Here is a 72,089-nt window from a genome sequence, read left to right as displayed (position 1 = left end):
CTGTGAGTGGTGACCAGCATTACTTACCATGCTTCACCCTCTTCAGTGAATCTAGAACCATAGGGTAATGCTTGTGACCTTTCTTCTAAAGGCCACCACACAAATAATGTTGCAGCCAAAATAGAAATGAATAAACGGCCTTAAGCACAAACCAGTCAAACAGGTCTGCAAGAGTTAAACAATCTGGGTGGTTATTTGGCTGTTGCTACTAACAGACATTTGTAGGTAAGACAAGTCTTTCACAAAGCTAATTACTCTCTGACTCCGTATGAATTATATTCTGCACCTGACATTCTTCTGCCCCAAGCTCCCTTGTAACAGTCTTGTGTTTTAAAACAGAAAGGTCACAGGTAGATAACCTCAGAGGCACTAGACTGTTAGTGAGCCACCTGATGCTGGCTTGACCATAGATTTGGCAGAAAAAAGGAAAAATGCAAGTCTTTCATCCCTCTGATCCTTTTCACCTGCCCCAGAGCATGAGCCCTGACTATAAAATCTCTCCCTACTTCCCTGAGAGGAAGGCACAGTGTTTGAGGTGCTAACCTTTTATGTCCCTTCTCTGCCTGGCAAAGAAATAAAGTTACTCAATGCCTTTTCTCCAAAACCCTGTCTCCATATTTCTATTCAGAAGCAGTGCCAAGATTTTGGCAACATTAATAAAGTGAGACAGGGAGTTAATCATGTTAATAAACTGAGGCATGTGAATCTCTCTCATGATGGGAACAGAGTTCAAATTGAGGATCCTGACTGTGTAAGACCCCAAGAGTCATTCAAGTAGGTGACAGTGAGAACAGATTCAGGGAAAGAAGAAAGAAGGGCACCCAGATTTGGAGACGTCTTCTAACAGGAATAATTCTGATAATCCTTTCACGGCAATACCCTCCACAGTTCAAAGATGTATACATGTATGTGAGCTTTCTTTGGCATTGCCTTTCTTTGGGATTGGAATGAAAACTGACCTTTTCCAGTCCTGTAGCCACTGCTGAGTTTTCCAAATTTGCTGGCATATTGAGTGCAGCACTTTCACAGCATCATCTTTCAGGATTTGAAATAGTTCAACTGGAATTCCATCACCTCCACTAGCTTTGTTCGTAGTGATGCTTTCTAAGGCCCACTTGACTTTACATTCCAGGATGTCTGGCCTAGGTCAGTGATCACACCATCATGATTATCTGGGTCGTGAAGATCTTTTTTGTACAGTTCTTCTGTGTATTCTTGCCGTCTCTTCTTAATATCTTCTGCTTCTGTTAGGTCCATACCATTTCTGTCCTTTATCGAGCTCATCTTTGCATGAAATGTTCCTTTGGTATCTATGATTTTCTTGAAGAGATCTCTAGTCTTTCCCATTTTGTTGTTTTCCTCTATTTCTTTGCATTGATCGCTGAAGAAGGCTTTCTTATCTCTTCTTGCTAGTCTTTGGAACTCTGCATTCAGATACTTATGTCTTTCCTTTTCTCCTTTGCTTTTCTCTTCTCTTCTTTTCACAGCTATTTGTAAGGCCTCCTCAGACAGCCATTTTGCTTTTTTTCATTTATTTTCCATAGGGATGGTCTTGATCCCTGTCTCCTGTACAATGTCACGAACCTTATTCCATAGTTCATCAGGCACTCTATCTATCAGATCTAGACCCTTAAATCTATTTCTCATTTCCACTGTATAATCGTAAGGGATTTGATTTAGGTCATACCTGAATGGTCTGGTGGTTTTCCCTACTTTCTTAAATTTAAGCCTGAATTTGGCAATAAGGAGTTCATGATCTGAGCCACAGTCAGCTCCTGTCCTTGTTTTTTCTGACTGTATAGAGCTTCTCCATCTTTGGCTGCAAAGAATATAATCAATCTGATTTTGGTGTTGACCATCTGGTGATGTCCATGTATAGAATCTTCTCTTGTGTTGTTGGAAGAGGGTGTTTGTTATGACCAGTGCATTTTCTTGGCAAAACTCTATTAGTCTTTGCCCTGCTTCATTCCGTATTCCAAGGCCAAATTTGCCTGTTACTCCAGGTGTTTCTTGACTTCCTACTTTTGCATTCCAGTCCCCTATAATGAAAAGGACATCTTTTTTGGGTGTTAGTTCTAAAAAGTCTTGTAGGTCTTCGTAGAACCATTCAACTTCAGCTTCTTCAGCATTACTGGTTGGGGCATAGACTTGGATTACTGTGATATTGAATGGTTTGCCTTGTAAATGAACAGAGATCATTCTGTCATTTTTGAGATTGCATCCAAGTACTGCATTTTGGACTCTTTTGTTGACCATGATGGCTACTCCATTTCTTCTGAGGGATTCCTGTCCACAGTAGTAGATATAATGACAAACCTAGAGAAGTATTAAAAAGCAAAGACATCACTGTATTGACAGAGGTACATATAGTCAAAGCTATGGTTTTTCCAGCAGTCATGTATGAATGTGAGAGTTGGACCATTAAGAAGGCTAGGTGCTGAAGAGTTGATACCTTCTAATTGTTGTGCTCAAGAAGACTCTTGAGAGTCCTTTGGCCTGCAAAGAGAGCAAACCAGTCAATTCTAAAGGAAGTCAATGCTGAATATTCATTAGAAGAACTGATGATGAAGCTGAAGTTACAATACTTTGGCCACCTAATGAGAAGAAACTCATTGGAAAAATCCCTGATGCTGGGAATTATTGCGTTTAGGAGGAGAAGGGGGCAAGAGAGGATTAGATGGTTGAATGGCATCACAGACTCAACAGACATGAGTTTAAACAAACTCTGGGAGATAGTAAAGGATGGGGAAACCTGGCATGCTGCAGTCCATGGGTTGCAGAGTCGGTCACAGCTGTGTGACTGAACAACAATGTAGGATATTAAATATAGCTCCTTGTGTGTATATACGCATGCACATGTGCACACACATGCGTGCACACACACGCATACTAGGACCTTGCTCGTCATCTATTTTGCAAATAATAGTTTGTATCTGCTAATCCTAAACTCCAAATTTGCCCCCCCTACCCTTTTTCTCCTTGTGTAACTATACATTTGTTTTCTATGTTTGTGAGTCTCTCTGTTTTGTAAATAAGTTCATTTGTGTCATTTTTTTAGATTCCACATATAAATGATATCATACCATATTTGGATATTTGTCTTTCTCTTTATGACTTGCTTCATTTAATATGATAATCTCTAGGTCAGTCCATGTTGCTGTGAATGGTATTATTTTATTCTTTTTTATGGCTAATATTCCATTGTATATATGTACCATTATTTTTATCCATTCATCTGTCAACAGACATTAATATTGCTTTCATGACTTAGCTATTGTAAATAGTACTACTAAGAACATAAGGGAGCATATATCTTTTCTAATTATAGTTTTATTCAGATATATATCCAGGATTGTGATTGCTGGATTATATGGCAATTCTATTTTCGATTTTTAAGGAACCTCAATAAGTTTTCCACAGTGGCTGCACCAGTTTGCATTCCCACCAGCAATGTACTAGGATCACCTTTTATCCATAAGATCTCTAGCATTTATTATTTGTAGATTTTTTTTAATGATGGCTATTTGATTGGTGTGAGGTGATACTTCATTGTAGCTTTGATTTACCTTTCACTAACGACTATTGTTATTGAGCATCTTTTCATGTGCCTGTTGGCCATCTGTATGTTTTCTTTGTAGAAATGTCTAATCAGGTCTTCTGTCAATTTTTTCTTGGATTGTTTGCTGTTTTGTTGTGTTGTTGTGATTGAGTTATATGGGCTGTTTGTATATTTTGGAAATTAAGCCCTGGTCATTTGCATGGTTTGCATAAGTTTTTACCCAGTCCTAGGTTGTCTTTTCATTTTGCTTATGGTTTCTTATGCTGGCAAAAATTTACATGTTTCATTAGATCCTATTTATTTACTTTGATTTTTAGTTCTATTACCTTGGAGATTGAACAAAGAATATGTTGCCATGATTTATTATTTCTCAATGCAAATAGACTCTCTCTTCATAAGTACACATAGTGTGATTCATTTCTCTTTGTGATATGTGTTTTTGGTATGGAATACTTGTAGTTTAAATTCTTTGTAAGATCAGAATCACAGACAATTTCAACCAACAAATGTAATTACAGAATCTTAAAAATACATTTTATTTAAATATATTGCCTTATTTAATCAGAGTAGAGTATTTAAAGGGGGTTTTAAAAATAGTTGAAGTGAGTGTCATTTTCTTATTTATTTCACTCAATTACTGAGCTGGAATAAAGGTTAAACTCACTGAGACAAAGAGAGGGGTGAACACATACATGAACACACACAAACTCAAACAGAAAAGGAAAAATAATTACTTGGTAGTGGGAAATGCACCCTTTTAGAATATGCTAAATCTACAATGAAGCAATTAAACATCCAATTAAAATTAATATCTTATAAACATTGGGGAAACATTAAGGTAACAAAGAAATCAATAATCACATGAGGATGCAGGATCCATATCCCGTTTGACTGTATCTAGCTGCACGTGATCTTATTTTAACTGCCTCTGAGATTAGAGTTTATGCCTTTAGAGGACTGATGCCACAACCAAAACCTGTAATACCGTCCTCATGGTTACCCAACCCTCCTCAAAAAAAAAAAACAAATAAAAGACAGCCGTGTGTATATGTTCAGAACGTGTCTCAGATTTTTACAAAAAGGTAATTCAAATTTTCCCTGCTTTTCATTTAATTAAGAAAATGAAAATCTCCTTTTCATTTTTGTGCCTCAACTGAGTTATTTGGCTTTCTAATAAAAAAAGAAAACAGTAAACTAGAAAAGTTAGTAATGGGAAGGATGCTGCTAAGTACTTGGTGCTGCCATTGAATAATGTGGACAGGTACAGTGTGTGCTAATATTAATTCATGGCATTAATTTGATAGTGTGCTTTGTATTGAAAGAGTCATTTGGTTTAATTTAAAACATGACAAAATCATGTTTATGAATATGGTAAATGTCAAAATGATGATTATTTGAAATGGAATTTTTTTACTGCGTGGGGAATACAGAAGCAATTTTCAAGTATTGATGCATAGATTTTATTTTATTTTTTTAATTTGTTTATTTTAATTGGAGGATAATTACTTTACATAGATTTTAGAGTTGCAGAATATGCAGAGTGGTCCTGAGGAGAAAAAATTGCATTGAGTTAAACTCACATACCTGTTCAGACCATGGGAGAGACTTCAGCTAGAATAGTTTGGTACTTTGCATTTTGGATATAGGCTAGAAGACAAAGTATAGAATATATATATTGCATTTGCAGAAACTGAAGTGAAATATGTGTACTTGGCCCAATAATTTGAGAATCCTTCAACCCAGGTGTATTTTAACACAGAGAATTGCTTAATAAATGCCAATGCTTATTCTTGGAGAAGGAAATGGCAATCCACTCCAGTATTCTTGCTTGCAAAAATCCCATGGACAGAGGAGCCTGGCGGGCTACAGTCCATGGCGTCACAAAGAGTCGGACATGGCTGAGCGACAATGCATGATGCTTATTCATTTGTCCACTAATTTTCCTCTTGCTTCACTTGTTCTATATATTATGCTCTGTTATCCTAGATTTTTTTCATGTGTGATTAATTTTATTAGACCTACTACTTCCTTTAAACTTTTGAGAGGAAAATATTTAGAGTGAATTCAAGTTTAAGCATAAAATTTCTGTAATAAATGGCCAGAAAAAATTATACTTTGCTCACTGAGTTCATCCTGTTGGGTTTAGCAGACTCACTGGAGTTACAGATTACCCTGTTTTGCCTTTTTTCTGTGATTTATACACTTACAGTTGTGGGGAATGTTGGGATGATCCTCTTAATCAGAGCTGATTCCCGACTTCACACACCCATGTATTTCTTCCTGGCTAACCTGTCCTTTGTGGATGTTTGTTATTCATCCACCATCACCCCAAAGATGCTGGTAGATCTATTATCAGAGAAGAAGTCCATCTCCTTTGCTGGGTGCTTTCTGCAGATGTATTTCTTTTTAGCCTTGGCCACAACTGGATGCATCCTTTTTGGGTTAATGGCCCGTGACCGCTATGTGGCCATATGCAACCCTCTCCTTTACTCCTTGATCATGTCCAGGACGGTCTGCCTAAAAATGGCAGCAGGGGCTTTTACAGCAGGACTGTTGAACTCCATGGTTCTCACAAGTTGTATAAGCAGCTTTAATTTCTGCAGTTCCATTGTCATTCATCACTTCTTCTGTGATAGCCCCCCACTTTTTAAGCTCTCCTGTTCTGACACACACCTGTATGAAAGTATCTTGTCCATTTTTGCTGGTGTGAATATCGCTGGAAGTCTGCTGGTGATCCTCACCTCCTACTGCTACATTCTCTTCTCCGTCTTCCATATGCATGCAGGGGAGGGGAGGCGCAAAGCATTCTCCACATGTGCTTCTCACCTGACAGCCATCATCCTGTTCTATTCCACCTCCATCTACACTTATCTGAGACCTACTTCCAGCTACTCCCTGACTCAGGACAAAGTAGCTTCCGTATTCTACACTGTGGTGATCCCCATGTTGAATCCTCTGATCTACAGTCTCCGGAACAGGGAAGTGAAGAAGGCTTTATGGAATGTAGTTACTAGGAAAAGGATTTCTTCATTTCTGTGATTGATTAATTTTCTGAACTAAGTAGAATATACAATTTAATTTTCAGAAACTGGATCAAGCTTATTTTCATTACAACTTAATCCGTATAATCACGTTCTGGTAATGTTCATGGACACGAGTCCTGTTAGATATAACTTATCAAACTTATGTAAGATCATGAAACTTTTTTCTAATCATTGTATGTTTTCCTATAGATTTCTAAAATGTGATTTATTCATAAAGCTGTCTTGGTTATGGAAATAAAGTGTAAGTATATAGAGATAATTTTTGCAATGTTACATGAATCTAGTTGTGTATTATATTTGTAATTGTCAGCTTTTTTAATGTATTTTTTCAACATTTGTGATTTGTAAAGGATTGTATATATCACATGTGTGAAAATGTTTTCAATGTAGATTTCCACTTTATTGAATTAGGGTGGTAATCCTTAAATCAAAAATCAGTAATATCATTTAACTGCTATAGTAAACATGTGTACTTTCATTTCTTTATCCCCATAAACACATACTTATTCATTAAAGAATATATAGGAATTTGTTTAAATGTGTTTTGTTTAGAAAACTGCTGTCTGGTTAGAAAGCACCAATTGAAACAGCTTTTCTTCTGTTCCCATCTTTTCTGCTCAAAAGTTTCCTGTTCTTTCGCATTTCCTCTCCCAGACTGATGCGCATATTATACACAAAGCCACATGCACAATCAGTCAGCTAGAGCAGAGTGTAATCAACGTATAGTTCAAAGTGGGTAAATTGATCTTTGAAGGATAAAATAGACCCATATCCTTTAAAACAGTCTCAGGGATTTCCTGATTATGGAAATATTCTACCAGTCACCAATGAATCCATTAAAGTTAATCTGTATATTATATTAAAGGTAAGCAATAATATATAGGTGGAATGGAGTGGCATAGTAGAATTCTGGAGGAAATTGAGTGGGATTCAGGACTTGCTAAGATGCTAACCACACTTAGAACTTTTGGAGGGATATTCCCCTGGCTCTTCCCTTGTCCTTGCTGCTGAAATTGCTCCTGATAGAAGTTACAATATTCAAGTCATCTGGGATATAACAAAGCAGATCCCATGACCTGTCACACCATCCAGTGCCCTCTGCTGTCCATATAGTCCAGCTGGGTCTAATGAACATTCATGTAGGCATGTTAGAAGTTAGTGTCTCCTTCTAATTTATTTCACTTAAAAACAGAGCTTCCATGTTGGCTCAATTGTTAAAGAATTTTCCTGCAGTGCAGGAGACCTGGGTTCAGTCCCTGGGTTGGGAAGGTCCCTGGAGAAGGAAATGGCAACCAGTTCCAGTATTCTTGCCTGGAGAACTCCATGGACAAGGGAGTTCATCAGGCTACAGACCAGGGGGTCCCAAAGAGTCAGACACAACTGAGTGACTAACACACTCACTTTCAAGAACAGATCTAGACTGAAGGTTAAATTCAGCCAGACAAGTGTAGGGGTACACACACACACACACACACACACACACACACACACACAAAGGGAAGAGTCATAATTTGGTAGAGGATTATGTAACCATTGGAATAAGCTTAAACTTCAAAGAAAGAGAAAATTACATAGATCTTTTTTTTTTTTAATTTGACAAATAAATAACTTTGAAATAGCAGAGAAATCAGAAGGTTCCGTATAGTGTTTAATCACATCTACTTGCACGTGATCATATTTAAATACTTCTGAGACTGCAGTTTCTGCCTTTAGAGGATTCCTGACACAATTAAAACCTATAATCAAGTCCCCATGGTTACCTAACCCTCTTTGAGGAGAACAGAATTAAAGGATAGCAATATGCATATACTCAGAATGTGTCTCAAATGTTTACAAAGTGGTAATTCAAAATGTCACTGCTTTACATTTCACTTAAAACATGAAAATTGCATTTTTTATGTTTTTTTTATGCCTCAGCTGAGTTATTAGGGATTCTAGTAAAAACAGAAATAATAGACTAGACAAGTTAGTACTGAGAAAAATGCTGTTAAGTACTTGGTGCAGTCTCTGTCATTCACCGCCATAAATAGTTATAGTGTGTGCTACCACATGGCATTAATCTGATAGTACACTTTGAAAGGAGAACATTTATTTGTGTGCCTTAATACACTACAATATCATCATTAAGAATATGATAGATGTCAAAACATCAGTTATCTAATTGGGCTACTTTTTGCTTCCTGGAGAACACACAAATGATTTCCAAGTGACCATACATAAATTTTGGAGTTGAAGAATATAGAGAGCAGACTTAGGGAGGAAAAAAAATGATTTCAGTTAAATCCAAATACCTGCTCAGAGAATGGAAAAAAACTTCAGCAAGAACAATTCTGTACTTTGCATTTGGATATGGACTAGAGGGGCAAGAATAGAACATAGATGCTGCATTCGAAAAGGAACCTTAGGTGATGTATGTGTATTTAGATGAGTCATTTGGGGATCCCTCAGTCCAGAATTAATAGAGCCAATTACTTAGTAAAATCCAATGCTTATTCATTTGTCTACTAATTGTCCTCTGACTCTGTTTACAGGGCTCTGTTGTCCCAGGTTTCTTTTCCCTATATGCTTTACTTTATCAATATTTCTATTTCTGGTAAATTGTGCAATGGGAAATATGCACACCCAGTTTAAGTTTAAGCATACTGTATCTGTAATCAATGGGCAGAAAAAATTGCACTTCACTCACAGAGTTCATCCTGTTGGGATTAGCAGATACATTGGAGCTACAGGTTATCCCCTTTTGCCTTTTCTTGGTGATTTACATGTTTACAGTTGTGGGAAATGTTGGGATGATCCTCTTAATCAGGACTGATTCCAAACTTCACACACCCATGTATTTCTTCCTGGCTAACCTGTCCTTTGTGGGTGTTTGTTATTCCTCTACCATCACTCCAACAATGTTGGTAGATTTATTCTCCAGGAAGAGGACAATCTCTTTTGTTGGCTGCTTTTTGCAGATGTACTTCTTTATAGCCTTTGCCACACTAAATGCATCCTTTTTGGGTTAATGACCTATGACCGCTATGTGGCCATAAGCAGCCCTCTCCTTTACTCCTTGATCATGTCCAGGATGTTCTGCATAGAAATGGCAGCAGGGGCTTTTACAGCATGTTGAACTCCATGGTAAACACCAGTTATGTAAGCAGCTTACCATTCTGCAGTTCCAATGTCATTCATCACTTCTTCTGTGACAGCACCCCCCACACACTTTTTAAGCTCTCCTGTTCTGACACACGCCTGCATGAAAGCATCTTTTCCACATTTACTGGTGTGACTATGGTCAGAACTCTGCTGGTGACCCTCACCTCCTACTCCTACATTCTCTCTCATAAAGTTGTCATCCTCCTCAACCCTCTGTGGTCCATGTTGCTCATCTCGGTCAATAAATATTCATGTAGGCATGAGGTTAGTAGTTATTTTCTCCTTCTGATTATTTTCACTCAAGAACAAATGTGGAATAAAAGTTAAAATTACTCTGCTAAGGGGGGGTGGGGGATACACACAAACCCACACAGGGAAGGACAGTAGTATGGTAGTAGGTTATATACCCATTTGGACCAAGCTGCTAACACCACAAAGAAAGAGGCAATTAAATAACCATTTTTAAATAAAGCAAAAACTTTAAAAAGACAGAGATCAGGAACCGTGTTATGATGATCACACTAGTGTTTGATTCCATCTCTCTGGGTGTGATCACATTTTAATTATTTTTGAGACTGCAGCTTCTGCCTTTAGAGGATTGATTTCACAACCAAAATCTATAAACCAGTCCCCAAGTGCACCCAACTCTGTTTAAGGAGAACAAAATAAAGAAGCAGCAATGTGTATATACTCAGAAGCTGTCTCAATTTTTTACAAAGAGCTAATTCAAATTTTCACTGATTTTCATTTCATTTAAAACATGAAAACTATCTTCTTTCTATTTTTGTGCCTTAACTGATTTATTAGGGATTTTGACAAAAAAGAAAATACTTGACTAAATAAGATAGTACTGCAAAGAATGCAATAAGAGCTTGGTACTGCCATTCATTGCCGTGGACAGGTATAGTGTCTGCTACTATATGGTATTCATTTGATAGTGTGGTTTGTGATGAGAATGGTTATTGGTTTACTACAAAATCATTCTTAACAATATGCTGTGCTGTGCTTAGTCACTTAGTCATGTCTGACTCTTTGTGACCCCATGGACTGTAGCCCACCAGGCTCCTCTGTCCATTGAATTCTCCAGGCAGGCATACTGGAGTGGGTTGCCTTGCTCTCCTCTTCTAAACAATATAATACATGCCCAAATTTTGGTTATTTGAAACGGGCTGCTTTTGCTGCTTGGAGAAAACAAAAGCAATTTCCAGGTGGTGATGCATGAATTATTGAGTTTAAGAACATACAGAGTGATCTTGAGGAGAAGGAAAAAAATGTATTTGAGTTAAAATTAAGTGTCTGTTCATAAGATATGGGAGAAACTTCAGCAAGGACACATCTATATTCTATATTTTGTATGTGGGCTAGAAGAGAAAGAATACAACATAGATGCTGGATTTGCAAAAAAAAAAAAAAAAATTAATCTGAAATAAAATATGTGGACCTTGACCAGTCATTTTTTAATCCCTCAACCCAAATGTGATACAATTGCTTAATAAATTCCAACAGTTATTCATTTTTTCTACTAACTTAACTATTATGTCAGTTTCAGTATTTAATATGCTCTATTATCCTAGGCATTATGTTTTCTATAAGCCAACCACTAAAACTCATTCATATTTGTGCTATTTCCTGTAAACTTTGGGCCTAATGCAAATTTAAGCATACTATACCTGTGACACCTAGTGTAAATTTAAGCATACTATACCTGTGACAAATGGCCAGAAAAAATTATACTCTGCTAACTGAGTTCATCCTGTTGGGCTTAGCAGACACATGGGAGCAGCAGCTTGTCCTCTTTTTCGTTTTTTCTGTGATTTACACTATGACAGTTGTGGGGAATGCTGGGATGATCCTCTTAATCAGAGCTGATTCCCGACTTCACACACCCATGTACTTCTTCCTGGCTAACCTGTCCTTTGTGGATGTTTGTTATTCATCCACCATCACCCCCAGATGCTGGTAGATCTATTATCAGAGAAGAAGTCCATCTCCTTCGCTGGCTGCTTTCTGCAGATATACTTCTTTATCCTTTTTGCCACAACTGAATGCATCCTTTTTGGGTTAATGGCCTATGACCGCTATGTGGCCATATGCAACCCTCTTCTTTACTCCTTGATCATGTCCAGGACGGTCTGCCTGAAAATGGCAGCAGGGCTTTTACAGCAGGACTGTTGAACTCTGTGGTGAACACCAGTTATGTAAGCAGCTTGCCATTCTGCAGTTCCAATATCATCCATCACTTTTTCTGTGACAGCCCCCCACTTTTTAAGCGCTCCTGTTCTGACACACGCCTGTATGAAAGCATCTTTTCCACATTTGCTGGTGTGAATATGGTTGGAACTCTGCTGGTGACCCTCACCTCCTACTGCTACATTCTCTTCTCCATCTTCCGTATGCATTCAGGGGAGAGGAGGCACAAAGCGTTTTCCACATGTGCGTCTCACCTGGCAGCCATCATCCTGTTCTATTCCACCTCCATCTACACTTATTTCAGACCTTCCTCCAGCTACTCCTCCAGGCACTCAGGACAAAGTGGCTTCTGTGTTCTACACAGTGGTCATCCCCATGTTGAATCCTTTGATCTACAGCCTCAGGAATAAGGAAGTAAAGACAGCTTTATGGAATGTAATTACTAGGAAAATAGTCCCTTCACTTCTGGGATTTTTTGGTGAATTTTCTGCATTAAACAGAATATGTTGAAATTTGAAAAGCTAGACTCAAATTAGTTTTTCATTAGAATATTTTCTAATTAATCAAATCCATTCATATTCACATACATGTATCCAATTAGATATAAGCAAAGTTACCAAAGTTATATATAAAACTATGGAAGTGTCATCTAATCATTCTATATTTCTTTTGGGTTCTCAGAAATAGGGGTAACTTGTAAAGAAATTTGGGTTATGAAAATAAGCAATTCAGTGTTTAGAGTCAAAATTGACAATATCACATGAAACTAGCCATGTAGAGTATTTGCAACTGTCAATTTATTTTTTCCTGATGCATGTTTTTTCACTATATATAGTTTGTGACAGAGTGTTATATACAACATATATCAAACTTTTTAAACTTTAAAATAGATTCCAGTTTTATTTGTGGAATTATTTCCTGCAGAGTTGCTTAAGTCTAAATTCAGGATTATACTTTTAATAGCAACAGTAAACACGCCAACTATCATTTCCTTTATCCCTGGAAAAACACACATATCTGTTAAAGAAAAAAAATATGAATTGGTGTAAAAGAGTATTATTTAAAAAACTGCTGTCTGACTTGAACGCACAAATTGATGATAGTTTTTCTTCTATTCTTTGTTTTCTTCTCAAAAGTTCCCTACCCTTCTCTCACTTACTCTGTTCCAGATGACATTAGTACATAAACACAAAGACACATGCACACATACTCAGCTAATCACGTTTCAAAGGAAAATAAACAGTATCCTGTCAAGAAGGTAAAATTCAAATGGCTAAGTGTAGAAGAATAAAAGCTCCAATATAAAGTAGCTGAATTTATGTGAAAATATGTAAGCTGTATAGAGTAATGTGCACATAACTTCACTGCAAATATGTAGTAGTGGTGGTAGTGTTAGTTGCTTCAGTTCAGTTCAGTCGCTCAGTCGTGTCCGAACCTTTGCGACCCCATGAATCACAGCACACCAGGCCTCCCTGTCCATCACCAACTCCCGGAGTTCACCCAGACTTACATCCATCGAGTCAGTGATGCCATCCAGCCATCTCATCCTCTGTCATCCCCTTCTCCTCCTGCCCCCAATCCCTCCCAGCATCAGAGTCTTTTCCAATGAGTCAACTCTTCGCATGAGGTGGCCAAAGTACTGGAGTTTCAGCTTCAGCATCATTTCTTCCAAGGAACACCCAGGACTGATCTCCTTTAGAATGGACTGGTTGGATCTCCTTGCAGTCCAAGGGACTCTCAAGAGTCTTCTCCAACATCACAGTTCAAAAGCATCAATTCTTCGGCACTCAGCTTTCTTCACAGTCCAACTCTCACATCCATACATGACTACTGGAAAAACCATAGCCTTGACTTGGCAAATCAATGTCTCTGCTTTTGAATATGCTATCTAAGTTGAAGTTTCACCCAATTCTTTGACATCCCATGCACTGTAGCCCATCAGGCTCCTCTCTCCAAGGGATTCTTCAGGCAAGAATACAGGAGTAGGTTGAAAATATATAATTTATTGCCACTAGATAGCTTTGTTGCCAATCTGTAGCCTTATAGAAATAATTTTAAAACAAATAGCTTTATTGAAATTATATGGGATGTAGGTCAAATGGAAAGTGTGGCACTAGAAAACAGAAATGTGGTCATTTTTTGCTAACCTGAAATATAATTTACTACCTTGGATGGGAAATTGATGTGTACTTATGTTAGCGTTCTCTTTAAACTTTGTGATACTAGCCCTTCTGTAGACACATTGCTATGTCTAAAACTCTGAATTTGTGAATCGGGCTCAAAGTGTTAAATCTCCTGAAATTGCGTTATCATGTTTCCCTTTGTTATAAAACAAATAAGATGTAAAAACACAATTTGTTAGTCATGGTTGCATTGTGTGTGTCAGTCATTAACTCATGGGTAAAGGAAAATAGAAAGATGAAAAATGCATACATACTTTTTATACATCTGTTTGATTATCCTCTATCTCCCTGATTTCTGACTTTTTAAATTTTCTCCAGTCAATAGTGAGGAAGATATGGAAAACAATTCCCAGTCAAAAAAAAAAAAAAATACAACTACAGAAAAAAAGAGATAAATACTTTCTCTTGGTTCTTAAATAGCTGCAATAAATAGTTTGGGTGAACCCTCTTTGTATAACAGGCACTGTGGACTCAGTCACCTGTGGCCAGGTGAGTGCATTCACATGTTAGTGCAATGGCTATGTGGAATGTGGGAGATGAGTGTGAAGAATGTTCTTAGATAATTTATGCAGAAGGAGAGCAGAAAAAAAAGTAGTGCATCTGTGCTAACTTGGTTAAACTCTGATAAAGATAGGAAACTCCTGTATTTTTAAGATCTGAGTGTTCTAAAGCAGAGTATTTGCAAAGAGTTGGATGCTACTGAGTGGTAAACATGCACACACATCCCAATTTAAGGTGCAGCTTCATTGTAAACAGTCATTCAGGGACAGGTGGCTCTGCTATTTTTCCACTGATGACTTCCATGGCTTCTGGTGTCATTTTGTGGTTTTGCAGCCAAAATAAGGAGGAGTGGAATTCTAGGAGATGTCCTCTTGTTACTGAGTCCGAGTTCACTCTGCTCTCCACACGACAGGCCAATGAATGAATCTGAGAGACAAGGTGTTGAGGCAAGGAAAACGACTTTATTTAGAACGCAGCTGACCCTGAATATTCACTGGAAGGACTGATGCTGAAGCTGAAGCTCCAACACTCAGCCTGATGTGAAGAGCCAACACATTGTAAGAGACCTTGATGCTGGGAAAGACTGAGGGCAGGAGAGGAGGGGTGACAGAGGACGAGATGGTTGGACGGCATCACTCGATTGTCATGAGTTTAGGTAAACTCAGGGAAACAGGGAAGGACAGGGGCGCCTGACGTGCTGCAGTCCATGGGGTCGCAGAGTCAGACATGACTGTGACCGAACCGTAATTGTCACATATGGTTGATTGTTCTCTCGAGGCCAGCTGTTTCCATGACATTTTCTTCAGCTATTTATTTTGGTCCTCTGGTCCTGGTCAAAATTCTCCTCCTTTGATAATTCTTGCTTTGCTGACTTTATGGCTTTGGGTTTCTGTGGTCAAGTCAGGAGGAAGGAGTAGGAAAGTTGCAGGAAGGGGAACTCCTTCCAGAGCTCAAAAAGGGACTCTCGTCTAACACTCAGAAATGAATTGTCCAAATGAATTGTCCAATTGTCACTTGCTGAACAAGCAAGAGACTTTATTGGGAAGGAATGCCCAGGCAGACGCCTGGATGGTGAGGGAGCCCGGGAGGACCACCCTGCCTCATGACTCACAATCTAGGGTTTTATGTTGGTGGAATTGATTTCCAGGTTGTCTTTGGCTGATCATTCTGACTCAGGTCCTTCCTGGTGATGCACGCATTGCTCAGCCAAGGTGGATGTCAACGAGAAGGCTTCTGGGACATGGTAGGACACATGGAGTTTCTATTTGACTTTTCCCAGATTGTGGAAAATCTGACTTTTCCCAGATTGTTGATGGTGTCTTGTTAGTTTCTTACCAGGACTTCCTGGTAAAATAATTCATGCAAATATGTACTAAGATTTCTAGTCAGGGTGGGCAGTTGCAGTCAGTGTGTTTCCCCTAAGAGAAGCAATGAGAAGGCCATGCACATGAATCAGCAACAAAGAATGCATATTAACAAATAATGCAAATTTTATTTCTCAGCAATGATAGGAGAACACAGTCGGGGAGACATGGGAAACAGAATCACTCATCAAACAGTTTTAATTTTGAGAGTCCTATTGCTGATAAGTCACTTCAGTCGTGTCCGACTCTGTGCGACCCCATAGACGGCAGCCCACTAGGCTCCCCATCCCTGGGATTCTCCAGGCAAGAACACTGGGGTGGGTTGCAATTTCTTTCTCAAGAGGGTCCTATTACATAACCATAAAGATAAAAGAGAAAAAGGTTAGATATTACTGTACTCAGGAATTAGACTTCAGAGTTAAAAGATTGTGATACCTTGAAATGTACATTAATTTTTTATTGTCATGTAATACATTAGCAAAATTTTAGTTTAAACACAGACAGACACAGATACATATACAAAGACACACAGTAATTATTTCCAAGTTCTGTGGACCAGGAGTCTTATCACTGAGTTGCATATTCTGTGAAGGGTCTCACAAGATTGCAATCAGGGTATTATCCAGGGTTGTAGGATCAGCTGAGGATTAACTGGAGAAAGACCCAGTTGTGTTGGCATAATTCAATTGCTTGCAGTTGTTAGACTGAAGGTGTCACTACTGGCTAGATACTGGCTACAGGCTCTCTGCTCCTTGCTGCATGGTCCTCCTCATAAGCAACAACTAATATGACAGATTGCTTCTTTAAGGCAGCGTGGGCAATAGAACCTCCTACCAAGATGGATGTTACAGGCTTCCGTAGTGGATTCTTACTTACATAATCATAGGCATCCTATCGTACTTCCCTGCCTGGACTAGTAGCAGCGGACATGACCAACTACACTCAGTTGGAAGGTATTGATCGAAAGTATGGCTATCAGGAGGCAGGGACCACAGAATGCACCTTGAGTCTGTCCATCATGGAAGGAAATTCACAGTGTCAGTCTCATGACCATGCCGGTTTTATGCCTGGAGACAATTTCCTGATCAAACTATGGATAAATAGAAATGAGAGAATAGCACAGATGTATCACTGAACTGACGGGGCAGAGATCAGAACTCAACAAAAGATCCTAAGATCTGCCCCGAGGCACAAAACGTAAGGGAGGTGTGTTGGTGGCTGGGGCTGGGGACCGACCCATAGACCTGTATTAAATTTTCCTGAGAGTCTCTGGGAGAACAATGGGATATGCATACCCCAGAGAAGGTTGCAGGAGGCTTCTAAGAAAATGACTACCATATGGTTGCAGAAGGAATGGAGATACTAGAGATAAAGCATAGCTCAGAGTCATAGGAGTTGCCTCCCAACCAGAACAGTCAACATCTGGGTATATCCGTGAGGTGGGCGACAGTGGGCCTCTGGGCCAGACACCTGGTGTTGTCAAGTGGAGTAGAATTGAGCCTTTGTTCTCAACCCGATACTCCAAGGACAAAGCCAGTGGTAAAAACAGCCCTGCTAAAGCCAAGAGACAGGTAGGTGCCCACTCCTGAGGTCAAGGAAGACGTCCCTGTCTGCACATGTGCAAGAAGTTCTTAGAGGTTGAAAAGGGAGGGGGCCCCACCCTGTAATAAGTGGGCATCTCTGTGGTGGGATCCATCTTAGAAAAAAAAATGTGCACTCCTCTTGAGGAGGATCCAGGGACCAGTCAGATTGAAGGAAGAAACAAGACAATCGGCCAAAGATAAAAAAGCCCCAGAAGGACGGTCCTATATGTGTGATTTACACACCTCCACAGTGCACTCTTCCTCACTCAGGACACCCCTCCTTCCTTTCAGGGTGTGTGTCTCTGCCTAGTTTCTGATGTACTGCACTCCTCCTCATTAGAGATGATGCCCATACCCTTTCTTTCTGGGGGTGCCTCTCTGCCCTGCTTCTGAGTTGGATAAACAAACTGTTTTCCTGCGTGATCTCCCATGCACTGAGCTATATCTCTAACAGTAAAATTTGCACCTTTTTTTACAGTTTTTCTCTTCTTGAAACATTCTTGTTTTCAGCTAGGGGCAAGAGTCAGAGCCGCTTTAACTCTAGCCCCTGGTGGTCTCGTGACTAGGACACTTGGTTTTCATTCCATGCATCATCAGTTCACTTCAGTTCAATCGCTCAGTCATGTCCAACTCTATTTAAATTACCTAGAATATGGAAAGCTCAGGAAGACTAACCTCCTGTCCATAAAATAAAAAAAAAAGAATCAATTGAAAATGACTGCAAGATGTCTCAAGTGATGGATTTAGCAATGCCTCCCATAATCTCTTAATAGGATAGCCAAGGACTTGAAATAAAATATAGCTAAACAAAATTTGAGTTAAATACAGAGCTTCAGGGCTTCCCTGGTGGTTCATTTGGTAAAGAATCATCCTGCAAAGGGAGATCTGGGTTTGATCCCTGTCTTGGGAAGATTCCCTGGTGAAGGGAACGGCTACCCTCTCCAGTGTTCTGGCCTGGAGAGTTCCATGGACAGAGGAGCCTGGCATTCTGCAGTCCATGAGGTAACAAGAGTCAGACACGACTGCATGACTTTTACTTTCACACACAGAGAGTTTCAACAAATACATAAAACCTGTAAAAAGCACACTGAAATTCTAGAGTGATAGGTAAAAAGAAAGGAAATGAAACATAAGCAAAAAGTAAGTAAAATGAAAAATTAATAGGATTAGATTTACAGTAATTTGGACATAGTCAAAAAAATGTCAGTGAACTTGAATTCAAATTCTGGAAAAGATAAAACACATCAAGAGTATTTAAAAAATGGTATAAAAAAAGTCACAGCCTCAGGAACAGGCAGATTGTCTAAAATTGTCTAAAATATGAATAACTGAAGGCCAAGTGTAAAGCACTAATTATAGTGACAGAATAATTTTCAAACTTGTTGGAAATCACGAATGTATGTATTACAGTGAGCCCCTTTAGAATGAATAAGAGTAAAATCTATCACACCATCATGAGACGGTTACAGGATGCAAGGTTGTGTCCCTGATGCACAGTGAAGCCAAACACAACTGAAACATCCCAGTTTGGAGCAGAGAAAGCTTGACTTCAGGGCCATGAAAGAACAGGTGCCTCATACTCCAAAAGCATTTGGAACCCCGACAAACATTTTAACAAAACATGTTTAAAGACCAGATGAGGGAGGGATCCCAGTATACATGATCAGCTCATGTACAATTATGTATTTGATTGATTCTGAGGGAGCAGAGCAGCTAACATTATCAATCATTAGGTATCAGTAGGTCTGGAAATCAAGCAGTTAATTTCTTCCACTTGGTAGTGGTCACTAACATTTGAGGACTTCCCTGGTGGCTCAGATGGTAAAGAATCTGACTGTACAGCAGGAGACCTGGGTTTGATCCTTGGGTCAGGAAGATTCCCTGGAAAAGGGAATGGAAACTCACTCCAGTGTTCTTGCCTGGAAAATCCCATGGACAGAGGAGCCTCATGGGCTACAGTCCCAAAGAGTAGGACATGACCGAACAACTAACACTTGACTTCTTCAGCATCTGAAAAACCCAGGAAATAAGTATGAAATACTATTATCTGGGTACTTCACAGAGGAGCTAGACAGAGGATTTCAGGGAGGTGCAATAGGAATCCTGATCTGTTAGACAAATGATGACTTAAAGCTAAAATATTGACAGATAATTTGGGATTATAATATAAATACAAGTATAATATATGACATCAATAACACAAAGAATGCAATCTGAGGAACTGGCAGAACACTGTTACAAGATTATGATGTTTGTGAAATGTCAGGTGTGACGTGCTTGATGTGAGACATGAAGTGGAATGTGGAAAGTTGTAAGCAAAGATCAAAGTGGAACAATTTTAACTGTAGGCAAACATTGATATCTTGTGCATTTTAAATTGTAAATGCCGAAGCAATCAATGAAATAATAATAAAAAGTCAGAGCAATATATCAAATGTAAAATATAAAATAATTAATTCCAAAATTGGCAGAAGAGCAGCAAAACAAAAGAATAAATGGAAACAAATAGGAATTTATAATAAAAAAAATGTTAAACAAATATGGACTAAGCAGTCCAAGTGAAAGGTAAACATAAAGATTTAAAAAAGCTATATGTTCAATACCTGCCACATTGAACTGCATTTTGAATATAGAGATTAAAAGTGATTGAAAGTAAAAGAAATGAAAAAGTGAGATAATTTCCATATAATAAATTGTTAATAAATATTTTTGCATGTGCAAAAATGGAGAGAAGAAAAAAATGAGATAGGGTATAAAGAAGAAAGAAAGAAAGTGAAGTCGCTTAGTCATGTCCGAATCTTTGAGATCTCATGGACTGTAGCCCACCAGGATCCTCAGTCCGTGGAATTTTCCAGGCAAGAGTGCTGGAGTGGGTTGCCATTTCCTCCTCCAGGGGATCTTCTAGACCCAGGGATTGAACCCGGGTCTCCCTCATTGCAGGCAGACGCTTTACCGTCTGAGCCACCAGGGAAGCGAGGTATAAGAAAAACATATTTATATATTAGATATTAAAGAGGTCATCGTGCAAGTATGTTCAGCATGGGGTGTGTGTGTGTGCATGTGTGTGTTCTAAATTGCTTCAGTCACGTTGGATTATTTGCGACCCTATGGATTACAGCTCTCCAGGTTCCTACGTCCGAGATTTCTCAGGCAATAAAACTGGAGTGGGTTTCCATGCCCTCCTCTAGGGCATCTTTCCAACCCAGGGATTGAACCCTGTGTCTCGTGTCCCCTGCACTGGCAGGTGGCGTCTTTAGCACTCGCGCCTCCTAGAGTCTGTTCTGAGTATAAAGCAAATCTGTCAAAATCAGAAGTAAACACAGCTCTCAAAGAACACTTTTGAAATAGGAAAGCATTTCCTATTTAAGCAGCAGTAAGATGGGAAAAAATGAATCAGACATTTGCTTGTACTATATGTAGTTTATCTTGTTTCCCTGCTTCATCCATAAACTTCCATAAACAAATACAGCTTTTGTGTGTGTGTGTGTGGATTACATTTATTTTGTTAATTTATTATTTTATTTTTGGAGGCTAATTACTTTACAATATTGTATTGGCTTTGCCATATATTGACATGAATCCACCATGGGTGTGCATGTGTTCCCCATTCTGAACCTCCCTCCCCATCCCATCCCTCAGGGTCATCCCAGTGCACCAGCCCTGAGCACCCTGTCTCATGCATCAACCTGGACTGGTGATCCGTCTCACATGTGATGATACACATGTTTCAATGCCATTCTCGCAAACCATTCAGCTTTTGTTGGTAATAAGAATATTTTCCATCTTCAGGAAGGAGATTTTTGTAGGAATTCCTCCCAGCGATGAGAGGTGTGTGTGTGTACAGGGGGCGAGGTTGGCGGGATGGAAGACGCATCTTCTCTTTTCTGGCTGCAGGGAGCTCGTGTCAGAGCCTGGTATGATTCTCAAGTTCTCAGTGTGTGCACACTGGGCATATAGGGATCCTTTTCCTAGGAATAGCGTGGTTTCAGGCACAGGGTTCCTGGTCAAAATCCCGTGTATAACACGGTCATAAGGTTCCTGCTGCCGTATGCTGTGTGGTAAGTGTTTGCCCTAAAACCTGTGGGGTTGGGCGGGGCACATGATTTAGACTCAGAAAACGTAGACTTTATTCTTTTACTTACAGTCTATTTCTACATTTTTGGCAGTGAAAGTGGGATCCAGCCGATAGAGGTCACTGTTAGATACTATTTGAAACTACCTAACATCCCCAACTGGAGAAGGCAATGGCACCCCACTCCAGTACTCTTGTCTGGAAAATCCCATGGACGGAGGAGCCTGGTAGGCTGCAGTCCACGGGGTCGCTAAGAGTCGGACACGACTGAGCGACTTCACTTTCACTTTTCACTTTCATGAATTGGAGAAGGAAATGGCAACCCACTCCAGTGTTCTTGCCTGGAGAATCCCAGGGACCGGGGAGCCTGGTGGGCTGTCATCTCTGGGGTCGCACAGAGTCGGACATGACTGAAGCGACTTAGCAGCAGCAGCAGCAACATCCCCAATAGAAGTGTGGTAAAATAATTGCAAGGGAGTATAACCTCCTGACTAAGGAAAAACACTGAGGCTCGAAATTCGAAGAAATCGTCTCCTAATACAGTGTAGATGAGCAGAAATCCAGGCCTGGAAAATGACTCTGTTACAGGAACAATAGCAAAACTTAGTCTGTAAATATTAGATTCACGCTTGAAGTGCTTCTCTCCACAAAATATATGCATGTGGGTTGAAACTTAGAAATGTAAATTACTAAATATTTCAACAAGAAAGAGGAGTGTTTAATTTAGAAAATTTTATAAATAATTGTTGTTCTTGGGACTTCCCTGGCAGTCCAGTGGTTAAGACTTCACCTTCAAGTGCAGGGGACACAGGGTTCGTCCCTGGTCAAAAAACCAAAAAACATGAAACAGAAGCAATATTGAAACAAATTTAATAAGACTTTAAAAATGATCCACCTTAAAAAAAAAAAAACTTCAAATATAATTGTTCTTTTTTTTTTCTAATTTTATTTTATTTTTAAACTTTACATAATTGTATTAGTTTTGCCAAATATCATAATGAATCCGCCACAGGTATACATGTGTTCCCCATCCCGAACCCTCCTCCCTCCTCCCTCCCCATACCATCCCTCTGGGCCGTCCAGTGCACCAGCCCCAAGCATCCAGCATCGTGCATCGAACCTGGACTGGCAACTCGTTTCCTACATGATATTTTACACGTTTCAATGCCATTCTCCCAAATCTTCCCACCCTCTCCCTCTCCCACAGAGTCCATAAGACTGTTCTATACATCAGTGTCTCTTTTGCTGTCTCGTATACAGAGTTATTGTTACCATCTTTCTAAATTCCATATATATGCGTTAGTATACTGTATTTATGTTTTTCCTTCTGGCTTACTTCACTCTGTATAATAGGCTCCAGTTTCATCCACCTCATTAGAACTGATTCAAATGTATTCTTTTTAATGGCTGAGTAATACTCCATTGTGTATATGTACCTCTGCTTTCTTATCCATTCATCTGCTGATGGACATCTAGGTTGCTTCCATGTCCTGGCTATTATAAACAGTGCTGCGATGAACATTGGGGTACATGTGTCTCTTTCCCTTCTGGTTTCCTCAGTGTGTATGCCCAGCAGTGGGATTGCTGGATCATAAGGCAGTTCTATTTCCAGTTTTTTAAGGAATCTCCACACTGTTCTCCATAGTGGCTGTACTAGGTTGCATTCCCACCAACAGTGTAAGAGGGTTCCCTTTTCTCCACACCCTCTCCAGCATTTATTATTTGTAGACTTTTGGATCGCAGCCATTCTGACTGGTGTGAAATGGTACCTCATAGTGGTTTTGATTTGCATTTCTCTGATAATGAGTGATGTTGAGCATCTTTTCATGTGTTTGTTAGCCATCTGTATGTCTTCTTTGGAGAAATGTCTATTTAGTTCTTTGGCCCATTTTTTGATTTGGTCGTTTATTTTTCTGGAGTTGAGCTGTAGGAGTTGCTTGTATATTTTTGAGATTAGTTGTTTGTCGGTTGCTTCATTTGCTATTATTTTCTCCCATTCTGAAGGCTGTCTTTTCACCTTGCTAATAGTTTCCTTTGATGTGCAGAAGCTTTTAAGGTTAATTAGGTCCCATTTGTTTATTTTTGCTTTTATTTCCAATATTCTGGGAGGTGGGTCATAGAGGATCCTGCTGTGATGTATGTCGGAGAGTGTTTTGCCTATGTTCTCCTCTAGGAGTTTTATAGTTTCTGGTCTTACGTTTAGATCTTTAATCCATTTTGAGTTTATTTTTGTGTATGGTGTTAGAAAGTGGTCCAGTTTCATTCTTTTACAAGTGGTTGACCAGATTTCCCTTAATCTTTGTTTATAGATTTCATTTATGAGCTGTATATTCAGGGATTCCCAGGGTGTCTGAGAGATAATCATACTTTGAATAAAATAACCTTAGTTTCGCTTAAAGGTGAGAGAATAAGTAGAGCATGTTCAGATGATAATTATGAATTGTTTTCAAAAAAAGACTATTCAGAGGAATTATAGAGAATAAAATAACACAGGTAAGAAATCAGTTGATAAAGAATTTGAACATTTTCCTGCAAGTACTGTTGGACCATTCAAAGTGTTGCTTCTTCTAGGACATCTTTACCTGCTGACTGCATTTAGTAAATGGAGAAGGCATGAAATTATATTCTGTGGAAGGCCTGAAGGAAAGTCTGGTCTGCCATGGAAGAATTGTTTGCAAAAACACACCAACTTAATTGGCAACAGGAGCATTTAACTAGCAATTTAGATGTATAGAGGGAAAAGAAATATTCCCTTGAGGAAGTGAGGATTTCCTCTATAAAAAGCCTTGCTTTATAAAAGCAAGTTAAGTCCCTGTTTAAAAATCTTACAGATCTTAAACAGTGTAACATTTTAAAATATATTTTAAAAATTCATCAAGAGGAATAAAGTAACCAGAAAAATTTGAAAAAGGTAAATATAAACTATTATGTATTAATATTCTATTTTAATTCAAGATAGTTTCTAAATTTCAGGATCAAGATTTAATAAGTAATATCAAACAACTATGGGCTTTCCCTTGTGGCTCAGATAATAAAGAGTCTGTCTGCAATGCAGGAGAACCATATTTGATCCCTGCATTGGGAAGATCCCCTGGAAAAGGGAATAACTACCCATTTCAGTATTTTTCCCTGGAAAATTTCACAGAGTAGGTAAGCTATCCTTCATGGTATCACAAAGAGTCTGACATGACTGAATGACTAACACACATTCCAAACAACTAAAATCATGAGTATATATGGATTGAACACCTATTTATTCTTTAAGATATCCTTATTTAAGTGAGATTTATTACTTTCTGCATTAAAAAGTTAAATAATGTGTTTGAAGCATTTGAAATATATGCTTCTAATGTGTCTATTCTGGAACATGAGCATGCTACAAACAAAAGACGCCATGACGTCTGTCCAGGCCGCAAGAGAGAAGAAGGATCTGAAGACCATCACCTTCTCCAAGCTCTGAGAGGCCTGTCATCCCAGGTCTTGACACAGGGGTCTGGCTTTGCCCTGCCTCCTGCCTGCGTGTTCTCATTCACAGGAGGGGAGGATTCATAAAGATGGTCCAGCTTGCTATCTTCTCAAGTCTTCCAGTTTTTATCTTATGACACATTTCTTCCTGCCTTATCTTTGCCCCCAGAGAAGGCAATGGCACCCCACTCCAGTACTCTTGCCTGGAAAATCCCATTGATGGAGGACCCTGGTAGGCTGCAGTCCATGGGGTCACTAAGAGTCGGACACAACTGATCGATTTCACTTTAACTTTTCACTTTCATGCATTGGAGAAGGAAATGGCAACCCACTCCAGTGTTCTTGCCTGGAGAATCCCAGGGACGGGGGAGCCTGGTGGGTTGCCTATGGGGTTGCACAGAGTCAGACACGACTGAAGGGACTTAGCAGCAGCAGTAGCAGCAGCAGCAATGTGTCTATTGCTAACATAATACTAACATTAATATTATTCATTTCTAGAAATAATCTATTAAGAAAACTGTAATCAAAGAATGCTATATTGCATTCAAATTAATCAAACATATTTTGCTAAACTGACAATAAAGAAAATGTTGCCATTACAACTAAAATACTTTCAATGAGAAAGAATCACATTTTATTAGTGAATTTCCTTCTATAGAGCGTCCTGAGTGGCACTAGTGGTAAAGAATTTGCCTGCCAGTGCAGGAGACATAAGAAACACGGGTTCGATCCCCGGGTCAGGAAGATCCTTTGGATGAGGGTACGGTGACCCACTCCAGTATTCTTGCCTGGAGAATCCCATGAACAGAGGAGCCTGCCAGGCTACAGGGTGGCAAAGAGTTGGACATGACTGAATATCTGAGCACTTCCCTCTATAAGAGAATATATGAAGCATTTTTTTGCATCCAAATTATAATTTCCTGAAAAAGAATATTTAACTTAACCTTTTGGTTGATTTTTATTATTGTTTATGTTACGCAATCAAATCAGACCGCAAACCGGGAAGGAATCGGACACAATATCTGACCACATTTGTGAAACTTTTATATGTATTGATCTTTCTTTTCCTTCAGTTCAATTCAGTTCAGTTGCTCAGTCGTATCTGACTCTTTGCCAACCCATGAATTGCAACATGCTAGGCCTTCCTGTCCATCACCAACTCCCAGAGTTCACTCAGACTCATGTCCATTGAGTCAGTGATGCCATCCAGCCATCTCATCCTCTGTCGTCCCCTCTTCCTCCTGCCCCCAAACCCTCCCAGCATCAGATTCTTTTCCAATGAGTCAACTCTTTGCATGAGGTGGCCAAAGTACTGGAGTTTAAGCTTTAGCATCATTCCTTCCAAAGAAATCCCAGGGCTGATCTCCTTCAGAATGGACTGGTTGGATCTCCTTGCAATCCAAGGGACTCTCAAGAGTCTTCTCCAATACCACAGTTCAAAAGCATCAATTCTTCGGTGCTCAGCTTTCTTCACAGTCCAACTCTCACATCCATACATAACCACTGGAAAAACCATAGCCTTGACTAGACAGACTTTTGTTGGCAAAGTAATGTCTCTGCTTTTGAATATGCTATCTCAGTTGGTCATAACTTTTCTTCCAAGAAGTAAGCGTCTTTTAATTTCATGGCTGCAATCACCATCTGCAGTGATTTTGGAGCCCAAAAAAATAAAGCCTGACACTGTTTCCACTGTTTCCCCATCTATTTCCCATGAAGTGATGGGACCAGATGCCATGATCTTAGTTTTCTTTTTCTTTTTTTTTTAATTTTTAAATTTTATTTTATTTTTAAACTTTACAATATTGTATTAGTTTTGCCAAATATCGAAATGAATCCGCCACAGGGATCTTAGTTTTCTGAATGTTGAGCTTTAAGCCAACTTTTTCACTCTCCACTTTGACTTTCATCAAGAGGCTTTTTAGTTCCTCTTCACTTTCTGCCATAAGGGTGGTGTCATCTGCATATCTGAGGTTATTGATATTTCTCCCTGCAATCTTGATTCCATCTTGTAGTTCTTCCAGCTCAGCATTTCTCATGATGTACTAATTTTGGCGGAAGAGTATTTAAATATCTTAAATTACTGCTGCTGCTGCTGCTAAGAGGCTTCAGTCTTGTTCGACTCTGTGCGACCCCATACATGGCAGCCCACCAGGCTCCTCCATCCCTGGGATTCTCCAGGCAAGAATAGTGGAGTAGGTTGCTATTTCCTTCTGCACCAAAATTACTAGGGTTAAAAATAGTTAAATGTCAAAAAGTTGTGTTTTTAAGCAATGAGATGTATTTTGATTCAGTAATTTGGAATTCTAATCGGTGGAACCTTATGATCTTGAATATAAAAGCTTTGTCTCTTACATTCTTACAGTTTTAACTTTCTCACTCCTTAGAAAATAACCACTTCTGATAATAATTTCTACTTTTAAGTTAATTCAGAAGCATTTATGGAGCAGTAAATCAGGGCAGATCTTTATGCCATATCTTTATAAAATGAGTTATTAGATATAACGTTAAGGGTAAAAAGGATATATAAATAGTCAATAGCACATTGTGTTAGATGTTTTAGACCAGATATTATATTATAGATGAGATTGATTGGGGAATAAAAATCATGGAATTTAAACAATTAATTGATGTTTTGACTGTAAGAAGTAGTTTATCTGCTTTCTCCATTCTCATGGCATAATTTAAATTAAAATGACGAGACATATAGATTTTATTAGAATGTAGATGTAACATTATAAATCATTTAAGATTTTTTTCCTGCAGATGAGTTTATAGCTCCTGATTTCAAATCAAACCTCCCCAAATCACAGAACACAAGTGTGTAAGAAAGTAACTGAGAACTGATTAAAACTAAAGCCCATGTCCTAGTCCAATTGTACAAAAAGAAAATGCAGTCAAGAAATGTAAATTTAGAGAGAGAAGATCATTTGAAAATTACAGAAACAAATCTCACTATCATGATGGAATTTGTCCTCTTGGGCTTCACTGATATTCCCCAATTTCAATGGTTTCTTTTTGGGATATTCTTAGTCATCTACGTGATTATCCTGTTGGGGAATGGCGTCATAATTCTAATAACCAGAGTAGATGCCACTCTTCAGACGCCCATGTATTTTTTCCTCGGCAATTTTTCCTTCCTAGAAATCTGTTATGTATCCATCACTCTTCCCAGGATGCTCATGGACCTTTGGACCCAAAAAGGAACCATTTCTCTTTTTACTTGTGCTACACAAATGTGCTTCTTCCTTATCCTTGGAACCACTGAGTGCTTCCTCCTGGCTGTGATGGCCTGTGACCGCTGTGTGGCCATCTGTGACCCTCTGCACTATCCCCTGGTCATGTGCCCTGAGGTCCGCATCAGGCTGGTGGTTGCCTCCTGGATCAGTGCTGTTCCAGTCCAGATAGGCCAAACATGCCAGATTTTCTCTCTGCCTTTCTGTGGCTCCAACACAATCAATCATTTCTTCTGTGACATTCCACCATTATTAAAACTGGCTTGTGGAGACATCTTTGTGAATGAGATGGTGGTCTATATATTTGGTATATTGTTTGTCACTGTTCCCTTTTTGCTGATACTTGGATTCTACATCAGAATTATCTCCACCATCCTGAAGTTGCCAGCAAACACAGGATGGACCAAAGCTTTCTCCACTTGCTCTTCCCACATCACTGTTGTACTTTTATTCTACGGATCAGCCACTGTCACCTACTTAAAGCCTGAATCGAACCAGCATGAAGGAATAGACAAACTGATATCTCTTTTCTACACCATTTTGACTCCAATGGTCAATCCTATCATATATAGTCTGCGGAACAAAGACGTTAGAAAGGCAATGAGAAAATTTCTTCCCTAATTATCAGGATTATGAGACATTTGAAATAATACAGAAATTATGCTGCATTTATGTATGTAATTTGTTCACCGACTTGACTGAAATTTACTGTTCAATATTGTCCTAAATTTTTAAATACAGCTCATACTGTAATTTCCTTTTAGTAGAGAGTTATGTCCTCAAGTTTATGTCAATTGTGTTCATTTACTTAGCAATGTTTTACTTTTAAAGATCAGTTTTCTCCTTACTGTAAACTAATACGTGCTGCTGCTGCTGCGTCACTTCAGCTGTGTCCAACTCTGTGTGACCCCAGACACGGCAGCCCACTAGGTTCCCCCGTCCCTGGGATTCTCCAGGCAAGAACACTGGACTGGGTTGCCATTTCCTTCTCCAAAACTAATATGTAGAGGTGTCTAAATAAACAAGAAGGTATGATATTCAGGATGTGCTATAATTGAAAGTATGTCATTTTCCCTTTTTTTATGCCTTTCTGTACTCCATCTGGGATTTCTTTGGAAGGAATGATGCTAAAGCTGAAACTCCAGTACTTTGGCCACCTCATGCGAGGAGTTGATTCATTGGAAAAGACCCTGATGCTGGGAGGGATTGGGGGCAGGAGGAGAAGGGGACGACAGAGGATGAGATGGCTGGATAGCATCACTGACTCAATGGATGTGAGTCTCAGTGAACTCTGGGGGTTGGTGATAGACAGGAAGGCCTGGGATGTTGCGATTCATGGGGTCGCAAAGAGTCGGACATGACTGAGCGACTGATCTGATCTGATCTGATACTCCATCACTTCATGGGAAATAGATAGGGAAACAGTGGAAACAGTGTCAGACTTGATTTTTGGGGGCTTCAAAATCACTGCAGATGGTGATTGCAGCCATGAAATTAAAAGACGCTTACTCCTTGGAAGGAAAGTTATGGCCAACCTAGATAGCATATTCAAAAGCAAAGACATTACTTTGCCAACAAAGGTCCATCTAGTCAAGGCTATGGTTTTTCCAGTGGTCATGTACAGAAGTGAGAGTTGGACTGTGAAGAAAGCTGAGCACTGAAGAATTGGTGCTTTTGAACTGTGGTGTTGGAGAATACTCTTGAGAGTCCCTTGAACTGCAAGGAGATTCAACCAGTCCATCCTAAAGGAGATCAGTCCTGGGTGTTCATTGGAAGGACTTATGCTGAAGCTGAAACTCCAATACTTTGGCCACCTCATGCGAAGAGTTGACTCGTTGGAAAAGACCCTGATGCTGGGAGGGATTGAGGGCACGAGGGGTAAGGGATGACAGAGGATGAGATGGCTGGATGCCATCACTGACTCGATGGACATGAGTTTGGGTAAACTACCAGAGATGGTGATGGATAGGGAAGCCTGGCGTGCTGTGATTCATGGGGTCGCAGAGTTGGACACGACTGAGCAACTAAACTGAACTGAAATGATAATCTACTTTTATATTCTCTATTAAATAATTAAAACTGCTATAGAATCACTACTAACTGATTTCCTCATAGAAAAAAAAAAACACCCTAAATATGTAAGGGTACACGTATGAGAACTACTTATAAAACAATAATGTGTAGTGTAATGTTTATTGCAGCACTATTTTTCTAAGCAAAAAAAAAGAAAATGAATGTTCATATTGAGAAAAGTTTTAATAAATATTGTGCATAAATATAATAGACAAATATGGAGTCATTAATAAAACACATTACACCAATATGGTAAGGGCCCCTAATAAATCATTTATTCTTGTATCCATGTTTTTCTGTCATTCCTTCCTAGACTGACCCTTTGTTTAGCTATACAATTACCTTTGACAAGGAAACTTTAGTAAATATGAATCAGATCAGATCAGATCAGTCACTCAGTTGTGTCCGACTCTTTGCAACCCCGTGAATCGCAGTACGCCAGGCCTCCCTATGCATCACCAACTCCTGGAGTTCACTCAGACTCACGTCCATCGAGTCAATGATGCCATCCAGCCATCTCATCATCTGTCATCCCCTTCTCCTCCTGCCCCCAATCCCTCCCAGCATCAGGGTATTTTCCAATGAGTCAACTCTGCGCACGAGGTGGCCAAAGTACTGGAGTTTCAGCTTTAGCATCATTCCTTCCAAAGAAATCCCAGGGCTGATCTCCTTCAGAATGGACTGGTTGGATCTCCTTGCAGTCCAAGGGACTCTCAAGAGTCTTCTCCAACACCACAGTTCAAAAGCATCAATTCTTCAGTGCTCAGCCTTCTTCACAGTTCAAGTTTCACATCCATACATGACCACAGGAAAAACCATAGCCTTGACTAGACGAACCTTTGTTGGCAAAGTAATGTCTCTGCTTTTGAATATGCTATCTAGGCTGGTCATAATTTTCTTTCCAAGGAGTAAACGTCTTTTGATTTCATGGCTGCAGTCACCATCTGTAGTGATTTTGGAGCCCAGAAAAATGAAGTCTGACACTGTTTCCACTGTTTCCTCATCTATTTCCCATGAAGTGGTGGGACCGGATGCCATGATCTTCATTTTCAGAATGTTGAGCTTTAAGCCAACTTTTTCACTCTCCACTTTCACTTTCGTCAAAAGGCTTTTGAGTTCCTCTTCACTTTCTGCCAGAAGGGTGGTGTCATCTGAATATCTGAGGTTATTGATATTTCTCCTGGCAATCTTGATTCCAGCTTGTGTTTCTTCCAGTCCAGTGTTTCTCATGATGTACTCTGCATAAAAGTTAAATAAACAGGGTGACAATATACAGCCTTGATGAACTCCTTTTCCTATTTGGAACCAGTCTGTTGTTCCATGTCCAGTTCTAACTGTTGCTTCCTGACCTGCATACAGATTTCTCAAGAGGCAAGTCAGGTGGTCTGGTATTCCCATCTCTTGAAGAATTTTCCACAGTTTATTGTGATCCACACAGTCAAAGGCTTTGGCATAGTCAATAAAGCAGAAATAGATGTTTTTCTGCAACTCTCTTGCTTTTTCTATGATCCAGCGGATGTTGGCAATTTGATCTCTGGTTCCTCTGCCTTTTCTAAAACCAGCTTGAACATCAGGAAGTTCACGGTTCACATATTGCGGAAGCCTGGCTTGGAGAATTTTGAGTATTACTTTACTAGCATGTGAGATGAGTGCAACTGTGTGGTAGTTTGAGAATTCTTTGGCATTGCCTTTCTTTGGGACTGGAATGAAAACTGACCTTTTCCAGTACTGTGGCCACTGCTGAGCTTTCCAAATTTGCTGGCATATTGAGTGTAGCACTCTCACAGCATCATCTTTCAGTAAATATGAATAGCACTTTGATATTCGAATTTGTGCTCTCTCACAATGGAAATCTTTTCATCACTGTGTTAAAAAGCTCAGTCTAGACTCCTGGACAATTAAAGAGCACTTAGACAGAAGCTACAGCTCATGTATAAATGATATAAAGATCAAATCAATTTCAACAGACTTGCAATAAGCTACTTTAAGGGTTTTTGTATCAATTACCCAACATTCTGTACATGTTCTTTCAAGCATATATTATTCATTGTTGTTAAAAATTTCTCACTCTCTTTCTATACTTAAATATGCATTTTAATTGTTGTTTTGGAATACTCATATATGGTAAATTTTTCTAAGTACTTTCATGTCTGAAAATTTACTTCACAAATTTAATATCTTTGGTCTAAAATAAAAGTCTCTCTGCTGAGTACTGCAGATCAAAATTTGAATGACCTTCAGCATTACTACAAAGGAATAAGTTACACACACTGTTAGATATTGGGAGTGAGGATAAAAATTTCACAACCTAATTTTTTTAAGTCTACAGTTCTCAACACAATGGTACATGTATCTTTACTTTTATAAGGGAAAAAAAAGACCAAAAAAGACCAAAAAATGTAAAACTAAACTAACAAACAAAACCCAAACAAACAAACAAACAAGTCAGATTATGTTCATATGTTCTATGGGCACAATGGAATTAAATGTAAATGATATTTTGTGAGTGGTGGGGAATGGTGAAGGGAGGGAGCATGAGAAAATTTCTGCGTATGACAGACATATTCCTTATCTTGGTTGAGATGGTGGTTTCACTGGTGTACACACGTGAAAATATGTCTAATTATAAGTTTTCAATATTCAGTGTTTATTACACTTCATGCATTAGGGCTTTCCAGGTAGCTCAGCTGGTAAAAAATCCACCTGCAATACAGAAGACTCTGGTTCGATTTCTGAGTCGGGAAGATCCACTGGAAAAGGGACAGGCTACCCACTTCAGTATTCTTGGGCTTCCCTTGTGGCTCAGCTGGAAAAGAATCCACCTGAAATCAGGAGATCTGAGTTTGATCCCTGGGTTGGGAAGATCCTCTGAAGAAGGGAACGGCTACCCATTCCATTATTCTGTCCTGGATAAGTCCATTGACTGTATGGTCCATAGGGTCCCAAAGAGTCAGATATGACTGAGAGACTTTCACTTTCACACATTAGCAAAATGTTAAAAAGAAATTTTAAAAAGATTGGAATTAAAAGTAGAAACTTTCAGTAAAAGAAAACAAAGCAGAATTGTTACTATCAGTCTTGATCTATCAGCAATGTCAAACAAATATTTAGCCTGTAGTAACATGAACTGTTGGTAATTTCATTTCAGAAATAAACTAAAAAATATATGGTAAATACAAGAATAAACATCACACATGATGTTTCTATTTTATTTTCAATACATATGTGTCTTTAAAACAAGCATTTTAATATTATAATTATATAACACTAGTTCATAAAAGGTATCATAGGTCTTACGGTAATTTGGTAGGTAATGATCAAGTGTTCAGTTTCTACTAATGCCCTGTAGCAAGTCAAGAGCTCAATATTAAAAAGAAGAGTACTTTGAAGAGAATGAAAGAGTCTTACTCAAAAATCCTTAAGGCTTGAGCTATAATTCACTTTTGGGGACCTGTCAAAGGCTTCAAGCAGCATCACTATCTGCCACGGACACTTCAAACACCATTGGATCTGCTGAAACACATGGACCAAGTGATAGAGAGGCTTAGATAATAGCTTGGACCTATTGCAGAGCCTTCTGTTGTTCTAGGCTTCATTCAAAACTAGCAGATTTTTGGGTCACTTGGGAAATGGGCCATAGGAACATACTTAAAAAAGGAATATGTTGCCTCCCAAATCTAAAAAGGCCCAGTATATCTGATCTTTTTTTCTTTGCTCTAGGAGACAAGAGATGCAACAATGACTATTCATCTGAGAAGAGCCATCCCAGCATGCTCCACTTCACTGGCCCCCTAGAAATTTCACTGAGTCAGAAAACCCTTGAAATTTAGTCATGTTTATTTCTTACCCAGTGGTAGGAAAGTACTTTACCAACAAGCCAGAGCATTTGCTGCTTCTTGTTCTCTTGGTCCAGTCAGCATCATTCCATCAGTGTTAGGACCAGTGTTATGTTCTTTGGAAGAGAAAGATGATGAAGAGCTCTATAAACTAAATTATGACAGAGAGATGGAGAGCCTCAGTTCAGTTCAGTCACTCAGTCATGTCCGACTCTTTGCTGCCCCATGGACTGCAGCACGCCAGGCTTCCCTGTCGATGACCAATTCCTAGAATTTACTCAAACTCATTTTCATTGAGTCAGTCATGCTATCCACCGTCTCATCCTCTGTCAACCCCTTCTCCTCCCACCTTCACTCTTTCCCAGCATCAAGGTCTTTTCAAATGAGTCAGTTCTTCTCATCAGGTGGTCAAAGTATTGGAGTTTCAGATTCAGCATCAGTTCTTCCAATGAATATTCAGGACTGATCTCCTTTAGGATGGACTGGTTGGATCTCCTTTTAATCCAAGGGACTGTCAAGAGTCTTATCCAACACCACAGTTCAAAAGCATCAATTATTTGGTGCTCAGCTTTCTTTATAGTCCAATTCTCATATCCATACAGGACTACTGGAAAAACCACAGCCTTGACTAGATGGACCTTTGTTGGCAAAGTAATGTCTTTGCTTTTTAACATGCTGTCTAGGTTTGTCATATCTTTTCTTCCAAGGCACAAGCATCTTTTAATTTCATGGCTGCAGTCACCATCTGCAGTGATTGTGGACCCCGCAAAATAAAGTGTCCAGTAGTTACAGAAAATTATGATTATTTCCTTTTCCCCAGTGCATTTACCTTGACAAAATCTTTGAGTCCCTTTGGGGAGGGTGGGATAAATATTAGAAATAAAAATTCTGGCTATTGTACCAAGCCCTTCTTTAGAGGATCCAGAATCCCCTTCATTGAATGGTTCCTGGGGCTGTAAAATGGCTCAATTCTGGGAATTAATGAAGAGCCATGACTATCTATTTTAATAATTTTAGTTAGATTTTGGTTCCCTTGAATTAAATCTTTTCTCCTTACAGAGATCGAGTAAGAATTTAATAAGCATTTATTTTACTTCTAGGGAAACCATGAATACCTAGCCAATGCCATAGGTCTATGTGAATCATACTATTCTGATGCTGCTGTTCGTTACAGTAACTAGGACCACTGTACCTTTGGTGATTGATTGTTGCCAGTTGGCACCTGCCACCCTGGAATCCAATAAATATCACAGCATTTTTCAATTTAGTGACTGTAGTTCCCTTTGTAAGATTTGGTCTTAGAGAAGGCCACATATGGAGATCTTCAAGAGCTAGAGCTCCCTTCACAAATATATTTCTCATTTTGTTGGTGAAAAGAATGCCTTTTGCACAGTCCAAGTGTGAATTAATAGATCTTAAGTGACAAATACACTTTAATATTCCAACCCCTCCCTAAGACTGCGAGTCGCTTTCCCTACATCAAACAAAGCAGATTGGCCATTACCATATATCTCACTGTTGGCCACCTTTTTCTCCATGTTTTAGCCAACTCACCAATCAAACCTGTTACAGTCCTTTTTAACTCCCAAAACTGTGGCCTAAAATAAAATCTCTCCTAAGTTGGTCCATACCAATGTTTGGCCTAATCTAACATTACGTTCCTTCCACCATTACTCCTCACTCTTAATAACCAAACATGTTCCCCATATGACTATCTGTAAAAATCAGAGACTCAGTTAGTACTGACAGAGTATGGCATACCTACACATGGGTCACAGTTCATGGGTCACTCCACTTGGGTCTCACCTTTTGGGGCCTTCTGGGACTCATGTATACAGGTCTAGAAGCAAAGAGAGGCAGTTAGGGTGGGTCCTGATGAGCATCTGCAGTGAAGCAGACGATGGCAGCCTCAGAAGAGGCCATAACACTTCCCTCAGGCAATGCTGGGTTATCTACATTGTCTGCATGGTCATCTCCAATGGGAAGATCAGAGTGGTAACACCATTTCTCTTGGTCATATAGATTTACTGTTTTAATTTTTAGATCCCCTTTTTTTAAATTTATTTTCCCCAGTCAATTCCCTCTAGTTAAACAGTAGGTACTATACAAGGCCAGCTGATATTTGTTGTGTTTTTAGCAAACTCATCTCTGTAGGTATAGGAGATAAGGGCAGACACAGAAAATTTGAAGTCATGTATATAGCACTCAAGTTGGGAATTTGAATCCTTTATTAGTAGAAGGTAGTGGTGTCAAGGGGAAACTGACCCAAAGCTGAGTCAGGACCAGGAATGGAGAGAAACCCATATAGATGTTCTGCAGCTTAGTGGGGTAAGAGAAATATTTAGCAGGTACTTGTATGTTATTCTTGAGTTGTGTTTTTTTTTTTTTTATTATTCTTTAGTTCATGAACATTATTGATAAATGCTAACACCAAGACTCTGTATTTTGTGAGAAAATAATGGTTTATACATGCTTCTGTGTATATATGTGTGGGTATAAGTAAAATGGCACCCCACTCCAGTACTCTTGCCTGGAAAATCTCATGGACAGAGGAGCCTGGTCGGCTGTAGACCATGGGTCGCTAAAAGTCAGACACGACTGAGTGACTTCATTTTCACTTTTCACTTTCCTGCATTGGAGAAGGAAATGGCAACCCACTCCAGTGTTCTTGCCTGGAGAATCCCAAGGACAGGGGAGCCTGGTGGGCTGCCATCTATGGGATCGCACAGAGTTGGACACGACTGAGGTGATTTAGCAGTAGCAGCATAAGTAAATCCAATATTTGCCTGTTGAAGTCCTAAACTTCTTACCTCAGTCTGTCACTGAATTTAGAAATAGGGTCTTTGAGGGGGCAACTATAGGGTGGGACCTTAATTCAATATGATTGTGTATGTTGATGAGAGAGGCCTCAGAAGAAAACAACCCTGGATACACCTTGATTTCAAACACAAAGCATCCAGGACAGTGAGAAAATACATTTGTGTTGTTCAGCCACAGTGTTATGTAGTTTGCTATGGCAGCCTTGGCAAAAGTGTATCACCAGTTATCAGCATGTATATGTATATATGTTGGTATATATGTGTATATTGGGGTGTGCATATATTTATAAACTCGTTAAGAAACCAAAGGATGATCATTATCCACATCTGCAAAAACCACACAGTTGGCTGTTGACCATAATCTTTATTTATGAAATATCCAAGAAGAAATAAAAGGCATAAACGTAAAAATAAAAAACTTGTACCTTGACTTTTTATATGGAGACAATAACATAAGTCTTAATTTCTTCAACTCAGTGTTTAGTGTGAAAATGTACTTTATGAACAAACTGATTTTTTCCCAAACACTCTTTTGATTGCCTCTTTGACATCTTTGTTCCTTAAACTGTAAATGACAGGATTTAGCATGGGAATGATAATGCTGTAAAATATTGACACAATCATGTCATGGTCTAAAGCATAGCTGGAACTTGGTCTCATGTACATAAAGAGGATGGTCCCATGGTAAATGGACACTCCAGTTAGGTGAGAGCCACATGTTGAAAAGACTTTCATTCTCCCTTCAGCAGAATGCATCCTCAGAATGGCCAACAGAATGAAACCATAGGAGATCAGGACAATCAGGACAGTGACTATCTCAATGGAGCCCACAAGGTAGAAGAGCAGAAGCTGGTTTGTGTGAGTGTCAGAGCAAGAAATAGCGAGGAGGGGAGGGATGTCACAGAACACATGTCTGATTTCATTGGAGGCACAGAAGGAGAGGCTGAAAGTAGCCACTGTGTGTACAGTAGCATGCATGATGCCACCAACATAGGAAGCAATGATGAGTGGCACGTAGACTCTGGGAGCCATGCGGACTGAATACAGGAGGGGGTCGTAGATGGCCACATAGCGATCATATGCCATTGCAGCCAGAAGAAAGCATTCTGTGGTCCCAAAAGTAACTAAAAGAAGTGTCTGTGTTATACACTCAAGATATGAAATAGTTTTATTTTCCACCAGGAAATTGACTATCACTTTTGGAGTGACGACTGACGAACAGCAGGCATCCAAGGATGATAACACACTCAGAAAATGGTACATAGGTTTGTGGAGCCTGGAATCCACAATGACCAAGAAAACCAACCCCAAATTCCCTATCAGTGTAAAAAGATAGATTGCTAGAAATAGTAAAAATAGGAAAACTTGAACCTCAAAATCATCTGTAAACCCCATCAATATAAACATGGTGATTTCAGTCACATTTCTTACCTGAACCCTGTATAAATCCAAATCTGATCGTGACCCTGACATTTCAGTTTTTATTTTTCTGTTCTAAAGGCAGTATATAGTGAATATAGAGTCCATGCAATTATACCCTCCTATTTGCTTCTTAGAAGGCTATATTGAATCCTAAAATTATTTGCAATGAGGGAATAAGCAGGGATTAAACGCTGAATTCAAGTGGATGTATCACCCTGTAAAAATAAATAAATTAATTATTGTTGGTTAAATTTGTTCCATTAAAAATTTTGCCAGTTTAGTTTATTTTCTGTTAAACTTACTGCCTACTGTTTTAGCATTACATCATTTTAAAAATCACAAATACAAATATAGGAAGTTTTAAATTAACAAATAATGGAAACTACACATCTGAGTGCTAATCCTAGATTTCATTAGTGATTATACCTTTCTTTAATTTTGCAACTTATAAAATGGGAGCAAACACACATCATAAAATTGTGTTGAATTTAAATGATAAAAACCAATGTGGAAATTATTAAGCTTTAAAGAATGTCCAGATGACTAAATGGGATAAGTTAAGACTTACTTTACAACTAGCTCACGAGGCAGCTTTTCTAAACCAAATCATTTTATGTCCTCTTTTCTGACTACTTTCCCTGTTTAACTAGTACTGCTGGAGGAACAGTGGTGAACAGAACAGAATACATTATTCTGCAGTTAAATGCAGTATGCCAAAAAAACATCAAGTTGTTGGTTTGTGGTTTTGCATTTCAGCTTTCATTCTTTGAAAAACATAACATTCAGTTTGTTCATTTTCTCCCCCACAATTTATTATACTGCTAATGTTTTCTTGACTACCAACTAAAATTTTCCTATACATACATTCTATCTCTGCAAAGTCCTTGCATGTGTGTTTGAGACACATTCATAGCAAAAATAAACTATGAGACGTTCATTCCATATATTATAGTTGCACATGGAGTTTGTACAAATACTATAAACTAAATGTCACCTGATGATATATAATAAAGTTCTTTCTATAATGCATTGCTAAAAACATAATATCCAGATTAAATCCCAATGTAGTGTTTTATCACTGCTATATTTCCCTATGCTGGCAGTGTTGCTTATTCAAAGGAATATGAAAACAAGGAAAATGTGTAATACATAATCAAAATGTTAAAGAATCACCAGTATCTGGTCCTACAGCTTCCATTTTTGAAACATAATTAAGTATTGCATCTATATTATAGGAGCAAGATTTCAGCCTGCTAACTTTTGTTCTTCCTCGGCGTTCCATAGACCAATATGCATTAAGGGTGTACAAAATCTGTAGTGCAAAGGACTGGGTTGAATTCAATGACTTACAAATGATTTATATTCTTAACATGAAACATTATATTTTTGTTTTGTTTCAGATCAGATCAGACCAGATCAGTCGCTCAGTCATGTCCGACTCTTTGTGACCCCATGAATCACAACACGCCAGGCCTCCCTGTCCATCACCAACTCCTGGAGTTCACTCAAACTCACATCCATCAAGTCGGTGATGCCATCCAGCCATCTCATCCTCTGTCATCCCCTTCTCCTCTTGCCCCCAATCCCTCCCAGCATCAGAGTCTTTTCCAATGAGTCAGCTCTTCACATGAGGTGGCCAAAGTACTGGAGTTTCAGCTTTAGCATCATTCCTTCCAAAGAAATCCCAGGGCTGATCTCCTTCAGAATGGACTGGTTGGATCTCCTTGCAGTCCAAGGAACTCTCAAGAGTCTTCTCCAACACCACAGTTCAAAAGCATCAATTCTTCAGCTCTCAGCCTTCTTCACAGTCCAACTCTCACATCCATACATGACCACAGGAAAAACCATAGCCTTGACTAGACAGACCTTTGTTGGCAAAGTAATGTCTCTGCTTTTGAATATGCTATCTAGGCTGGTCATAACTTTCTTTCCAAGGAGTAAGCATCTTTTAATTTCATGGCTGCAGTCACCATCTGTAGTGATTTTGGAGCCCAGAAAAATGAAGTCTGACACTGTTTCCCCATCTATTTCCCATGAAGTGATGGGACCGGATGCCATGATCTTCGTTTTCTGAATGTTGAGTTTTAAGCCAACTTTTTCACTCTCCTCTTTCACTTTCATCAAGAGGCTTTTTAGTTCCTCTTCACTTTGTGCCATAAGGGTGGTGTCATCTGCATATCTGAGGTTATTGATATTTCTCCTAGCAATCTTGATTCCAGCTTGTGTTTCTTCCAGTCCAGCATTTCTCATGATGTACTCTGCATATAAGTTAAATAAACAGGGTGATAATATACAACGTTGACGAACTCCTTTTAGACTTCCTTATATCAAGAGGAGAAGCAAACGATTATTAGAAGAAAAAGAAAAAACGAAAAAACAAAAATTCTACGTCTTTGCTTTCCCAGAAACTTCCCTCTAACACACATAACAAGTAATAATAATGGCATAATGTATGTGCTAAGTCATTTCAGTCTTGTCCAACTTTGCAACCCTATGGGCCATAGTCTGCCTGGCTCCGCTGTCTGTGGATTTTCCAGGCAAACCTACTGGAGTATGCCGCCATGCCTTCTTTCAGGGAATCTTCTTGACCCAGGCTGTTCTATCCTGATCACTGCAGGAACCCACAGCTCTTATGTCTCCAGTATTGGTAGGTGGGTTCTTTACCACTAATGCTACCTGGGAAGCCCCGACAATAGCATAATACATGAAAGTATTAGAATAAACTAGTTAAGTTTGAAAGATACATTAATAAAATAACATAAAACCACAATAATAATATGAAATAGATTAATATATAAATTATCACAAAAATATATTTATGTTTTAAATTTTTCTCATTTTCTTTAACCTTCATCTATTTCTGTCTCTCACTCTTCTCTCTCTCTTTTCTCTCTTTCAAGAAAGTAAGTATAGAGTACAAAAGTGTTTACCAGAGAGTGCCAGATACAAAACAGGAATTAGACAAATAAGAAAACACACAGTGTAAAGCAAAAAAGATCATGCAAGCAAAATTTGAAAAATGTACCAATAGCTCCTCTACCAACCCTTGACCAACATGAGTTGAACTATGTAAATACACTTAAACATGGGTGTTTTTCAATAAATATGCTGAGAAAAAATTTGGAGACTTGCAGCAATTGAAAAAATTTGTAGAACTATGTAGCCTAAAAATATTTTAAAAATTAAAGATTATTTGGGTATGTCATGAATGCATAAAACATATATAGATACCAGTCTATCTTTACATAGGCATGCTAGAATCAAGATTGCCAGGAGAAATATCAATAACCTCAGATATGCAGATGACACCACCCTTATGGCACAAAGTGAAGAGGAACTAAAAAGCCTCTTGATGAAAGTGAAAGAGGAGAGTGAAAAAGTTTCCTTAAAGCTCAACATGCAGAAAACGAAGATCATGGCATCTGGTCCCATCACTTCATGGGAAATAGATGGAGAAACAGTGGAAACAGTGTCAGACTTTATTTTTTGGGGGCTCCAAAATCACTGCAGATGGTGACTGCAGCCATGAAATTAAAAGACGCTTACTCCTTGGAAGGAAAGTTATGACCAACCTGCAACAGCATATTGAAAAGCAGAGACATTACTTTGCCAACAAAGGTCCATGTAGTCAAGGCTATGGTTTTTCCTGTGGTCATGTATGGATGCGAGAGTTGGACTATGAAGAAAGCTGAGTGCTGAAGAATTGATGCTTTTGAACTGTGGTGTTGGAGAAGACTCTTGAGAGTCCCTTGGACAGCAAGGAGATCCAACCAGTCCATTCTAAAGTAACTAACCTCCAATTAAAATAAATAAATTTATATTAAAAAATAAATAAATAAAGAGATCAGCCCTGGGTGTTCTTTGGAAGGAATAATGCTAAAGCTGAAACTCCAGTACTTTGCCCACCTCATGCAAAGAGTTGACTCATGGGAAAAGTCTCTGATGCTGGGAGGGATTGGGGGCAGGAGGAAAAGGGGACGACAGAGGGTGAGATGGGTGGATGGCATCACCGACTGGATGCACATGAGTTTGAGTGAACTCCAGGAGTTGGTGATGGACAGGGAGGCCTGGTATGCTGCGATTCATGGAGTTACAAAGAGTCAGACACGACTGAGCGACTGAACTGAACTGAACTAAATATAAAGTCAATAACCTGTTAGTTTTCTATTTTACAGTTTTACTTTAGAGGAATCACTTGACTTTATAGAATGCTTCTCTCATTTAAATGGAGAAACTTGTGTACTGGCCGATCATTATAAGTATTTTTTAATGTAACAATGCTTCCAGTAACTGTATTATAAATATAACTGTATTATCGTATGCCATAAAATGTAAGGACTTTATCTCTTGCATCCAAGGTGCTCCAGCACAGGCACTTCTATCAACTAATATTTAAGGAAATTAGAACTGATTATATCCAGCAATATTACTTTAAGAGATAGAGCCTAGAAAACCAAAAGTATGGATTCCAAATTTTTAACAATATATCCACATTCTGGAAAACTAAAATCAAATAATCTCAAGTCTCATACAGTTCGAAAACATGCAGAACTTAATATCTGTGAAAAAAATACTACAAACACCCTTCTTGAAAAGAAGGAAAGACGTGATAGCAGTTACCATGTGTCATCAAGTGGCTACTAGGTATTAGAAAATTTGTGTACTTCGTCTTAAGTAATCTACATGGCAAGCTGTAGTTAAATAATCCAGCATTTTACACATGAGAAACCTAAGGACTAGCTAGACACATGAGTTAACCAAGTTTACATAATAAGTTACTAGCAGAGTCAGGATTCAAATTCAGGATTTTCTGTTCCCGCATGTTAAGCTATTTCCCCTTGACCGTATTGCAGACTCTTTGTGATATATCATAGTTCTGGAAATGACACACCCTAGAAATAATGCCAAATAATAGCTTCATGTATTTGAATTAATTTATACAGTTAAGGATCAGGATATTAAAGCAAAACAAAACAAAAAACAGAAGTACCTTCTAGAGCAATTAACTGACTAGTAAGATAGATTTCAAATTTATTTATATCCCTCCATGAGAAAAACATCTTAATCACCAAATGGCACTTACCCAGTTGCTGATTGATTCTTAACTATCTCTCCCTTTAATATATTTTCTTGTATAAATCAACATTTTATTTCTACCATCCTCTTTCTGTTATCTTCCACTGAGGAAATTAATTTTCTAATATATAGTTCTATATACTTAAGTATAGTAAGAGTGGGTTCTAGTTCTCTACCGTGTTCCCTGGAGTTCTTAAAGCTTCTAAAATGTTTTTATAAGTGATGAAAAACCTTTCCTCTTACCTGTGGAAATTAATTGCTCAATTAAGGTATATACCAATATTAGGCATTAGGAGTCTTACACCAGATTGCCGAGCTCTTCTTGAAATCTACAGGGAAGCTCCAAAGAATAAATACACTAATTCTCTTCTGGGAAAGAAAGTAACAACCTGATTTCATTTTTTCCCCCATAGTAAATGAGTAGCTGGCTCTGGAGCAATGAACTCTTATTATAAATAAAATTGAATAAGTGTAGTAGGCCTCTGAATAAAATGATCTCAGTGGAAAAAGGATATTCATAGAATTGGAAATTAAATCTGATACAGGACATAGTCCTCATTCTGACACTAAATACCTATGTACAAGGAGATATGACCTGTTATCTCCCAGAACTATGTAGTATTATTTCTCTCAAGATTCTTTATACATACACATAATGAAATTATGTGAAAGCATAGGCTATGAGAGAATTCATAATCATTTAATGATGATTATTATAGTTACTTAAAAGTGCTAGATTTCTGAGTATTATGAGACAAACTGTTTAAATAAATAGTTTAAATGTATTAAATTTTAGTGAGTAGTTTAATGGAAGAGGTATGATATGAATATATGAATAGATAGTTTGACAGGAGACATGGTACAGTATACAGGTAATTTTAATATTCTATGTGGTAGAACATTTTAAATTAGAGATTTGGCAGATAAATTTCAAGCTTTTTCAGTTGCATCAGTTCAGTTCAGTTCAGTTGCTCAGTTGTGTCCGACTCTTTGCGACCCTATGAATCACAGCACGCCAGGCCTCCCTGTCCATCACCAACTCCCGGAGTTCACTCAAACTCACATCCATCGAGTCAGTGATGCCATCCAAACATCTCATCCTCTGTCATCCCCTTCTCCTCCTGCCCCCAATCCCTCCCAGCATCAGGGTCTTTTCCAATGAGTCAACTCTTCGCATGAGGTGGCCAAAGTACTGGAGTTTCAGCTTTAGCATCATTCCTTCCAAAGAAATCCCAGGGCTGATCTCCTTCAGAATGGACTGGTTGGATCTCCTTGCAGTCCAAGGGACTCTCAAGAGTCTTCTCCAACACCACAGTTCAAAAGCATCAATTCTTCGGCACTCAGCCTTCTTCACAGTCCAACTCTCACATCCATACATGACCACAGGAAAAACCATAGCCTTGACTAGACAGACCTTTGTTGGCAAAGTAATATCTCTGACTTGTATTTTGGAATGTGCCATATACCACTCCATAAATTAGTACCTAGAAATGCATTTAAACTGTTTTCAAACAATTCTAAAACAATACATACATGCTTCCAGTCTGCATCCAGAGATTCTAAATCAGTAATTAGGAAGTGCTGGTGATAGAGTCTGAGTACTAAACCAAAGAGAGAAAAAAGAAGAGAAAAGTTAAGCAAAGAATGAAAAGAAACAGGAAGAAAAAAAAAGGAGGGAAGAAAAGAGGAAAGGAAAGAAGGAAGAAGGAAGGAATTTTGTAAACAGTCCAACTGTGAACAAAGGCTCTGTATAAAATGGAATGGCAAAAGATCTCTATATTCAGTGGAGCCCTACTTAAGATTAAACAAGCATTTTTACAGAAAAGACAAGGTAATAAAATATAATTTTTATGAAAATGTAAAGGAGCTAAGGTATTCAAAACATTTTTGAACGTGTTGGAAGCCTCACATAATTTCAAGATTTAACACAAACCTAAAATAACCAAGATATTGTGGCACTGGTGAGAGGATAGACACCTAAGTCTGCAACAAAATAGACTTTTCAGAAGTAAATTTACACAATATAGTCAACAGATTTTTGAAAAAGGTGTTAAGAAAAATACATAGAAGAAGGATATCCCTTTTTCAAAATAATGATGCTGAATATGGATAATAGCTTAAAAGAATACTAAATCTTAACAATATGAAAATGAAAGATTAACCATAAAACATGGACATAAAGTGCAGAGAGTTTATCACAAAAAATACACAGAAGGCAACTTAGCACATTAAAAAAAAATGTTCAACACCATTTGCAATTCAGTTCAGTTCAGTTCAGTTGCTCAGTCGTGTCTGACTCTTTGCAACCCCATGAATCACAGTACTCCAGGCCTCCCTGTCCATCACCAACTCCTGGAGCCTACTCAAACTCATGTCCATTGAGTCAGTGATGCCATCCAGCCATCTCATCCTCTGTCATTCCCTTCTCCTCCTGCCCTCAATCTTTCCCAGAATCAGGGTCTTTTCCAGCGAGTCAGCTCTTAGCATCAGGTGGCCAAAGTATTGGAATTTCAGCTTCAACATCAGTCCTTACAATGAACACGCAGGACTGGTCTCCTTTAGGATGGACTGGTTGGATCTCCTTTCAGTCCAAGGGACTCTCAAGAGTCTTCTCCAACACCACAGTTCAAAAGCATCAATTCTTCTGCACTCAGTTTTCTTTATAGTCCAACTCTCACATCCATACATGACTACTGAAAAACCATAGCCTTGACTAGACAGTCCTTTGTTGACAAAGTAATGTCCCTGTTTTTCAATATGCTGTCTAGGTTGGTCATAACTTTCCTTCCAAGGAGTAAACATATTTTAATTTCATGGCTGCAATCACCATCCACAGTGAATTTGGAGCCCAGAAAAATAAAGTCAGCCACTGTATCCACTGTTTCCCCATCTATTTACCATGTGATGGGACTAGATGCCATGATCTCAGTTTTCTGAATGTTGATTAAGCCAAGTTTTTCACTCTCCTCTTTCACTTTCATCAAGAGGCTCTTTAGTTCTTCTTCACTTTCTGCCATAAGGGTGGTGTCATCTGCATATCTGAGGTTATTGATATTTCTCCTGGCAATCTTGATTCCAGCTTGTGCTTCCTCCAGCCCAACGTTTCTCATGATGTACTCTGCATATAAGTTAAATAAACAGGGTGACAATATACAGCCTTGACACACTCCTTTTCCTATTTGGAACCAGTCTCTTGTTCCATGTCCAGTTCTAACTGTTGCTTCCTGACCTGCATACAGGTTTCTCGAGAGGCAGGTCAGGTGGTCTGGTATTCCCATCTCTTTCAGAATTTTCCACAGTTTATTGTGATCCTCACAGTCAAAGGCTTTGGCATAGTCAATAAAGCAGAAATAGATGTTTTATTGTGAAAAGAAGAGAAGTGAAAAGCAAAGGAGAAAAGGAAAGTTATACCCATTTGAATGCAGAGTTCCAAAGAATAGCAAGGAGAGATAAGAAAGCCTTCCTCAGAAATCAATGCAAAGAAATAGAGGAAAACAATAGAATGGGAAAGACTAGTGATCTCTTCGGAGAAGGCAATGGCACCCCACTCCAGTACTCTTGCCTGGAGAATCCCATGGATGGAGGAGCCTGGTGGGCTGCAGTCCATGGGGTCACAAAGAGTTGGACACGACTGAGCGACTTCACTTTTACTTTTCACTTTCATGCATTGGAGAAGGAAATGGCAACCCACTCCAGTGTTCTTGCCTGGAGAATCCCAGGGACAGGGGAGCCTGGTGGGCTGCCATCTATGGGGTTGCACAGAGTCAGACACGACTGAAGCAACTTAGCAGCAGCAGCGGCGGCAGCAATCTCTTCAAGAAAATTAGAGATACCAAGGGAACATTTCATGCAAAGATGGGCTCGATAAAGGACAGAAATGGTAGGGACCTAACAGAAGCAGAAAATATTAAGAAAAGGTGGCAAGAATACAAAGAAGAACTGTATGAAAAAGATCTTCACGACCCAGATAATCACGATGGTGTGATCACATACCTAGAGCCAGACATCCTGGAACATGAAGTCAAGTGGACCTTAGGAAGCATCACTACGAACAGTTAGTGAAGGTGATGGAATTCCAGTTGAGCTATTTCAAATCCTGAAAGATGATGCTGTGAAAGTGCTTCACTCAATATGCCAAGAAATTTGGAAAACTCAGCAGTGGCCACAGGACTGGAAAAGGTCAGTTTTCATTCCAATCCTAAAGAAAGGCAATGCCAAAGAATGCTCAAACTACCACACAATTGCACTCATCTCACACACTAGTAAAGTAATGCTGAAACTTCTCTAAGCCAGGCTTTGGCAATACATGAACTGTTAACTTCCAGATGTTCAAGCTGGTTTTAGAAAAGGCAGAGGAACCAGAAATCAAATTGCCAACATCCAATGGATCATCAAAAAAGCAAGAGAGTTCCTGAAAAACATCCAGTGTGTATACATGCATATATATGTGTGTTTGTGTATACATGTGTATGTGTTTATCTGTAGATACATACATATATATATATATATGTAAAGTCTTCATCTGAATATGATAATAAAATACATATTACATACCCATGTTATGTGCAGATAGATGTATATAGATGTCACAGTTTCCTGCATGTGCAAAAACTGCATATGTAGTGGGTTGACTATAATCTTTATTTTAAACATCTAAGAATAACAGTTAGACACAAATAAAGAAACAGAAAATATTTTAATTACAACTTTTTTATTTGAAAACAATAAACACCAGTCATAATTTATTTCAATTTAATGTTTAGTGTGAAAAATATACTTTGTTGATAAACCAATTTTTCCCTAACACTTTCTTCATCGCATCCTTGACATCTTTGTTCCTCAAACTATAGATGATGGGATTCAGCATGGGAATTATGATGGTGTAAAATACAGACACGATCATGTCATGATCCAAGGCATAGCTGGAATTGGGTCTCACGTACATAAAGAGAACCGTACCATGAAAAATGGACACTCCAGTTAGGTGAGAGCCGCACGTAGAAAAGACTTTCCTTCTCCCTTCAGCAGAACGCATCCTCAGAATGGCCAACAGGATGAAACCATAGGAGATCAGAACAATTAATATGGTGGATATCTCAATAGAGCCTGCAAAATAGAAAACTAGAAGCTGGTTCATGCGAGTGTCAGAGCAAGAAATAGCGAGGAGGGGAGGGATGTCACAGAACACATGTCTGATTTCATTGGATCCACAGAAGGAGAGGGTAAAAGTAGCCCCTGTGTGTAAAGTAGCATGCAAGACACCAACAACATAGCAGGAAATTATAAGTGGCACATAGACTCTGGGTGACATTGTAACTAAATACAGGAGAGGGTTGTAGATGGCTACATAGCGATCATAGGCCATTGCAGCCAGGATGAAGCATTCTGTGGTCCCACAAGTAAGAAAGAGAAACATCTGTGTGGCACATCCAAGAAAGGAAATGGTTTTATTCTCTGATAGGAAATTGATCAGCATTTTGGGGGTGATAACAGAAGAATAGCAGGCATCCAAGAATGATAATGCTGCCAGAAAATAGTACATGGGGTTGTGGAGCCGGGAATCCATAATGACCAAGAAAACCAACCCCAAATTTCCTATCATTGTAAAAAGATAGATTGCTAGAAATAGTAAAAATAGAAAGATTTGCACCTCAGAATCATCTGTAAAGCCCATCAGTATAAACATGGTGACCTCAGTGCTATTTTTCATCTGAATCCTGTATAAATCTAAGTCTGATGGTGACCCTGACATCTCAGTCTTCATTTTTACATTCCAAAAGCAATATATGGCAAAAATAGAGTCCACCAATTATATCTTCACATCTGTTTCTGAGAAATCCTTTTCAGTGAGGGAACAGTCCAATGATTAAAAGTTGTGTCCAAGTGGATGCATTACTCTATAAAAATAAATTAACTGCTGTTGATTAAATTTTCATGTTAAAAATAGTGCCAGTTTACATGTTTTAACTTCTAATTTATTTTCTGTTAAATTCATGACTGCTCACTTTCATATTATGTCATCTTAAAATCCACAAAGACAAATGAATATAAGTTTTTAATCCCAAAATTATTATAGTAGAAAATACACATCTGAGTGCTAATCCCAGATTTTCTACAGTATGCATGAAGTTTACAATTTATAAAATGTGAGCAAATACATTTACATCAGAAGTGAAGTGAAGTGAAGTAGTCGCTCAGTTGTGCCCGACTCTTTGCGACCCCATGGACGGTAGCTTGCACCAAGCTCCTCCATCCATGGGATTTTCTAGGCAAGAGTACTGGAGTGGATTGCCGTTTCTTTCTCCAGGGAATCTTCCCAACCCAGGGATCGAACCCAGGTCTCCCGCTTTGTAGACAGACGCTTTACGCTTTACATCAAAAGATAGTGTTAAATTTAAATGTTAAAAACCAACCAAGGAGCCGATTATACAGAGTGAAGTAAGCCAGAAAGAAAAACACCAATACAGTATACTAACACATATGTATGGAATTTAGAAAGATGGTAATGATAACCCTGTATGCGAGACAGTAAAAGAGACACAGATGTATTGAACAGTCTTTTGGACTCTGTGGGAGAGGGATTGGGGGAATGATTTGGGAGAATGGCATTGAAACATGTATAATATCATATAAGAAACAAATTGCCGGTCCAGGTTTGATGCAGGATACAGGATGCTTGGGGCTGGTGCATGGGGATGACCCAGAGGGATGATATGGGGAGGGAGGTGGAAGGGGCATTCAGGATTGGGAACACGTGTACACGCATGGCGGATTCATGTTGATGTATGGCAAAACCAATACAATATTGTAAAGTAATTAGCCTCTAATTAAAATAAATAAATAAAAAAAAAAAAAACAAGTATGGCAAAACCAATACAATATTGTAAAGTAATTAACCTCCAATTAAAATAATTAAAAATTAAAAACCAACGTGAAAATTATGTAACTTTATCATGTCCCCAGATTACTAGGAAATAGGATTATTATTATTATCATTGTAATATCATTTAGTCATGTCCAACTCTTTGCAACCCCATGGACTTCAGCCCACCAGGCTCCTCTGTCTAGGCAAGAAAACTGGAGTGTGTAGTAGCCATTCCCTTCAGGGAATCTTCCTGACCCAGTGGTCAAACCTGGATTTCCTGCATTGCAGGCAGGTTCTTTATAGTCTGAATCACCAGGGAAGCCCAAGCAGATCCACTTGTACCAGAAGTGAGGTTCGAACCCACAAGGATATAAATCCATTGGCTCTTAAGTCCAATGCCTTAACCACTTAGGCATTCTGGTACCTGAATTTTCTATAATTAGTATAAGATACAGTCATCCCTAGGTGTGGAGCACATAGTTCCAGAATTCCCCTCCCCCATACCAAAATGAAAGATGCACAAGTTCTTTATATAAAATGAGAAGATATTTACTGCCGGGAGCCAGCGTGAGGAACTCTGCCTGTGGCAAAGGTCATGAAGAAGGAGGCTCGGCATACGCAAAGGTGCAATCAAGCCTCAGGAGTCCCTCTGGAAATTCTCGAGCATCTACCCCAAAATCAGAGCCTGCCTACTTTACTGCTTTGTGCTTTCACCTACACCTCTGACTTTACAGGGGGGCTGTCCCCTACCACCTGTCTCTGAAAAAGAGTTAAATTACTGCTCCAGTTATTAAAGTTCCTGGGCGTGACAAGAGTGTTTTAGTTCACAACCGTGAGAGGCATGAGATGTTCTAAACTGTCTGAATACAGATTTCTTTAAGCAGTTAAAAGATTGATTAGAAATTGTATTGGTGAAGGGTTTTTCACTTGTTGGGCCAATGTTTGCTGCTAAGTTTCCATATCCCTTACCTGCTGTGTCCCTGGCAGTGTATTGATTAATATAATTGGTGCATAGGAATGTAAGTAGTAGCTTTAATGTTTGTAACCTTGGACCCTTGAGTTAATTCTTTTTCTTGTTATAGCCCACCACACCTTTGCCCTATAAGAATGCAACTTTATCTAATGCTTTTGGAGGGTGGCGCCTGACTAATCACCTTTAGAGAAAAATAAGTTTTCTGAAGAAAGGATCTTAAAAAGTTAACAGGCCTCCGGGCCAGAAGATGATGCAAATCACCTAAACTTTTGCATATGATTAAGTTTGCAGGAAGAAAGCCTGGCTTACTGCATGACTCTATCCCTTCCCCCATTATCCTCTATGCATAACTTAAGGTATAAAAACTACTTTGGAAAATAAAGTGCAGGCCTTGTTCACCGAAACTTGGTCTCCCCATGTCGTTCTGTCTCTCACCTTCTGGCTGAATTATTCAGCCTCTTTTGTCCACTGAATTTCCTCACTGAGCTATCCTTATTTAACCACTCTTTATATCCTTAATTAACATTTAATTAAGCAGTTGTTTCCTGATCCTCACCGACACTGTCCCCACTTCGAATTCCCTGGATCCACCGGGGCTGGACCCCGGCAATTTACAATATAAGCAACACACCTCTTCTCACGTACTTGAACCCATCTATAGATTACTTATAAAACCTAATATAATGTGCATGTTGTCTAAAAGGTTGTAAATACAATTTAAATGCTTTTAAAATAGTTGTCGATGTGCTGCAAATTTGTTTTACTTTTTGAACTCTGCAAATCATTATTTTCACAATACTTTGGATCTACATTTGATTGTATCCAGGGAAGTAGAACCCTTGGATATAAGTAGTACTAATTGTAAATATCTCCTGATGACAGATAATAATTCTTTAGAAAAGGTATTGCTAAAAGAAGCACATGACTATATAAACCACAATGTAGTGTTTTATTATGGCTCATATTTCCCTATGTCAGACTGTTGCTTATTCAGTGGAGTAAGAAGAAAGCAAAGTCCATAACAAACAAGCAAAATGTTAAAAGGTCATCAGTATCTGTTCCTAAAGTCTCCAGTATTGAAGCAATTCGATATTTCATTTACTGTATTTAGGACCAAGATTTCAGTATCATGACTCTTGTTTTTCTTCAGTGTGCTATACAGATGAATGAAAAATCTGCTGTGGGTGGGAATGAGCTGAATTCAGTGACCTACCAATAGCTTATATTACTAACATGAAATGCACTATGTCTTTGTTATAATGAGACACGCATACATCAAATAGAGAATGAGCAAATCAGCTTAAAATCACTTTTAGAAGGAAAACAAAGTCCCATGTCTTCATTTTCCCAGATAGTTCCACCATTCATGTGAAAATTTTTCTTAATTCATATAATAAATAATTTTTCAACTATGGAGTTGTCAAATCAAAAAGGAAAATCTTAACCCTTAGAGAAATATATATGGTACAAATATAATATATAACTAAATCAACTGTTTATCTCTTTGTTAGTTCAAAGAACTCACATATTACTCTTGAAAGCACATATATACACACAAATGTATTATAAAAATTCCAGTTTAGTTTGAATGGTTATATTAATAAAATATCTTATAAAACCATCAAGTTTATTAACATTAAAGGTATTAAGTGTACTAAATGTATTATTTGAGTATCGACAATATAGTTATTTTTAAAATTCTTTATTATCAGTCTTTCTGCTTCAAAATCTATATATTACACACAAAAATGTTGATTGACAAGAATCAGTTTCAAAATAGGAATTAGATAAGAAATACAGTAAAGATAATTCAAATATGCAGGCAAATTTTGAAAAATACATCAAGATTGTCTAATAAAGAAATTCTTAATAATACATGTTCACTAACCCTCACAAGGGAAACTTTAGCTTTATTTTGATTCTAATTTTTATTTAACTGATGTGTTTGAGGCAACACAGTTGTGGAAGACAAAAAAAATATTGTATTTAACTCTAGAACCTTAATATTAATCTCATATTTAGCCCCTAATGTGATTTAGCCAAAGTAACTTGAGCCTTCAAATAAAAGAATAAAACTGATCAAAATTTTGGTGCATATTTTGTTTAACTATATGAACATGGTATGACAACAGATTTCTTATTTATGAGATGCATTAAAATGTTTTATTAAAGTATCAATGATATGTGAAGGATGCATACATATTAAATATGACTATAATTTGTTTCAAATTTTTCTTAACTTGATGGGGAAGTTATAAATAAATAGGGAACTAGGAAATCAAATTTTTGTCAAAGCATTGGATAATAAATGGACTCCAAACCAAAATCTTAAGTAGGTCTTCTTTTAGTTAAGCTTATGTGTTACATGACACTTAATAGAAATTAAAAATATCATTCTCATGAAATTAAACTGAGTCCAGTATTTAATCCTATCAGTCATCTTAAAAATTCTCTTTCATTGCATTCTGATGTGGGGCATATCAATAAAATAATAGTATGTTTACTTAAATATCCTGATAATTTTGTCCTTTACAACTTTCTCATAAACCTTTATATCTCTGATCTATTTTTTTTTCTATTCTCCATTTCTTTCTTTTCTTTTTTAAATTTATTTATTCTTTAATTGAAGGATAATTGCTTTGCAAATTTTGTTTTTTTCTATCAAACTTCAACATGAGTCAGCCATAGGTACAAAAGGTGGATTATGAATGAAGGCATATGTTATACTTAATCATGCTTCATTAGAGCAATTACCTATTTCATTGCAGAGAAATTAGGAATGATAGACAAAATGTGTTTCCCAGGTGGTGCCAGTGGTAAAGAATCCATCCGCCAATGCAGGAGATGTGGGTTTGATCCCTGGATCACGAAGATACCCGGGAGAGGGAAATGGCAATCTAATCCAGTACTCTTGCCTGGAAAATTCCATGGACAGAGAAGCCTAGTGGGCCAGTCCATGGGGTGGCAAAAAGTCAGTCATGACTTAACACACACAGACAAAAAGTACTTGGTCATTTACTTTATCCAGGATGCTCTTCAAACAGGTGATTCTGTCCACTAATTAAGGAAATTAGAACTGATTGTTTTCGCATCTAGCTGATTTCACTTTGAGAGAAAGTCTAGGAAGATGGGTCCCAGATTTTTGACAAAGTATCATCATTCTGAAAAACTAAATCAAATGAGCTCCTCAATTCTCAAACAGGTGGGAAACACACACAATAATAGACACTCATGCAATGAATACACTGAGTTTGAGAAAAACAAAGCTGTGTTAACAGCTACCACAAACCATAAAGTGGCTACAAGAGGTTGGATATGGTATATATGCAATCTACATAGCAACCTACAACCAAATAAATAAGAATTCTTTTATCCAATAGACAACTGAAGGACCAGCTAGGCCTATGAACTGAGTAAGCTCACACAGTGAATTACTAGAGGCACCAAGGCTGAAGTACAAATTTCTCTGTTGCCAGACCCCATGCTATTACCATCAACATATCACAAGCTAATTGTAACATGCCACAATTCTGGAATTGCTATGCCCCTAGAAATACAAATTAACATTCTTATGTGCCTGAATCTTTTTTAAAATCAAGCTTAAGTAGACTATGAAAACAAAATGAAACAAAAATCTTGCTATAGCTTCTAGATCAATCAGCTAACTAGTGAAATAAATTTAAAATTAATTTATATCCCTCCATGAGAAAAAATAATGATCTTCAAAAGACATATACCCAATGGCTGGTTAATAAATAATTTTCTTTCCATTTACTAATTTTCCTAAAGTTTAAATATAGCCATTTATTTATACCCTTACTCCGACTGCTGTCTTCCATCTAGGAAATTAAAACAATTTTCTAATTTATAGCTATATTGGGCTAAAAATTCAGGGAGTCTTTCTTATTTCCCCTACTATGGTCTCATAAATTTCCTCACTCAATCCTTAGTTAAGTTCTGAATTTAATATAAAAATTTATCTAAGAGTTAAATATTAAGGCATAGAATCTAGTGTGAGATTTAAGGTTATCGCTTCTAAAATATTTTGTAGTCAATGAAAATCCTTTCATATTACCTGTGAAAATGAACTGCGTGCTCAGTTAAAAGATGCTATGAGTATTGAGCATTTGAACTCTTATATCAGATTCTCTGGCTCTTGAAATCTTTAGGGATATCTCAGGGACAAAAAACACTAATTCTCTTCTGGGATAGAAAAGTAACAAGATTTTTTTTTTCCCTCTTCTTAGTTATGAAAAAAAAAGAAAAAAGCTTGATTCTGGAGCAATGAAAAACAAAGTTAAATGATTATGTGAATGCACTCTGGCCTCTGGTGTAAAATGATCTCTCAGTGGAAGAAAAATATGCACAGAATTGGAATGACATCTAATGATATAGGACATGGAACAAGCTCTGATGTTTAATAGCTATGCCATTGGGTTGATGATTTAATTACTGTGAAATCCAATTTCCTCTACTTGAGAATATAATTTGCTACTACTCTCAAAATTTTGTAAATGTTTACATAATGAAATAATATGAAAGTATCTACAATAGACTTCATTATCATTAAATAAAGATTACTGTAGATATTTAAATTTTAAACTGCTACACTATGAAGGGGTAAAGGGGTAAAGAGATAAAGTTCACTGGCAGTTTATAGAGGAGATATATTAATAAATGAATAAGATTATTGAAGGAGGGATTATAAAGTACACAAAAACAGTATTTTATGTAGTAAAATCAAGTTGAATATAATTAGGAACATTTAAAACGATGAAGAAGTAACTTTCATTTCTGGTTGTGACATATAGGGTCACAGCAAGACATTCTTCCTGCTGAAAACACTAGACAAATTTGGATAAAAAATTACAAAACTCCTATTTTGAAGGAAACAGATAGCTATGGAAAAAGTAAAAAGTCAATGACAGCATCAAAATGAAGGCTCATTAAGTCAAAGAGAGACAGTCCACTTGATCATTCACAATTGGGTGAATGATCATCTTTTACAAACAATGCTGAAAAATGCAGAAGGACATAAAATCATACTTATGCATGTTTATTGATTCAAAGAGTAATTGAAGGTGCCCAGTTCTTCTCCACAGGTTTGGGCATTGGCATTCTCAGGAGTGTAAAAAGTATATTTTCCCAAGAGATTGATTGGGGAAATGTCTTAGACTGTTTCATGTACTAAATCTACACAATATACATTTTTCATTCCCTTATCTTGAATGCAATTGAGATTTCATCCCTATTTCTAAATGATGATTTTCCTCCTTTTTCTGTGAACTGTTACTTAACTATTTGGTTCATTTTTCTACTTTTGTTTTATTTTGACTTCCTGATATTTAAGTGGAGGTTACTAATAAAAGCAAATAGCACTTTAGGTGGGGTATTATGTTTTGTCATCTTTATCAAAACATTTTAATTTTATTTTTAGTGTAAGGTTGTACCAAGTAGAATTTTTTATTTTTGTGTAGATTTTTCAGTTTTGGGGTTCTAAATTCTAATTCTGAGTCAATCGAGAAAAAACTTTCTTTGCTTTAACAATATAGAAACATGTACTATAACTCTTTTGTTATTTACTTTCGAAATATGTAAATGTGTAAACCCTTAGAAGATTTTCCCATTCTATTATAATGTATTAATAAAAATCCATATTTCTTTCTCAAAATTATCTCAGTAGTCCAATAGCAGATTTTTTTTTAATGCTCTTATTTTGCCAATTTGGTATGCTATTTTTATTATAGGATAAATTTTAATTTCTCAGTTTTTCTCAATATAATTAGCCTATTAATGTGTTTTCCCAGAAAACTATATAGAAAAATATCAGATTATTTTTAACAACTAAATCTCTGTACAGTTACATTTTATTCCTTGTTCATTAACAAGTTGAGTATCTTCCCATTTTTAAACAATTGTTTCCCTCTGTTTTCTGTGAAGTGTTCCTTAAACTATTTGTATCATTTTCTAATTTCACTTTAGACTTTTCCTTGATAACTAAAAATATCTTTTTGTAATGGAAAATAAAAATCCATCTGAGATATGACATATTTTTTCCAAAACTTTACCCATACTAGTTTAAGTTTACTTTTGGTGCATGCTCATTTCCATCAGGTAGAATTACCTACTTTTATGTAGGTGTTTTTTTTGTTTTTTCATGTTTTGTGTCCTGAATTTTAATTTTGAGCCAAAGTCAAAGTTTTTTTGTTTCAAGATTATACAAATTTTAATTTAGAATGCTTTCATTGTTTCACTCATTTTCTACACTATTTAAACCTATGCATTATGTAAAGCTTTCCTATTTTAAAGCTACAGTGCTGTTCCAATAAAATTAATTTAAAAGTCTATATTTTGCAAATATGTTATGGGATTTTGGTATTGGACGATAAATTTGTGTCTTTTCTCTGAATTTTATTTTCTATGGCATCAGAAATTTCCTCTATCCATGCATAATCCTATACTGTGCTAGTTATGAGACTTTAGAACTCCTTCCAGCACAGCTGCTTTTCGGTTATGCACCTGCAGTAGCTCAGACCTTGCTGGTGTCTCACATCACCCACTCCTCAGGCACCTTCCATGATGTCTTCCACATGATCCCTGATACTCTGTTATTACCTTCATAGTCACTCTGTTATACCATTACTATCAGAGCTCGGTCTCAGGGAAATATTTTATGTTTGTAATCATAAACCCTTAGAAGCCACTGTTTACTAATAAGTAACATGACTGGGTACAAATCAACATTTTTGAAACAATCTAGGTGTTGGGAATAATTGTTTTTTCCCAGAACTGAAGCCCAGAAGACACAGGTTGTATCTTTTCTACACTATCTCAGTTGGAGAATTTAAGTTATTTTATCCTATACAAAGTTTTGGTATTATTTTCCCTTACAACTGCATTCACACTAGAAATGTGAAACAGAAAATAAAACCTCTGTTATCCGTGGTTCTAATTTTTTTTTTTTATCCTAAGAATAATAATACAGCATCTATCTATCTCTTAGTTCTCCCTGGTGCCTAGGGAAGAATCAATAACATATAAGGGCATTGAGACGACCCAGAGGGATGGTACCGGGATGGAGGAGGAAGAGGGATTCAGGATGGGGAACACGTGTATACCCTTGGCAGATTCCTGTTGATGTATGGCAAAACCAATACAATATTGTCAAGTAATTAACCTCCAATTAAAATAAATAAATTTATATTAAAAAAAAATTAAAATAGTATTTATCATCTGGGCGATTACATGTGCAGGACCCTAAATAGCAATTAAGAATATAATATAGGAGGATATAAGAAAAACATGTTCAGGAAACTGTGCTGCAAGCTCAGTGTTAACAGAAAGAGGCTCACAGTAGAGTGTTCATGACAGCATTTGAATTCGGTGTGTGTCAGTTTTAGATAGTCTCCAGTTATACTGCTCAGCACCTTATTCATTTTTAAGAAATAAAAAGTGTGCTGTGCACTCTAGTCCATGGAGTGGCTGGAGAGAAAGTACTCTGGGTGGAGTGAGAACTACCTGGGAAAAATAAAAGAAATCAGAGGGTGCCAAATGATGCTTTTAATTGGAAATGTAACATGACTGGTCAAAGAGATCTCATGGGGTAGAGAAACTTTATTAAAGAGCCCTTTATTTTGGAAAGAACGGAATATTTTAAAGGTAAGTTGAATGTCTGATTAAATTGTGATTTCTCATAAACTAATATAATTATTTTTATCCTCTACAGCGAGATAAAATCAGCATCATATTATATAAGAATGGTAAATATGAACTATTTTATATTCTTGTAAGCTTTAGTTTATAACTTTTATTTTAAATTTTAATACTTAATATATAACAGCAAGAGTGATATGTTAAAGGAACTTCCATGTATTTCTGACTAGATCATATATAGTTTATAGTTAAAAATATTTAATAATAATATTAAATTATTTGAAATGCTAAAGACTTGAATAACTGATATATTTTATATAATGCGGGAGATAACTTCGTTTTGAGCCAATATATTTTAAATGGCATTTTTAAATTAATTAGAATCCTGATGATTTTTTTAAAATTTAATTTAATTTTATTTTTTAACTTTACAATATTGTATTGGTTTTGCCATATATCAACATCCATCTGCCACAGATGGTACTTTAAGCAGAGATTTAATATAAAACAAAGACTGATGCTGAAGCTGAAGCTCCTATACTTTGGCCACCAGATGTGAAGAACTGACTTATTAGAAAAGACCCTGATGCTGGGAAAGACTGAAGGCAGGAGGAGAAGGGGAGCACGGAGGATGAGGTGATTGGATGGCATCACTGACTCAATGGACATGAATTTTAGCAAGCTCCAGAAATTGATGATGAACAGGGAAGCCTGGTGTGCTGCAGTTCACTGAATCGCAAAGAGTCAGACACAACTGAGCGACTGAACTGAAAGGAATATAAAACAATCTAGTTCATACAATTGTAAGTTCTGGGGAATTCAAGGAACATCTATTTTAAGAAAAAATAAATGCTCTTAAATTAATATAATGAAATAATTTTGAGTTCAATACTGATTTTATATTACTCACATGATTTAACCTGCTAATTAATATTAAATATACAGACCTAACTGAAGTAGATAGGGGAGAGATGGTAATATGACCAATAACAAACTGATATGGAATATCATCATACATCTTCTTAATAATTTTAATTTTTCCAAGTAATGGAGACTTAAGTTCAAAAATAGCAGTATTTGAGCATTAATATCTATTTCCCTTAATAATAAACACTTAAACATTTACAAGAAAGAGGTATAGTATAGATAATTTAGAGACAGCACACAGTCGTTGTTTTTTTCTAAATGGCTCACTGTTGAGAATAACACGCAAAAAATTTTGTCTTACCATGAATCTTGTTCATGGTATATGTTGAAAATTTAACTGTCAAAATGCTGGACTTGTACAATTAGAAATTATAATTTATTTAGCACTGAAGAACAAGAAATGTTGGGGATGAAGTAGTGAAAGCAAATGCTAAATCTTTCTCTACAGAGGAAACACAAAAAAGAGAAGACAACAAAAAACGAACAGCAATGGAAAACAAAAAAAGCCAAAATAAATATACCAGGATAAAATCTAACTAAATTGAAGGAATTTCTTCTCTGGGTCTTTGCTGATGTTCACCATCTCCAGTGGCTTCTATTTGGGTTGTTTTTAGTTAGGTATATCATTATTTTAATGGGCAATAGAACCATAATTCTAATAACAAAAGTAGGTCTTGACCCCTACATTTCTATGTATTCTTTCCCTGACAATTCTTTCCTTTTGGAAATAGCTGTGGAAATGTTACCCTTCTCACAATGCTCATGAATCCTGGAAGTCAAAGAGAACATCTTTTTTTTTTTTTTTCCTTAGTTTAATCATGTAAACTTTTGAGCCCTCGTTTCTTCATCTATAATATCAATATACCATAACATGAACACAATTCAATAATATGCTATTGCAAGTAGCTTACTAACACAAGAGTAGCACAGTTAAAGTCATTTGTGTTTTCCAATTTCCTACTTATGTTTAAAGCTACAGTTTCCTAATCACCTTTCTTTTAAAATTCTTATATTAGAACTGATTCAAATGTATTCTTTTTAATGGCTGAGTAATAATCCATTGTATACCTGTGGTGGATTCATTTTGATATATGGCAAAACCAATACAGTATTGTAGAGTTAAAAATAAACTAAAAATTAAAAAAAAAAAGAAGAAAAAATTTCTTATATTTTCCAAGTATATCTCAATATAGAAGAAATTTGAGTGTCTGTAGGTCTCACTAATTACTCACTAAACCATACTTGCTTACCTACCTACTAGCTAAAATAGCTATTCTCTGCTTTTGATATTTTTGACAACTGTGTACTAGCCTTATTTTAAATAATTTAAAGTTTTCAGTTTTAATTTTCATGTGCTGCATCTTATATATATATTATTAGCATGATAATTTTTAAATGAAAGCGACCTCTGGCACATCAAAGAGATTTTGGAATAGATTTACCAGGCAGAGTTTCAAAAATCATATCATCAATGTAATTCCTTCGAGTTTGTCATTATTAGTTAAATAGCCGATAAGTCAAGAACACTGTCAGACATAAGCTGCATCCTTGTAAAAGATAAATAAATGTTCCTCCTTTATAATGCCTGATGGCTATGTTGCTTATTTTAGTAGATAAAGCCAGTCAGAATGGTCTCAAATAAAGTGCACACACAAGAAGTAAGAGCTATCATTGCAGAATATGGACAGAAAGGCATGCTTTATTCTTGAAAAAGTTCTAATGGAAGAGTTGGGAAATTCCTGGCAAATGCATTACAGAATTTGGTGATGCCCTACCACTGAGAAAGTGGGGTGCAAATATTTCTGCTTCAGAATTTTGCTTTTTTAATAAAAGTAAAACGGATAGATTTTGCTCTGCACACAAACAGATTCAAAATGAAAGTGCATAATTCTTAAACATATCACTTTTATTTAAAGTTAAACCTTGAGTTGTAACTTATGCTTTTATATTTAGAATTTAGCATACATATTCCCCATTAAACTTCAGTTATGTTGAGTCCAGGATATAAAATACTAGACATTAATAGAGAATAGAAATATTATGAACTATTAATGATTCCCCTAAATCCCTTTAATTTATAGAAATTACAAAACAAAAATGATAAATGTCTAACTGTGCTATTTTCACAGATGGAACCTCAAAAATATCTAGTGAATGTGACTCTCACTTCAACAATGGAATTTGTTCTTTTGGGATTTTCTGACATTCCCAATCTCCAAATGTTTCTTTTTGTGATGTTTCTGTTTACCTATGTGATAACTCTGATGGGAAATGGCATCATTATTCTCATAACTGGGACAGACCAGACTCTCCAGACCCCCATGTACTTTTTCCTTGGTAATTTTTCCTTTTTGGAAATCTGTTATGTGTCTGCTACTCTTCCTAGAATGCTCATAAACCTCTGGACTCAGAAAAGACATATTTCTTTGTTTGCTTGTGCAACACAGATGAGTTTTGTCCTTATATTTGGAAACATAGAGTGCCTGCTTCTCACAGTGATGGCCTATGACCGCTATATGGCCATTTGTAGCCCCCTGCACTATCCTCTGGTCATGAACCACAAGGTCTGTGTCCAGCTGGTGGCTGCCTGCTGGGTCACTGGCATTCCGATTGAGATAGGGCAGACAAGCCAGATTTTCTCTCTGTCCTTTTGTAGATCCCACCAAATCAATCACTACTTCTGTGACATCCCCCCGGTACTGAAGCTGGCCTGTGGGGACACGTTTCTGAACGAGATGCTGGCCTTCACAGTTGCTGTGCTGTTTGTCACGGTCCCTTTTCTGCTGATACTTGGCTCCTACAGTAGAATCACCTCCACCATCCTGAAGTTGCCGTCGGCAATGGGAAGAGCAAAGGCTTTCTCCACCTGCTCATCTCATGTCATGGTTGTGACTTTATTCTTTGGATCTGCAATTGTTACATATTTACGACCTAAATCCAAAAATTCTTCCAGAACAGACAAATTTCTCTCACTTTTCTATACTGTTATCACCCCGATGTTTAACCCCCTGATATACACTCTGAGAAATAAGGATGTCTTGACGGCGTTAAGAAAACTTATACCTTAATGTAAAGCATTAGAGGCTTGATTTAAATTCATTTTCTGTTTTCCTATTTAATTTTGTCATTGTACAATCAGAAATAGTTTGCTTTTTCCACATGACTAATAGATTTATTATGTTTATTCATTCCTAGTCTTATTGTTTTAGGCTGGATTTTCTAATATCAGGATTATATTATGGTGTCTTGCTGATAAGAAACTATGTATTTAGGCAATCTTATATTCAGTCCACAAATTTACTGGTGACTTGCAATATTATGAGAAAAGGTAGTATCACTTACCTACCTTTTCCCCTAAAACCATAGATATTTTTGTACTTTCCTGTTCATATAACTATCATGCACTTTTTTTTTCTTTTCATGATGTTTTTAGATAGTACAGATGGCAACATTTTGGAGAACAGCTGTTAAATAGCTATGTGTTTTTAACTTTAGACATATTACCTTTCAACAACTTCAATTTGATCCTTCTGTAAGATTAAAAACAGAACTCTGCATAATGACCCTTGAATTTTGTAGTGTGGCACTAAATTTTTACCCTCTGCTTCTCTCTGAATTCTTCTTTGTAGATATGCTTTGTTTATGTAGCCAAATCATGCTACTAGCATCTTGATAATTTATCTTAATTTTTACTAATGCAAAAAATATTAATTCATGTTTGCTGTTTGGAGATATAAGATGTACAGGATTCAGTCATTTTGTGTCCATATAGTGTTATCCATTCTCTAAGAACTCTTTTTTTAAATTCTTTTGGTGAAGTATATAATTGAAATTAAAATAAAAATATGTTAACATGTAGTATATGCCGGGAGCCAGCGTGAAGAACTCCGCTGTGGCAAAGGTCATGAGGAAGGAGGCTCGGCATATGCAAAGGCGGGATGAAGCCTCAGGAGTCCCCCTGGAAATTCTCAAGCATCTACCCCCAAATCCAGAGTCTGCCTACTTTCTGCTTTGTGCTCTCACCTACACCTCTGACTTTACGGGGGCTGTCCCCCACCACCTCTCTCTGAAAAAAGACTTAACTTACAGCTCCAGTTAATAAAGTTCCTGGGCATGACAAGAGTGTTTCAACCTACAAACTCCTTTGGAAGTCCTCTAGCCTGCCTGAATAGGTTCTTCAGGCCACATGTGATTGTTCAGAGCCTCCCAACTGTGAGAGGCATGAGATGTTCTAAACTGTCTAAATACAGATTCCTATGAGCAGTTAAAAGGTTGATTAGAAATTTTATTGGTGAAGGGTTTTTCACTTCTTGGGCCAATGTTTGCTGCTAAGTTTCCATATCCTTTACCTACTGTGTCCCTGGCAGTGTATTGATTAATATAATTGGTGTATAGGAACGTAAGTAGTAGCTTTAATGTTTGTAACCTTGGACCCTTGAGTTAATTCTTTTCTTGTTATAGCCCACCACACCTTTGCCCTATAGGAATGCAACCTTTATCTAATGCTTTTGGAGGGTGGTGCCTTACTTAAGAATAATCACTTTTAGAGAAAAATAAGTTTTCTGAAGAAAGAATCTTAAAATGTTGACAGGCCCCCTGGCCAGAAGATGATGTAAATCACCTAAACTTTTGCATATGATAAGTTTTCAGGAAGAAAGCCTGGCTTCGATTAAGATCAAGGACTGCTGTCCTTGAATGACTCTACCCCTTCCCCCATTATCCTCTATGCACAACTTAAGGTATAAAAACTACTTTGGAAAATAAAGTGCGGGCCTTGTTCACCGAAACTTGGTCTCCCCATGTTGTTCTTTCTCTCACCTTCTAGCTGAATTCCAATCTGGAACGTGGAGGCTTGTCAAGCCTACTAACTATGCCTGGGCTTCTAAGATCTGACCGGGGAGGCCTTAGTGTCTCCTCTCTTTCGGGAGAACGGGAAGGCCCCTGCAGCCTACGTAGGTGACGCAAATTCCTTATTTTGGAATTTTATTAGCTTTCCACGTAAACCAAGTTATTCAGCCTCTTTTCTCCACTGAATTTTTTCACTGAGCTATCCTTATTTAACCATTCTTTATATCTTTAATTCTATTGTATCCTGATCACCAAAGCTGTCTCCCCTTTGAAATCCCTGGATCCACTGGGGCTGGACCCTGGCAAGTATATTATTTTCCCAAGTTTTCCTGGTTGTAAAGGATGATACTTGATAAGACAGAATCATTATATTAAACCAAAAAAAAAAAAAAAAACCTATTAAAAAAGATCTTGTATTTCTTCAAATGGAAAGAGTTGAACTACAGATGGTACACTGGATCATTTTCAGTCGAAATGATGCAATCTGAGGAAGGTTTTTTCTTTTATATTTTCTTTTAAATCTGTCTTTCTCTTATTATACTATGTGTTTAAATTATTTTTCATAAGACCATAATTCATCCACCAGCTAGTTCTCTTCTTTGAGTAGGTATCATGTCATCCAAAAAGACATCTAAAAAGCACACCAAAATTACAGCAATCATTTCAGAGGAGATAATGTGCAGATGACAGTCACAGATGACTACTGTGGGTATTACATATTACCCACTGAAAGGAATGAAGGAAGTAAAATTTAAAAGTTGGTTTTGTAACCATTTTATTTTTTTTTTTTTCCTTCCAATTCTAAAAGAAATTTTTTTTTTTTAATTTTATTTTTTAAAAAAAAATCACATGCTCCCCATCCTGAACCCTCCTCCCTCCCAACCTCCCCATACCATCCCCCTGGGCCTTCCCAGCGCACCAGCCCCAAGCATCCAGCATTGTGCACTGAACCTGGACTGGCATCTCGTTTCATACATGACATTTCACATGTTTCAATGACATTCTCCCAAATCTTCCCACCCTCTCCCACAGAGTCCATAAGACTGTTCTATACATCAGTGTCTCTTTTGCTGTCTCGTACACAGGGTTATTGTTACCATCTTTCTAAATTCCATATACATGCGTTAGTATACTGTATTTATGTTTTTCCTTCTGGCTTACTTCACTCTGTATAATAGTCTCCAGTTTCATCCACCTCATTAGAACTGATTCAAATGTATTCTTTTTAATGGCTGAGTAATACTCCATTGTGTATATGTACCACAGCTTTCTTATCCATTCATCTGCTGATGGACATCTAGGTTGCTTCCATGTCCTGGCTATTATAAACAGTGCTGCGATGAACATTGGGGTACACGTGTCTCTTTCCCTTCTGGTTTCCTCAGTGTGTATGCCCAGCAGTGGGATTGCTGGATCATAAGGCAGTTCTATTTCCAGTTTTTTAAGGAATCTCCACACTGTTCTCCATAGTGGCTGTACTAATTTGCATTCCCACCAACAGTGTAAGAGGGTTCCCTTTTCTCCACACCCTCTCCAGCATTTATTATTTGTAGACTTTTGGATCGCAGCCATTCTGACTGGTGTGAGATGGTACCTCATAGTGGTTTTGATTTGCATTTCTCTGATAAAGAGTGATGTTGAACATCTTTTCAAGTGTTTGTTAGCCATCTGTATGTCTTCTTTGGAGAAATGTCTATTTAGATCTTTGGCCCATTTTTTGATTGGGTCATTTATTTTTCTGGAGTTGAGCTGTAGGAGTTGCTTGTATATTTTTGAGATTAGTTGTTTGTCGGTTGCTTCATTTGCTATTATTTTCTCCCATTCTGAAGGCTGTCTTTTCACCTTGCTAATAGTTTCCTTTGATGTGCAGAAGCTTTTAAGTTTAATTAGGTCCCATTTGTTTATTTTTGCTTTTATTTCCAATATTCTGGGAGGTGGGTCATAGAGGATCCTGCTGTGATGTATGTCAGAGAGTGTTTTGCCTATGTTCTCCTCTAGGAGTTTTATAGTTTCTGGTCTTATGTTGAGATCTTTAATCCATTTTGAGTTTATTTTTGTATATGGTGTTAGAAAGTGTTCTAGTTTCATTCTTTTACAAGTGGTTGACCAGATTTCCCAGCACCACTTGTTAAAGAGATTGTCTTTAATCCACTGTATATTCTTGCCTCCTTTGTCAAAGATAAGGTGTCCATATGTGCGTGGATTTATCTCTGGGCTTTCTATTTTGTTCCATTGATCTATATTTCTGTCTTTGTGCCAGTACCATACTGTCTTGATAACTGTGGCTTTGTAGTAGAGCCTGAAGTCAGGTAGGTTGATTCCTCCAGTTCCATTTTTCTTTCTCAAGATCGCTTTGGCTATTCGAGGTTTTTTGTATTTCCATACAAATTGTGAAATTATTTGTTCTAGCTCTGTGAAGAATACTGTTGGTAGCTTGATAGGGATTGCATTGAATCTATAAATTGCTTTGGGTATTTTAAAGTCCTTTGTTTCAATATTCTGTTACTGCACAGCAAATTATGTCCAAAATTTACAATTTAAAATAATATCATTTGATTGTATCCCGTACATTGTCCAGTACTGAGGCAGGGATCAGCTGCATGGTTGTTCTCTGCCATATAGCATTGACTGTCATCAATAAAGAGAATTCATATGGTGACTGATTTGGTTTTCATGTCTAAAAAAGCTTCACATAACTATATCATGTAGTTACAATGATGCATTACAGAGAAGAAAAATCCAGTTTTCACTTAAATTTCATACTCTAGGGGAATAAACTGTTACTAGATAAATAATAAAGTAATTTAGCATAAAAGCATAAAATAAATCATACAGTAAAATGATCCACATTGAACTTGTAATATTATAATGGTGTTTAACTTAAGTTTGGGAAATAAGAAGTTAAAGAATGCTTTCAGTAAAGGATGACACTAAAGTAATTTTTTTTAATCTCAACAATAGGGCTAACAAACACAATTAAATTAAAAAATATTGAAACATGTCTTTCTGCAATTTGAACCAAGGAAAGGGATTTTTCTCTCTTACAGTTTTTTTTTTTTTCCCTAACATTTTACTAGAGATACTAGCCTATACAGTGAAAAGAGAGAGAGAGAGAGAATAAAATATATATATGAACATTGTAAAGTGTTAGTCACTCAGTCACGTCTGACTCTTTGCGACCCAGTGGACTGTATCTTGCCAGGCTCCTCTGTCTATGGAATTCTCCAGGCAAGAATACTGGAGTGGGTAGCCATTTACTTCTCCAGGGGATCTTCCCAGCCCAGGGATCAAGCCTGGTTCTCCCACACTGCAGGCAGATTCTTTGCCATCTGAGCCACCAGGGTTTTATTAACCCAATTGTTGGAAGACATTATATATGAATATGTGAAAATATTTAATAATCTACAATGAAGTTATTACACATAATAAATGAATTCAACATGTGTACTGAATACAGAATCAACAAACACAAATCAATTTATTTTCGTATGTGTGTGCATGCTAAGTCACTTCAGTCGTGTTTGACTCTCTGTGACCCTATGGACTGCAGCCTGCCTGGCTCCTCGGTCCATGGAATTCTATAGGCAAGAATACTTGCCTATATATAGGTTGGTTGCCAATATAGGTTGCCAATATAGGTTGGTTGTCATGCCTTCCTCCAAGGAATCCTCCTGATCTAGGGATCAAACCCACATCTCCTCTGTCTCCTGCATTGGCAGGCAGGTTCTTTACCACTAGCACCACCTAGGAAGCCCTTATTTCCACACTGAAAAGCAAAAAATAAGTAGACATTTAAAATAGTATTTAAATAGGAACAAAGATATGAAAATTTTAAAAGTAATGGAAACGAAAAACCTGTAGGAAGTTTATTTAGTAAACTAGAAAATAATTTGAGAGAAATTTCAGATAAGGAACTAAATGGATTGCTATAACATTTTTATATACTGGAAAACTCAATATTTAAAAGATGTCAATTTTTCCTGATATAATTCAATTCAATGATACAGAAATTCCATAAATTAGGATAAAATTCCTTTGGTGTATGGGTGGGTGAGGTGGTGTATGGGGAGTGTGTGTGTGACTTGGCTGATTCTAAATTGTGTATATAAAGACAAGCAATTATTGCCAAGGCACTCCTGAAGAACAGTAAAGTGAGAGGATTTACTTTACTGGACAGCATGCCTTTTCATAACAGTGCAGAATTCAGACAGTGATTGATAAAGACCTCAGTGATATGTGATAGAGAGCCCAACAAATACCTCCTTCATACACACACACCCCCCCCAAAAAAAAAGATAAACCTAGAAGTAACCAGGGTGAAATACATAGCATAACAATGGGACAGATTTGTTTGATGCAGATTTCAATTTGGAAACTATTTAGGATTGAAGAACAGATTACATCTTTAAAGAACTGGATAAGGAGAAAAGGGAACCCTCTTACACTGTTGGTGGGAATGCAAACTAGTACAGCCACTATGGAGAACAGTGTGGAGATTCCTTAAAAAACTGGAAATAGAACTGCCTTATGATCCAGCAATCCCACTGCTGGGCATACACACTGAGGAAACCAGAAGGGAAAGAGACATGTGTACCCCAATGTTCATCGCAGCACTGTTTATAATAGCCAGGACATGGAAGCAACCTAGATGTCCATCAGCAGATGAATGGATAAGAAAGCTATGGTACATATACACCATGGAGTATTACTCAGCCATTAAAAAGAATACATTTGAATCAGTTCTAATGAGGTGGATGAAACTGGAGCCTATTATACAGAGTGAAGTAAGCCAGAAGGAAAAACATAAATACAGTATACTAACGCATATATATGGAATTTAGAAAGATGGTAACAATAACCCTGTGTACGAGACAGCAAAAGAGACACTGATGTATAGAACAGTCTTATGGACTCTGTGGGAGAGGAGAGGGTGGGAAGATTTGGGAGAATGACATTGAAACATGTAAAATATCATGTAAGAAACAAGTTGCCAGTCCAGGTTCGATACACGATACTGGATGCTTGGGGCTAGTGCACTGGGACGACCCAGAGGGATGGTATGGGGAGGGAGGAGGGAGGAGGGTTCAGGATGGGGAACACATGTATACCTGTGGTGGATTCATTTTGATATTTGGCAAAACTAATACAATTATGTAAAGTTTAAAAATAAAATAAAATTAAAAAAAATAAATAAATAGTAACAGAAAAATGAAAAAAAAAAACAAGTATCAAACTAGAATGATTTTTCTAACAAAATTATCCCACAAAACAGAAAGTGAACTTTAAGAATAAAAACATCTCAATATACAAACTAAAGGGAAAAAATATATCACAAGCATATTTGCATATGAGAATGTAAAAGGAAGCTCTTCAAGTAGAAGAAAATAATACAGATTAAAATAATTTGGATCAACACAAAGAATGAACAGATCATAAAACAGACAATAAGATGACCAATATTAACATTTTTCATATTTTAAAATGACCATCAAATAATAAATAACAATTGAAAACAACAAAAAAAAGAAGTATCATGGTGTTTATAAATTAAAGAATAAATGTGCTACCTATATATATATATATGAATAATACTCAGTCATAAGAAAGAAATAATGCCATTTGCAGTGACACGGATGGACCTAGAGATTGTTAAACTGAGTGAAGTGACAGAGAAAGAAAAGTATCATATCATATCATGTATATATGGGATCTATTAAACTGGTACAAACAAATCTCTTTACAAAGCAGAAATAGAATCACACATATTGCAAACAAACTTAAGGTTACCAAGAGGGAAAGGTGGAAGGGGAGTGGTAAACTGACAGATTGGGATTGAAATATACATACTAACCTGTCTAAATAGATAGCTAGTAAGAACCTACTGTATAGCACAGGAACTCTACTCAGTACTCTGTAATAATCTATATGGGAATAGAATCTTAAAAAGAGTCAAAGAATGTATATGTATCACTGATTCACTTCGCTGTATGGTGGAAGCTAAATAACATTGTAAATCAACTGTATTTCAATAAACATTAATTTAAAAAGAGTAAGTGTAAGGCAATAATACAAAGCAAAAGATCAAATCAGATCAGATCAGTCACTCAGTTGTGTCCAACTCTTTGCGACCCCATGAATCGCAGCACATCAGGCCTCCCTGTCCATCACCAACTCCCGGAGTTCACTCAGACTCACATCCATCGAGTCAGTGATGCCATCCAGCCATCTCATCCTCTGTCGTCCCCTTCTCCTCCTGACCCCAATCCCTCCCAGCACCAGGGTCTTTTCCAATGAGTCAACTCTTCACATGAGGTGGCCAAAGTACTGGAGTTTCAGCTTTAGCATCATTCCTTCCAAAGACATCTCAGGGCTGATCTCCTTCAGAATGGACTGGTTGGATCTCATTGCAGTCCAAGGGACTCTCAAGAGTCTTCTCCAACACCACAGTTCAAAAGCATCAGTTCTTCAGCTCTCAGCCTTCTTCACAGTCCAACTCTCACATCCATACATGACCACAGGACAAACCATAGCCTTGACTAGACGAACCTTTGTTGGCAAAGGAATGTCTCTGCTTTTGAATATTCTATCTAGGTTGGTCATAATTTTCCTTCCAAGGAGTAAGCGTCTTTTAATTTCATGGCTGCAGTCACCATCTGCAGTGATTTTGGAGCCCAGAAAAATAAAGTCTGACACTGTTTCCACTGTTTCCCCATCTGTTTCCCATGAGGTGATGGGACCGGATCCCATGATCTTCGTTTTTTGAATGTTGAGCTTTAAACCAACTTTTTCACTCTCCACTTTCACTTTCATCAACAGGCTTTTGAGTTCCTCTTCACTTTCTGCCATAAGGGTAGTGTCATCTGCATATCTGAGGTTATTGATATTTCTCCCGACAATCTTGATTCCAGCTTGTGTTTCTTCCAGTCCAGCGTTTCTCATGAAGTACTCTGCATAGAAGCTAATTAAGCAGGGTGACAATATACAGCCTTGACGAACTCCTTTTCCTATTTGGAACCAGTCTGTTGTTTCATGTCCAGTTCTAACTGTTGCTTCCTGACCTGCATACAAATTTCTCAGGAGGCAGATCAGGTGGTCTGGTATTCCCATCTCTTTCAGAATTTTCCACAGTTTATTGTGATCCACACAGTCAAGGGCTTTGGCATAGTCAATAAAGCAGAAATAGATGTTTTTCTGGAACTCTCTTGCTTTTGCCATGATCCAGCGGATGTTGGCAATTTGATCTCTGGTTCCTCTGTCTTTTC

At 37.6% G+C, this 72,089-nt stretch overlaps 5 protein-coding genes and 2 pseudogenes across 5 annotated transcripts; 5 read left to right on the top strand and 2 right to left on the bottom strand.

Moving 5' to 3' along the window:
* Positions 1-5,653: 5,653 nt before the first annotated feature.
* On the top strand, positions 5,654-6,598 carry LOC147358629 (olfactory receptor 5F1-like). The gene has a single exon (XM_086342090.1). The coding sequence runs from the start codon at positions 5,654-5,656 to the stop codon at positions 6,596-6,598; it is 945 nt and encodes a 314-aa protein (XP_086198216.1).
* Positions 6,599-9,260: 2,662 nt separating this feature from the next.
* LOC147358628 (olfactory receptor 5F1-like) lies at positions 9,261-10,071 on the top strand (annotated as a pseudogene).
* A 1,387-nt stretch (positions 10,072-11,458) lies between these two features.
* Positions 11,459-12,444, top strand: LOC147358627 (olfactory receptor 5F1-like; annotated as a pseudogene).
* A 15,546-nt stretch (positions 12,445-27,990) lies between these two features.
* On the top strand, positions 27,991-28,956 carry LOC147358626 (olfactory receptor 10AG1-like). Its single transcript, XM_086341725.1, has one exon. It carries the CDS (start codon positions 27,991-27,993, stop codon positions 28,954-28,956), a length of 966 nt encoding a protein of 321 aa, XP_086197851.1.
* Positions 28,957-37,561: 8,605 nt separating this feature from the next.
* LOC147358625 (olfactory receptor 5T1-like) lies at positions 37,562-38,590 on the bottom strand. The gene has a single exon (XM_086342089.1). It carries the CDS (start codon positions 38,534-38,536, stop codon positions 37,562-37,564), a length of 975 nt encoding a protein of 324 aa, XP_086198215.1. The 5' UTR covers positions 38,537-38,590.
* A 9,730-nt stretch (positions 38,591-48,320) lies between these two features.
* On the bottom strand, positions 48,321-49,328 carry LOC147358624 (olfactory receptor 5T1-like). Its single transcript, XM_086338196.1, has one exon. It carries the CDS (start codon positions 49,323-49,325, stop codon positions 48,321-48,323), a length of 1,005 nt encoding a protein of 334 aa, XP_086194322.1. The 5' UTR covers positions 49,326-49,328.
* A 12,780-nt stretch (positions 49,329-62,108) lies between these two features.
* On the top strand, positions 62,109-63,047 carry LOC147358623 (olfactory receptor 10AG1-like). Its single transcript, XM_086342088.1, has one exon. The coding sequence runs from the start codon at positions 62,109-62,111 to the stop codon at positions 63,045-63,047; it is 939 nt and encodes a 312-aa protein (XP_086198214.1).
* Positions 63,048-72,089: the final 9,042 nt, after the last annotated feature.

This window comes from Bos grunniens, chromosome 15, assembly GCF_055505025.1.
Source record: "Bos grunniens cultivar Pamir isolate PY7600 chromosome 15, Bosgru_T2T1.0, whole genome shotgun sequence".
Classification (NCBI taxonomy): domain Eukaryota; kingdom Metazoa; phylum Chordata; class Mammalia; order Artiodactyla; family Bovidae; genus Bos; species Bos grunniens.
The sequence above is the reverse complement of the archived record's forward strand: the minus strand, read 5'-3'. Positions and strand labels throughout refer to the sequence as shown.

What these genes read in the sequence shown, in the direction of transcription:
- LOC147358624 (XM_086338196.1), bottom strand. Translation starts at nt 49,325, where the DNA reads ATGAAGACTGAGATGTCAGGGTCACCATCAGACTTAGATTTATACAGG.
- LOC147358623 (XM_086342088.1), top strand. Translation starts at nt 62,109, where the DNA reads ATGGAACCTCAAAAATATCTAGTGAATGTGACTCTCACTTCAACAATG.
- LOC147358625 (XM_086342089.1), bottom strand. Translation starts at nt 38,536, where the DNA reads ATGTCAGGGTCACGATCAGATTTGGATTTATACAGGGTTCAGGTAAGA.
- LOC147358629 (XM_086342090.1), top strand. Translation starts at nt 5,654, where the DNA reads ATGGCCAGAAAAAATTATACTTTGCTCACTGAGTTCATCCTGTTGGGT.
- LOC147358626 (XM_086341725.1), top strand. Translation starts at nt 27,991, where the DNA reads ATGCAGTCAAGAAATGTAAATTTAGAGAGAGAAGATCATTTGAAAATT.